The sequence below is a fragment of the Myzus persicae genome, unplaced genomic scaffold (assembly GCF_001856785.1).
Source record: "Myzus persicae strain clone G006 unplaced genomic scaffold, MPER_G0061.0, whole genome shotgun sequence".
Classification (NCBI taxonomy): Eukaryota; Metazoa; Arthropoda; class Insecta; order Hemiptera; family Aphididae; genus Myzus; species Myzus persicae.
Window position 1 is genome coordinate 6,144 of NW_019104320.1, and position 70,274 is coordinate 76,417.

The window sequence follows — 70,274 nt, forward strand, 5'->3', positions numbered from 1 at the left end:
TAACCTCCTTCTCAATGCACTTGACACCCACTATACAGCTAAGTGTCCTTACTGGTATTTGTATGTTAACTGTACAGTGTACAATGTGCACAGTAAATATAAGTTATGATTGTATATAATAAATTATTTTCCAAGTAGTGATTAGCAACACAATACTAAGACCAAGACTACTAAAATTCAGATCTTGGACTATCTAGTTCTTGCAGACTCGATATTGGTCTTGGTTTTGGTTATGTTTCTTAATTTGGGACTCAGTCGTGGTATTTCACAGTCTTGGTTTATTAACAAAATTCATAAAAACAATACTAAATACCTAAAATAAGGTTAGCATTTTGTCAGACTGTTTTATGATCTCTAAAATATTTATATTATAGACCAATATTTCATTATATTTAAAACATATTTATAATTCAAATAAAAAAACGAGTCCAATAATTAAATTCATATTTTGAATTTTTCCCATATTTCATCGCAAATTTTTAAACCAATGTATAATTAGCGTAAAAAAATAATCAATTTATATAATACTATCGGCTATCATATGATTTGCACAACGAATGGTGTTCGATTGAAAAAACATATAATAATTTGCTACTCCTTGCGTAATAGATCACTTAAAATTAATTCAAATTTTAAACTGTTTTTCAGAAATATCCAAAGTCCATATGGTTCATTGTACTCAATGAATTTTGTGAAAGATTTACCTATTACGGATTAAAAAGTGAGTCAACAAAACGACAATTAAAAATATGATGACTTGCTAATATTATAAAATAATATAATAATTTATATCTATGAAAAAATGTTTTGATCTATTTTAGCCGTTTTGATTTTGTACCTGACAACAATATTAAAATTTAATGGCGACAATTCGACAATAATCTATCACAGTTTCGTATTTCTGGCGTACTTCATGCCATTGCCTGGTGCGATTCTGGCAGACTCTTATTGGGGAAAATATAAGTACGTAAAATTTAAATCACCACAAGTATCTTGATTGTTGTCTCTTGATTATTCACAAATTTTTTTTCAGAACGATTTTTTCACTGTCGTTGGTGTACGCGTTGGGAAGTTTAATGCTCACCGGTTCTTCGATGGCAGATTATGTTATGTTCAGTCTCGACGTTCAAAAGTTAATAAACTGTGTTTTTTCAGTAGAGATAATCCCGAAAAGTATACTTTATCTACGTAGAATACGTAGAATACGTAAAATAAAAAAAATACTCCAAAAAACCTTCGATCAATCCCAAGGTTAATCTTTGACCATCGTATATACTTATCTTGCAACTATTGTGCACCTATAACCGCGATGGGACACAATAATAGTTGAGTAAAAGTGCGTCGGCCTGACTTTCGAGTCGATATCGTTAACCACATCGTTTCCAGCTTGGAACACAAACTACGTATATCGTGCAGTGATAATCCGATACATCGTTCCCTCAAAACGTATTCTACGCCAAATAGATAATTCGCCCCCCCCCCCCCCCATTCGTTTCCACAACACGAGAAATACCTTATTGCACAATGTAACAAAAAAATGTTCTGTTTTTCTTTTCGTTAGAATCTTCTCTCTCTTTGGATTATTTTTAATAGCCGTCGGCACGGGTGGCATAAAACCATGCGTTTTCGCGTTCGGCGGCGATCAGTTCCAGCTGCCCCGGCAAGAAAAACAACTACTGCACTACACTACCAAGTTCTCGATGGCCATTGCCGTAGGCTCGTTGATCTCGTCGTTTTTGACACCCGAATTGAGACACAACGTCCATTGTCTCGGCAGAGACACGTGTTTTCCGTTGGCTTTTGGAGTGCCGGCCTTGCTGATGTTTACTGCCATTGGTAATACAGAAGAAGATTCTTTTAAAGTTAAACGATCAATAACTCGAAAGTATACCTATACAGTCGATTTTGGAGATATCTCTTTCACATCCTTTAAAGTCGTTAAAAAACAATGTTTTTTTGGAAAAAGCAATATTTTTACTATTTTCTATCTTCATACATTTTCACGAATTTTCTTTTTTAAATGGTAGCATAACATATTTTTAACTGTATACTATTATGAAGGAGAATTTTTAAATACAAATTACAATTACTTACTATATAGTACCTGCTTATAAGTTATAACTATGAGTATTTAATGTTCATAATTTTAAATACTCATTACTAGATAAAATATCAATTTGTATGTACTAAAATTCTTACAAAAATATTCTGTTTATGAATATGAAATAAAAATATTTAATTCCATTAAAAAATATATTATTGTTTTTAAAATGTTGTTATGAAGACTATGTATAAACTAGATAAAAAAGAATTGTATTTTTCAAGAAAGTAAAAAGAATTAAAGAACCTTTAAAAGAATCACCATGAAGTCATTACCTAGGAATTTCATCACAATTTTTAAAAATGTATAACTTTAACTTGAGCATCTTTTGTTTTACATATATCTCAGCGATATTTGTATCCGGAAGAAGCATGTACGTGAAAAAGAAACCTCAAAAAGACGCCATCCCCAGGACGTTTGGTTGCATTTTCGTAAGTACCTATTGTATATTAAACGTGTTTTGATATTAATCACAACTAACAATTAAAACATTTTGCTCAATTCATGCTTTACGTTTGGTTTTCAAGTACGCATTGCGCACGAAGATGACGTCGTCTGGCCCGTCCAAAGACCACTGGCTGGACAACGCCAAAGGACAGTACACCGAAACCGAGATATCAGACACGAAGTCTGTTCTGAGCGTGATCTGCGTGTTCACGGCGTATCCGGTGTTTTGGTCGCTACTTGAACAGCTGGTATGGTATATGACATATACTGTTATATAAGTTATGGCGGCTTGAACTTTTTTTTCTTCTACTAGGTGACTATTTAAAATAAGTATACCCACCGACCATTTTTCCCCGTATTAACGATAGGAATCGTTAGGATAGGATCGCCTATAAACGACTCCATATCGCTAGATTCTCACCAGGCTCCACCGAAGCGGTAGCTTCCTAAAATAACTATTCACTGCAGTTGTCTATAACCGCGACCGTAGGATCCGCAAACTTTAATCTCGACATGAATCTATATAATGTCGTGCAACCCTCAATTCCGTTCTGCCTCAGGGCTCCAAGTGGACGCTACAAGCCACGCTGATGAATGGCCGAGTGGACTTCTTAGACTGGACCATCAAACCGGATCAGATGCACGCGATAGAGCCGTTTCTCGGACTGTCGTTTCTCGTCCTCTTCGACGTCGTTTTGTATCCGTTTCTGACTAAAGTCGGCCTAAGAAAACCGTTACAAAAGCTCACTTTAAGCGGTATCCTGGCGATCATGGGGTTTGTGTTGACGGCCATACTGCAGCTTAAAATTACTGTAAGACCTTCGTTTTTCCATTTTTTTTTCTTTTACGTTTTCGTTTCACTTTTTTAAAAAGGGAAACACCACTGACATACCGCCAGGACATGGGCACATAAACATTTACAACGGATTCGATTGCAACGTGTCTGTACTATCGGAATCGTTAAACATACACGATCACATTGACCCACTCGAGATGTTCAACGTCAGCCATACAGTCGTGTCTCTGAATAATACAGAAAACGTTGCCGGAATCACATTTGGTTTCGAAGCAGAGTGCAATTTTGTCCCTGAAAACTACAAATTTAAAACCACAGTGACGATAAACGAGGGAGAGGTAAATTTTTCAATTTAACTAATGAAATTACATACTACTCAGTTGAAACTGAATCCCTCATAAACTTCATGAATTTTGATAATCGACAAGCATATATGTAGTACTTATGTACTCTTCAATAGTCAAATACCTACTATTCAAAAATAAAAAAAATTGTACAATGTTTATTCATAACAATTGATTTAACTTTACATTTTTCAAATGATTTTAGGAGATTTCATATAATATATTGGTCCAATTAGATTCGAACACGGTCACATTAAACCGTGTAGGCATTCGTGACAATGTAGTCAAAGAAAAATATGGAAACCCATACTTGAGGTAAGTAGGTATTTCATATCATTAATACACACATTTTACAATATTTAACAAATTAAATTACAAAAATAATTTACTTTAGAATTTTGATTGACAATACATTTGGTTTTGATGACGATATCACTTTAACCAGCGCAGATAAAAACTCATTAACCTCGTACCCTCTCTCTTTGTTTCGAGGGATGAACTTTAATGCGGTTAAAGTAGGGAAGTGAGTACCAAATACATTCACGACATTATAATAACTATTTGTAAGTAACTTGATTTTAACATGAATAATCATATTTAAAATTAATTGATTTTAACGTGAATAATTATAGGTATTTAAAATGAATTGATTCTAACATAAATAAATGCTTTTAAAATAGATATAATATTTACTACAACGGAAATATATTGACCTCGCCAACAATAGACATAATTCCAGCAACGTTTTATACACTGACATTACAACGAAATGGTGATAAAATGGTAAAATAATAGAATACCTGATCTGATAATTGTAATTAATGTCTATTGAACTACAATCGATTGTTATGTAATGATAAATGTATTTAGCATGTACGATTATTTACCAAGGACGAAGGAAACTATTTTCACATCATGTGGCAGCTACCTCAATATATGCTGATGACCATGGCTGAAGTCATATTCACTGTCACAGTTAACAAATTCGAATTTACAGAGGTTTATATTTTTTCATTTAATGATATTATTTATTTTTATGCATTCAATTCACTGTTTAGTTAAAACTACCAAATACTGCTAGTTTAAGAACTGACCCAACTGAACTAAGCACATTTTTTTTTTTCATAGTACCCACTTGCATTTAATATTGTTATTTTATAATATTGTTATTGTTGATACATCCATATAGGCGCCGAAAAACTTGAAGTCGTTCGTATCCGCTATTAGTTTATTGACAATGTCTTTAGGAAATATGTTGGTCGTGATCATATCGACTATATCAATTAAAAATCAAGTATTTATTAATCATTAGTTTTGATGATAAATTGTATGCGCACATAATTTGTCATACATTTTTTTTCTACGTGATTTAGGTACACGAATATATCTTCTATACTGTGGTTTCATGCTTGCCGACACGTTGTTATTAGCTTATTTCAGCGTGGTTTATCGGAGTAAAAATGCGAACACGACTGACGCAACGGCACTTAACTAGAGCAAAGAGGACGACACATAAATGTCCTAGGACGTTGTTTTGTTATTCAATAAAACTGACAACAATAGTTAATACTTAACCTCTTTGTTTTTATAACTCTCTCTTATTAATTATTATTTTCCTTTTATTCCTAAGTATGTTATTTTGTATATCATCGTTTAAAAATGCATGTAATGTGTAAATATATACATATTATATATATATATATATATATATATAATGTACTGTTACGTCCAATGGCCTTTACAGGAGCTGGCACGCCGCGGATAGTTAGTTTAATAAAAAATAATTATTATTATTGTTTTTAACGTTTTTATTATAAACAACGGGAATAATTTTTATTTGTGTGAAGGTTCGTATAAAAAAAAAAGTAAATACGGATGTCACCAATTTAGATTCACTCTCCTACCAGAAATATGCTATTGAAGAACATCGAAACATGTTTACTGTCCCAAAAAGGTGATTATAGACCTACAACAAGACCACACACACGTAATTGTAATATCAATACATGCATCGCTCCGCTCAAAATCATAGATCATAATATTATATCACAAGAAATGAATTGATATAATGCAACTGTGATATGAGTTTAAGACATTTGATGGATATATTTAAGATTTGAGAGTTTTTAATTTAGTTGTATATTATCCATTCAGACACTTTGAGTACATAATATATTAATGTATTATTGTTGCTGTAAGTACTGTACACACAAATAGCTACAAATAAACTTAATAGTTTAATTTGGTAAGACGTTGTACTACAAATACTTAGATTTAATAAGTGCAATAGGTATCTAAAGGTTTTCGATTTATTGCGCTAACAGTGAAACGTTTTCTTTTCAAGAGGCATTTGAAATTCAAAAAAACATTTTTCAAATCTTATCTTAAAAACGAATCACTTTTACATACTCCCTCAAACAAAACGAATTGCCAACTGGGTATTGCTTCACTTATTATAATATATGTGTTGTAAGTGTAACGGTATAACGTTTATGTTGTAAAACGTTTGCTTTATCACGTGTCTAATATAATGTGTACAACAACATTTCAAAATTATCAATGGAGTTCTCGAATTTAGTTTATCAGTCCGCGTCAATTCATTCAGGGATTACGATGTAATATATCATTGTGGTTTTGTAGACGAAATATGGTAAACTATCCTAAAAAATAGCAACAAAACCATATTCATCGCTTCACACTTTTAAACGGCTAAACTATACATAGACATGTGTGTTTGTGGCAATCGAAGTTATCTCGGGAGCTGTGATAAACAACAGAATAATATGCTGAGTTGATGAGTTATGCGGCTATGGAGGAATACCTACTGCAGGATTGTTGGAATGTATTCCTCGTCGAAGTGTTTTATAAATGATTTTATGATAGGTACGTATTGTGTTAGATTGCCTACAACTAATAATAATTTTTTTACGTTAGATACTGCTTCATGCGGAGGTATAAACCGGCTACTAAAAAAAGATTACTTCGAATACCATCCCGTATAATACAGCACAATGTTGAATTCCTTACGATTCCTCATCTAACGTTCAGCATTCATAAATATATTATTAGGTACTACCTACAATCAATTTGAATTACATCATATCTGCTGAATTATTCACGAAAACTAATCTCCTAATAAGCGTTATAGACACCTATCAAATGTAGCCGTATATGTGTTGAACATTGTTGACTTGATAACGCATCGTAAGTCTCATTGACTCGGAAAAAGTGTTGAACTGCAAATGGTTTGATTATGCATACGGCAGAAACATCAGACAGAATAAGTGATTGTTAAAAATGACGAAATATTTTCGTGGTCGGGCAATAGTCGAGTTATTCGCGTTATTCAAATACACGCATTCATTTCTCAAGCGCCTAAACTTTTCACTTTTCAGTTCGGTAGTTGGAATCGATTGATTGAGCTTCAAGATAATAATACAGTGGGACGGGGCATCGTGGATATGATATCCCATCAAAATAAGAAATTTCCGAGTTAAAATTGAATTAATAATCAAGCTATAAACATATCAGTGTTACCCTGAGAACCGCAAACATTTTATCGATATTAAACTGTTTTCGTTACAATAAATGTACCCGCTGTACTTGCGATACATTCGTGTTCGGTTAAACATTTTTACACTGCATATTTCATTATATTTTATAATTATGCAGTTATAATTCAAACATAAATGCAAGTCCAATAGCTTAATTTATATTTTGAATTTTTCCCACGTTTGATCATTCATTTTAAAATGTCATGGTATTTTTTATCGCGGGAATACTGATTTACCATGTACGCGTATGACTGCAGTATGAGGCATAGCCGATAGACGGTAAAATCGTATAATCAAATGAGACTGCCCTCCCTCCCCACATGGTGACTTCCTGTTTTAAGTGCAGTATTTTCAAAATAGAAATTTATTTACGGAAATAAATAATCATATAATTCGATAGTAAAAAGTTGTTTGCAGGCTTTTTAACACCAACAGATTTGAAAACAACAATTCAACATTTTAACATTAATTGTATAGTACAATAAAATGTAAGTAATTTTTTTGAGTTATCATTTGTACCAGCCAAAATTAATAGGACCACAAAATTATTCAGAAATTAATAGACAGCATGACGAAATCTACAAGAAACATTTGCCATAATATTATGTTGGTAGGACTGGTACAAGAATATAATTTATTTTCATTATAACATTATTTTAGTTGCTACTTTGTATTCGCTGATTGTAAACAATGTATTAATGATTTATATCAATTAAATCGTATGTTGTCGAATGTTCACAATCATATAAGTCAAATATATTAATATTTAATATTATATTAACTGTAAAAATATCAAACAATTTTTATAATAACGTGTTAAATTCGTTAGCTATTATTATATTAATACGAGTGTATCTTAGGTATGAATCTCGAGTATAATGTATATTAAATAAAAAATTGTTTCAAGTACCTACCTGCCTAAAAACTATCATTTTACATAACGAAATTATTAAATATTAAAACACGAGTTTCATATTATATTTTAAATATTCATGTACTCGGCTGAAATCATACAGGTAGGTACTTATGAAAACGTATAAAATATAGTAATATATTAATAATTAATATATTAATATAATTTACTCGAAATATTAAGTCAACTATCCAATAAAACGTTGTGTGCCACGGACATTTTTGACTCGATAAAGTTTCTCAAATTTCTCAACTTAAATAATTTTAACTAAATAAGTGGCTGTCTTAAATTACATGCTTTTCTTTAAAAAGACAAGTCCTAGTTTAAACTTAAAATAATTACAAACAAAATTGTGTTTATGTATTTTTAGATTGTTTGAGTTTCAGAATCAACTATACTTACTTGGAACCTTGTTTTAATTTTTCTATCCATTTACATAGGTAATTTTCTTCCTTTTCTACGTAGGTGTATCCTCAACATACCCTATAAAAATACTACCATATTAATAATAATCAGTTAATGCTTAAATTATCCTTTGCGTTGATATAATTTGGTTACTATTCTGTATTGTATTTACTATCGAAGATTCCAACTTATATTATTATTACAAGTACCTATATATGTAAATAAAATCTATGTACATATTTGAATACTTACTTTATATTAATACAAGTTATAATATATAATACTTATAATATTTATAAGTAAAAACAATATTTTGTACATAATAATGATAAGATCGATGTTTGGAGTGATTTCCAAGTGTATTATTTCCCAGAAATGTATTATGTCATGGCTTGGAAACTCTCCCTGCGCCTATATAAATGGTCAATTTACCGAACATAGAAAAAAATGTATAAAATAATTCGAAGAGAAAGAATTTGTTGATCTCCAGCCAATCCAGTAAATGACAAAAATGTTGGTGGTTTGATAATTGCTGGCGAATATTCGGTAACAAACAAGGGTAAAACATGTTTTATTTTACGATAGCAAAATTAAAAAGCGTTTGATATTTGTTCAAGAGATATTTTTACCGGTACTAACTTAACTATAACTAACTTCATGTCGAGAAAAACGTTATTGGATAAGTTCTCATGGGCATGTAATGTTACGATATTTCAGTTGCAATAAATTAAAATAAATACATTGTTACCCACGACCTCGTTTCAGTTTGAATAAAATATGCGACATAAAATTATTTTAACGTCAACACTGTTCTGTGAACAATCCTTAGGTTCTCGGTACAACATATTTTAATTATTAAATTATTTTAACCTTTACTTTTTATTCTTATGAGCTACTACAATGTGCATAGTTAATTTCTATCGTTTAAACTGTTTAAGCTGTTTTATATTTCTATAAGTAAAATATTTTTCCCTATGCTTGCATTGTATTCATAAATCGTAATGTTATTAATTACCCATCATATTATCATATTAATTAAATTAAATATCGTATAACCACTATATGACCATATATCTTGTGGGCACCCAATAGATTATTTTCTTTTTAATGTTTGAATATTTTTTAATCGTTAGATATTATTGTTGCATGTGTATACAAGGTGATAAAGAAAAGATTAACACCGCCGCTTAATTTCTATAATTATATGCATCACAAGTATTGATGTATGCTATACCATAAATAAATAGTAAACATTATAAGCACTCGATTCGAATGATAAAGCTTTCGAAAGCTTATGGTCTACACAATAAATAAACGTACAATTATTTGTGAATGCGATGAATATTTTTGACTTGATGATAATATGTCACAAGATTTCTCCACTCGAAACATTTGTAAAACAACCGGTTTATACACTGAAAATGTGTTGGTAGAACGTGTGATTGTTAAAAATTACATATATTTTTCGAGGTCGAGGCAGAAGTAGGTATTGTTGATTTAACACACTCATTCGGTCTCAGACACCTTAACTTTTCGGTTCAGCGATAATAATTATTTAAAAATATACCTGCCTATATAGCGGGCATCTAAATAATTTATTATTTTTCAGCCCAACATGGATTTGGTGTTTGATCAAAAAGAAAAATTGGTGAGTTGAAATTTAAATTCTCGAATAATATATTAAGTCTAAGAACCGAGATCGTTTTATTTTGCCATTGTTATCAATAGATTCGATGGTAAAAAAAAAAACAGTTTTCGTGCCAATTTTTTACAGCTACCTGTTAATAGTATTCATCATATACAGTAAAACCTCTTCATAACGGAACCTCTATAAGACGGAAATCTCCCAACAGCGGAGAATAAAAACAGTCACGTATACTATTCAGTCTCCTTGTAACGGAAACTATACTTAACAACGACAAAATCAGTTGGTACCGAGCGATTCCGTTATATAGAGGTTTTTCTGCACTGCGATTTTCTGGTTCATTCATTTCCCTAACCATTTACATACCTTTATTTTTCATTTAGTTGTAACCCTTTATTTTGTTGCTAAGCATTATAGTTTATTCGTCGCTGGAATCGTATAAAACATATAAAATATCCTCCGAAAATGTGTGAGCTATATTTTATATTAGGTGTGCGCAGTGTAAAAATATGATAATGTCTGTAGTAGTCGTACTTCCGAAATATTACGTTGTTCGCAGTTTCAACACTTTCAACACAAGACGAATTCATACCTACTCAAACACACGACATTTGAACAAATAAAGGTATACTCGTGCGTAGTATATTGTTACGTACCGCCACACTCCGTCGGTGTAGTAGGTATAATGCTACCTACCGGAAAATTGTTGCCCACCGGAAAACATGACGTTCCCGTCATATTCTCATTAATATTACGTTTTGATTTCATTTTTATTGCTGGAAAGTATCCTGCGCAGACTTACGATGAACAATACGTTAACGGTTAACGGCGGTACAGGTACAATATTTTAATACCCATAGTGATAAACTTACCGAGTAAATGTCCCCAACGACAACTATTATTTTTTCTGCGACGACCGCCTAAAACGACACGACGTGTGCAAATATAGAACGTTTTAAAATGTTTGATAATGAGCAGCAAGAGAGGCACATTAAGCGACTTTCAGTCTAATAAATCGCAATTAATTAGTAGGTACCTACTGTAGAACACTCAGTGTTTTGTGTGTAAACAAATACACGCGTACTGTTTTTTAAAAGGTACCAGGTAGCATGAGTATACTAAGCGAGTACCCAAACCAATTTGAAACTATTTCTATCGCATTAACTTACCAGCGGTTACCGTAATTCCCGTGGGTATAAATCAAAAATATATTGGTAGTGCAAAAATAATAGTATGGATCACTCTGAGTAATGTTTTCGACCATATTATACAGTATGAGCCCAGTGTAGGCCCTTGTGTTGGGCCTGTTTCGATTGGTGTCGGGTTTTCGTACATATTTATTACCTGGAAATTTCAAGCTCATTTTATTATTTCCCATACTATAGTACTTTTGAATTAAATGTATAATGTGCAGTGACTTTTCCCACATTATAATATTCATAATGACGGTGTGCTCAACCGATTTCCGTAAACTGATTAATTATTTGTCTTAACGATAATTCCACTTGTGATCTTCTGAGCTTCTCCTTCTTGCGATACTGTCACGCCATGTCTGCGCACCATAATAATGCATTACATTAATCCCTTACGGTTTTCTCGTAATAGGAATAATTTTGCTTTTCAAACAAGTGATAACGCTGTATTTTACACACTATATTACGAGTATACATTAACAATAATGCTCGTCACATGAAAACCTGGATGTACCAACGTGCACGTGTGTTTATACTAATGTCTTAAATGAGTACAAGAAGAGCCTAATTTAGTGTAACAAGTCGCTAATTAGCTTTGTTATGTAACTGAATATTAAAACATTTTAATTTCATCTCGCGAAGTAAGGTAATGTACATTTCTCGTTAAATTTTGAAATGAGATCACATAGTCTTACAACCTGAACATTTCTTTGCATGCACGAAACAAATTTTTTAATCTAATTAAATTTCCCAAGTAGTTACAGTGTTAATTGTTAACTTGTAACTGAATGAAATGCAGATGGGAGACATGGGGTAACTGAAATCAAACTATTTATTAGTTTACAAAATACAAATTTTGCAAACTACTTATAATATTATAACATTTATAACACACGAAATAATGCCCTTTTTAATAATTTTTTAAGAACACGTATAATACACCTAATCGCCTACCCACCAACGTTTTAACTAATTGAATTAGTTCATTTGTTATGTAATAATTAATTAAAATTATATTATCTATACATCCTTTGGATTATAGTTCTCTGAACAAAAATGCATAAATTGCTTATGTACCTATGTAAATTTCCACAAAATTTAATTTAATTAAAACATTGCGTAAAATTTTAAATATTCAAGTGCTCGGAAAGTTGATTATAGGATTCATACTACGTATTTCATAAGAAAATAACATTACATTTCCAAATAAAGTGAAACATCATGGCCAAGTATAAATAAAATACTAAATAATAGTATGATTCTATACATAATATATGTGTGGTACACTTAGAACTAAAATAAAGAGCGGAGACGTGGCAAAAATGTAATTCCCCACACACACTTGGCTCATTTTATTTATTAATTTTTTTTATAATATTATTTTCTTTTTCAGAAATACCCAAAGTCCATATGGTTTATCGTGCTTAATGAATTATGCGAAAGATTTACCTATTACGGAATGAGAAGTGAGTCGTGCAACTTTAATAGTGGCTTGGTGATGGCTATACTGCGGTCATAATTCGCTATTTTCGGATAATATTCTAATATACAATAACGATGTTTTCACAGCCGTCTTGGTTTTGTACCTGACAACAATATTGAAGTTTGACGGTGACGATTCGACGATAATTTATCACAGTTTCGTATTTCTGGCGTTCTTCATGCCTCTGCTTGGTGCGATCCTTGCTGACTCTTATTGGGGGAAATTCAAGTACGCTTCATACGGCGAATGGTTTTAAATTTAGTCGCCTTAATCACCGATTTGCATTGTTATAACACTGATTTTATTTGACAATTTTTTTTTTGCTTTCAGAACGATTCTGTATTTGTCAGCGGTGTATGGACTGGGTAACATTGTGCTCACCGGGGCTTCGATGGCAAACATGTTTAGCCTAGACGTTCAAAAGTTAGTAAAAAAAATAATTTTATAATGAATTAATATTAATCATCGAGACATATTCTTGTTTTGCGTATAATACGTTCATATGATATAGTATCAATATATTCCAGTAAATTGCAGGATCCCTCGGTAAAAAAAAGAAACAAAATGAACAATAAATGTCCCAAAAAAGGTACACTACCTAACCTAACCTTACCTCACAAAAAAACATAGTACCCGAAACAAAACAAAAAATAGTCTGAAGATTGCGCAGATATTTTTGATCAGCTGACGTACCTACGTAGCACGTCTGCCGTTGTTTATTTGCGATGAAATCAGCATGAATCGAGGCGCCTTTTGGTTCGTATTTAAATTTCGAGTCGATATCGTAAATAACACCGTTTCAGCCTGAAAAATATTTATTTATATTTATTCAAACGGGCTAATGTCCAGTAACAGTTTGAAGTATAAATAAAATAACAAAGTGCACAAAAAGATAATGAATAACAAAATAAAGATAAATGATCATAATCAAAAATGATCCACTCATAAAATCTAATAACATATTTATAAAAAGACTCAGTGAAGTTCAAACTATACATATCAATTTGGGGTCATTATAGCAATAATCTCATAGTTTTATTTACAGGAGAATTCATAGTATAATTACATTTAAATATTTGTATACAAAAAGAAAAAAAGTATTGGTAGACCTAGTTCGACATTGAGGGACGAGAAAATGCGCAAAAGTTTTAGTAATATTCTAAACAGTCTATGACATAATATCTATTGACCAATAATCTATGCAATAATTTTAAATCAGTTATATTTCAACAAATAGCAGGGTTCATATTTAGTGTATGTACATAGCTATTATATTATTATTATTGTTATTATTATTATTATTATTATTATTATTTACAACAGCCATTATGTGTATTATGTGTATAGTGAATTAGTGAATAAGGTTGGCGGTTGGTGTGGAATACCATATTTGTACGATGTACATATAAAGTGAAGGAAACGATTGTGGATTGCTCCGAGATATTGTATATGAAGAGGATGACCCAGACTTTAGATTTATATTCCAGAGTAAAACATACCAGTGGAAAAGTAGAATGTTTTTAAGGTAATGGGATTAATAAATATTTACCGGTCCTATTAATGAATTCTAGAATCGATGGAGATATTTCTGAAATATTTAAATAATATGCCTCTATTGGAAGATAGGATTTTCGACTCCCCGGTGAAACAAAATATTCTACAAACTGATAATCATGGAAAAGTGGAACTCGATACTATCGGAAACGATAATTACTCTGTAGTTACTGCCTGAATGACATTATATCCTTTTCTCAAAACGTATTCTACTCCAAAAAGATTACACAACAACCTTCGTGCGTTTGAGCGAAAAACACATTTTTCTATACTAATTGACTTATTGGGTTCGTTTTTAGAATCATCGCTTTGCTCGGGTTATTTTTAATATCCGTCGGCACGGGGGGCATAAAACCGTGCGTTTTCACGTTCGGTGGCGATCAATTCCGGTTGCCCGAGCAAGAAAAACAGCTGCTACATTACACTACCAAATTCACGTTCGCAATCAACATTGGAGCTTTGTTATCAACGTGTCTGACGCCCGAGTTGAGACAGAGCGTACATTGTCTTGGCAGAGACACGTGTTTTCCGTTGGCTTTCGGTGTGCCAGCAGTGCTCATGTTGACTGCCATAGGTAATTATCATCATTTTATCGTCATATTAATATAACGATGGGGGACAACACTCCGCCCATGCCAAAATGTAAGTATACTTATTCATTTCACCATCTGCTTCAACACGACGGCGTGAGCATTCCAGGAAAATAAAACAACATTTCTCTTTACCGAGTAATCGTTCAACTCCTCCTCGCCCACGATGATTGCCCTCGTCATAAGTCATTCCAACGATTTATGTATCCTCCTGTAACTCTCAAACACGATTAACTGCTGCCGTACTATTGTATTATAATAACATATTCCGCAGTGATATTCGTGTCTGGCAAAAACATGTACGTGAAGAAGAAACCGGAACACAACGTCATCGCCAGGACATTCGGTTGCATTTTCGTAAGTAAAATTTCAAACGTTCTTCAAAAAACGAGTGAAAAACGTTTTCGGAAGAATCGGCTGTCGCTGTGTTCTCGATATTCGCTTAAAATGTTCATGTTTAATATTCAAGTACGCGCTGCGAACGAAGATGACTTCGCGGGTCCCTTGCCAATCGCACTGGCTGGAAAACGCAAAGGGCGTGTACACCGAAACGGAAATATCAGAAACGAGGACAGCCCTGGACGTGATTACCGTGTTCATGGCTTATCCGGTGTTTTGGTCGTTATACGAACAACAGGTATAATATGATAAATGCGTAATCATTTTGTAATAACGTATGCAAATTAATGAACTATAATGGCTCCGTCATAATAATTGTCGAGCTATAATAGTGTAAAAAACTAATGGCTCCGTAATCGGATAGTAGTCGTGAGCTATTGAATCATATTGTGTTATGTGTTAAAGGACAGATCAAGTATTGTATTCGACGCACGTTTAAAATACAAAAAACTTCCTGCTGTCCAGGACATTTTTGATCGAACTATATTCTTCGGTATGATATTGGAATAAATTCAGGACCGTGTGTATATAAGTATAGATGAAATAGGTACACAAGAAATACAGAGTAGAGTGATAAGGCTGAGTTAAAACATCAAATGGGCAGATACGAGGACAATATAATATTACGTGATAATTGTGTTCGAAGCGTTACCGGTGTTTTGGTCTCTGTACGAACACCTGTTACGGTACATATTGTAACGATAGAATCTATAAATTATATGAAATCGATATGAATCTGTATTGTTGTGTGACGTCACTTCCCCTGTGCCGCGCAGGGTTCCCGGTGGACATTACAGGCCATGCTGATGAATGGACGCTTGGACTTCTTAGACTGGACTATCAAACCCGATCAAATGCAGACCTTAGTGCCATTGTTCGGACTGACGTTTCTCGTTCTCTTCGACGTCGCCTTATATCCGTTGCTCGCCAAAGTTGGCGTCCGGAAACCTTTACAAAAGCTCACGTTGAGCGGTGTCTTGGCCGTCACAGCATTTGTCATCGCAGCCTTACTGCAGTTCAAAATTTTTGTAAGACGGGCGTCCGATTATTTTTTCAATTCACATACATCATATATACTGAATTCTTTTTAGGGAGACACCTCTGAGATACCACCTGGACAAGGGCGCCTAAACATTTACAACGGATTCGATTGCAAAGTGTTCGTACGTTCGAGGACGTTACACTTGCAGGGTCGCATCGATTCGCTAGAAATGATCAATCTTACTCATACAGTAGTGTCACGGGATGACGTCTTCGTCACATTAGAATTTGAACCCGAGTGTTCGTTTGTACCAGAAAACTACGAGTTCGACACTACCGTGACGATAATCGAGGGAGAGGTAAATGTTTTGATTTTATATAACATATTATACGTTTTCACCAATGGCACTAAGTACCAAACATAATAATATTAAGTGACAGATAATAAAATAATGAATAGGCTATTCTACCTCATCAGAAGGGTATATTTGATTGATCAATGAGTATTATACTATTAAATATTTTGTGATGTATTTAAATCAATGATATTATTACACACCTAAAATAAAACACGCGAAAGCATAACTGAGAAAATCAGTTTAAACTTTTAAATAATCATGACCAACGATAAGTCTTGTTTACGACGAGAACGTCAAGTTGGAAAAATTTAATTTATAACTATTAATTTCATATTATTATTATGATAATGGGTTTTATCTTTTTCCAATATTTGATCATAATATTTTTTTTTGCTTAATGTTAGGAGAATTCTTATCACCTTGTCAATTTAAATCCAAACACAATCACATTAAACCACGTTGGCGTTAGTGACAGTTTAGTTAAAGACAAATATGGAAACCCTAACTTAAGGTGTGTATTTATAAATATTGTTTTTTTCACTATTATACAATACCATCCAAATTAAAATACGAAAACATATTACTTTAGAATCTTGATCGACTACACATTTGATTTTGACGATAATATTACATTGACTAGTGCAGATCAAAACTCGTTTACCTCGTACCCTCTCTCTCTATTTCGAGGGATGAACTTTAATGCCGTTAAAGTAGGGAAGTAAGTATCCAAGTACATGTTCATACCGCTAAAATTATGAATTAAAAATAATTTGATTTCAACGTGACTTATCCATATTAACAGATATAATTTAGTGTACAACGGAAAACCATTGACCATTCCACCTATGGACATAAAACCTGCCACGTTTTACACGCTCACTTTACAACGAAACGGCAATAAAATGGTAAAAGTTTATATTATGCTCTACCTGAATATTGTAATTAATATCTTGTGAACTACAAGCAAATGTTATGTGAAAAGGCGTTTATATAGGATGCACGGTTATTTTCCGAGAACGAAGGGAACTATATTCACATTCTATGGCAGCTACCACAATATTTGTGTATGATTATAGCAGACGTCATATTCGTGGTCACGACATTAGAATTTTCGTTCATAGAGGTAGGTAAAATGTGTCTTATCTAAATTTGACGTAATAATTTTATGACATTTTCTGTAGTCCATTTGTCTATAGTCGGATCCGATTTTAATTATTATTGTATTATTTTTTAAGCACCTGATTTTAATGGTTTTAAACGTATCGAATTTTATGATTTTCAAATTTATTTGATATAACTCGTCTGTATCGATAGACTGATACTGATTACTGAGAGCCAGTGGCGGCTCGAAGGAAGTAGTTATAATGTATATATTTGAATCACGTGATCTACAACACTATTAATGGGTGGCTGACCCATGGATGAAATTGGTAGTTTGGACGATTTTTAAAAATATTAAATTTTAGTCAATGAAAATAAGTTCTAGCCGTCCACTGCTGAGAGCTACCTCTGAGTCGATTAAATAATATTTGTGACCCATATTGTCTAAAAATACGTAACCGAAAATATGGAGTTTGGTACTTATACTGTATAACACTGTTATTATTTTTATTCGATGCAGGCGCCGGTGAACATTAAGTCGTTCATATCTGCTGTGAGCTTACTGACAACGGCATTGGGAAATTTGTTGGTCGTAATCATATCGGCAATATCGATTAAAAATCAGGTAGGTATCTGCGAATAATTTGTTTCGATTGAATAATGTGCGGTTCATAATATTTATAGTCTATTTTATACATCGTTTATGTTCTAGGCACACGAATATCTCTTCTACTCCGGTCTCATGCTTGCCGACACGTTGTTATTGGCCTATTTCAGTATGGTTTATCGGAGCAAGAATGCCAACGAGACTGACGCAATGTCACATGCCGTAAACAAAAAGGACGAAACTACTGTTTTCAACTGAGCACTGTTATATTCAATTATTTTGACAATAAGCCCGAACTCGAAGAATGGTATTCATTGTAGGACCGCATTGTTTTAAAACCCACCGTTATATTAATTACGGATTTTGAAACCTATTATTGATATATAACATATTATTTTAGAAACAACAAATAAAATTACATATATTATTATGTATGTATGTGGATATGTTACAGTTTCGACAGATATTATGTACAGAAATCCGTCAATACTAGTTTTTACAGCCCCCTTTGGTCACAACTGATTTCAACTAGTTAAAACTAGAATCAACCAGGACCCTCGTCGTTGAAACTAGTTTTAACTAACCTTTTTTGAAGTTAGAACTAGTCGTGTCTAAAATATAATGGTAAAAACTAAAACTAGTCATCTAGTGAAAATAGATTTACAGAATTTTCTCGAAAATTTATTTCATTCATAGTTATAATATTAAAAATATTGTTCGCAGATTATTTGTAGGTATCGCAATCGCCCAGAGTCAAGCACGTTGTAGGTTTTATTTTTAACGTCTACATATTTCAGTAAAAATCAGCCTTTTCCATTTCGACATTTAAACTTGTAGTCAGTTCTAATTTTAACTAGTCATAATCAATTTTGGCGGATTTCGGGTTTTAAATGCAACAATTATATACATAACTTAATATCTTTTTTTAATGTAACTACCTATTTTATGTTTCATTTTTAATTTTTTTTTCTTTGCTAATCTGTTTAAAAATAATAACTATATGGAATTGTATTGTTTAAAAAATAAGCCGTTTTAGTTATAAACAATAGACAAGAGATGGGTTGGATTTGGAACAGAAAAACCTACGAAAGTCTTGATTCATTATATTTGTATAATCGTGAAATAATCGTGAGCTTTTTAAAACTAAAAATATACATTTTTTATTCCATATTAGTAAGTCAACACATTTCTATGGATACTCAATCTAGTCTAGAACCGCTTTTGATCACAGACATATTTTATTACTTTCTAATAATTTATATAAAAAAAAAAAATAATGAACTGAACTGATACGAGTTCCTCACTGTATCGTGTAACAGTCCAATTCAAAACAAGACATTATGAAGTAGGTGTGAAAATCTTATTATTTGGGACTTCAATATTTTTTTCAAAAATTGAACTACTGTAAATAAATTATGATATGACTGGTGACTATATTATTTATAGTTCTCAATTAATTTAAAAAAACTGTGTCGACGTCATTCTACTTTTTACTCACATTGTCACATTAGTACATACTTAATACATTAGTTTAGCATTAATTTTCGAGGACAATAAATTATGTTCTAATAACATAATATTAAATACATAAGTATACTACAATCGACAACTTATTTGTAGTAATATATATGTACAATATATTCATTAAATTATACCTTTATATTCTCTTCTATAATTTTCATCTTGTGGATGATTTTCAATAATAGTATAGGAGTGTTGGAAACAACTGAAAAACAATCAAGTTAGATTTTTTCTTAGCTGTTGTAACGGCGTAACGTATAGGCAGTATTGGCACATTTTCGTACACGCCAGAATTCAGATCACTTTGGAAAAATTTACTGTTATTCAAATCGACATATTCAAATATACAATCAACGCAAAGTGAAAGCATTCGTGCAATTTATATAGCTATATGATATTTTTCATAATATGTTTGGATTAAAATTTTTAATGAATCAAAAATATCACTCATAGTGCCTTATTTTAATAATTGAACACTCGCGGTATTACAGTCGTTCAACCGACGGTGTGACGGTAATATTTTTAGGACAACTTTTTGTCGGTGTATTATAATAATTTATAATACTAGCTGATCCTTCACAATGTTGTGCTCTTAACGAATTCAATTCTCGTGGATTTACCTCTTTTTGAACTTCGTTAAATGTATAAGCATCACGCAGATTTTTAAATCTGTTATTTGGGTGGTTTTGACCAAGTATAAATGTTATGAGTCTAAAATTATGTCAAATCGCATAATAACTATTTTCTTTCTGAATCTATAGACAAACATTTGATGAAAATTGCTTTTAAACCGTGATGAATTTGCATGAGTGTCGTCCGTTTTATGCCTTTTATTTTATAATAGTATATGGTAAATACATTTATTAATTTTAGCGATCCTGCATGGTGTGGCCCTTGAAGAATAATTGATGATACCAATGAATTTATCCCGGCGCGGTGTCTTAAACTCCGTTAAATGTAAACATTACCTTACTCATGTTATTTTTAACATTTTATATTTGTGGGTGGTTTTGACCAAATACAAGATAACAGGCGTATAATAATTATATTCTGCAATAATTAAAGTAACTATTTTATTTTCTGTTACCAATGTAGTGCCCTCTTACATAAAAACAAAAATATATTCGAGAGCCGAACGAAAATCCCTCCTTGAGCTCCTCTTTGAAATGCAAGATTAAAAAAATTGCTTCGGATTGCACATCCTCGGGTGTAAGATTACCTATGTGTGCCAAATTTCAAAACCACGAGTCCGACACATTTGTGTATCGACTGGCTACACACACACACACAAACATATTCACATACACACTACTCATCATTGAATAATTATATTAATGTAGATAATCTAATCATTTGTTGTTTAGCGGTCGCTATATTATATTATTGTATCAAACTTAGATTTAAGTTTGGTGTAACTGTTTAAGGAAACCACTTTCCTCCCACGCGTATATAATATATAGACGTGATCCTTACAGCAGAGCAGTAGATAAACGTATAGGTTGATATTATAGCAATAGCTGTGTTGTGCAGGTACTACTTATCGCGAAACTAAATTTACACATCGCTTGATCGTATCGCTTACGGTTTCAAGGTATAAACCTACGATTTACCCAGGTACCTAGGCAGGTATATAAAGTAAGTTTACCGTCTTCGACCATTATTATTGTAGCACATCGAGTCTAGCGGTCTTTTGGTTTATGGCATTACAGATAATAATCACACACGGCAGCGGTATCGGCGCACAAGAGCAACAGGTGAGAGGGCTTGGCCCGCTCGAGATAAATTTATCTTCGAATGGTATCAATTGTTCAAAATAATAGGTCTTAGCGATGCACATTTCACAGTAAAATAATGCTACACGAAACACCCCACACCCAATGCCAATGAAATCATGGACGTGAGTAACAATGGCTTCAAAATTCGTAAGAAATTTTTGTAATTTTTCTAATGTTCGATGTTCTATTAAGCGTATTTACATTTTGTTGTCAAGTTGTATATTATGCTCGATTTTTTGAATCTCGGATAACTCGAATGCCTCAGACAACAGTTAACCCCATTCAGTCAAAATGAAAAGTAAATTTTGTACCGATCTTTTTTAAAAACTTGATAAAACACAATATATTTGACTTTAAATTTTTTGAGAAAACTTTGAAACTAAATAGTCTTGAACACATTAATTTGTACTGGTAAAATGCGTAAATATGAAACTACAGCGAAAATAACTTTTTTGTTGTTTGTTATTTTTTATCATAGGCATTTATTAGGAAGATGCGGAAAGCAAAGCTCCAGCGCGATTCTGTCTGGCTTCAGCCCTTCCCGCTTAAATTGTTAGACTTGTGTTGCGTCTCCGACCAGTAGAACTCTTATTCTATCGACCGATGAGAAGACGTTTCGATCATTTTTTTTTTTTTGTAAAACTGTAGGTAAAAAAAATTCTATTATAGTTCGGGTTGTCATCGTTGCTTCGTCTACCAATAATATTATACCCTTTTAACACCGTAAGTTTTGAATAGATTTTTTCACAATTTCTATACGACATAGGTGGTCGATTACACTCGATCGTCGCATCGAAAGGTATAAACAATATTCTTCAACAAAAAATCATAAAGCTTTATTATAGTATAGGTGCTATATAAATACACGACTGTTTATTGCACTGCGATATAGAATATATTATGGTTGAATTTAAAATTTATAATAACTTATAATATTATATTTTATCACATGGAGGTACTCGGGGAATGATCGCCGTGGCCTCTTCGTGACGATGGGACTTTAATAGTCCACGACCAGATAATACGTGGATCGATATTATATCAGCTGGTCGAAAGATTAAAATATAATCGACGTCTATAAATAACACTTGTTCTTCTACTCTTATTTTTACCGAACAATTTATAATAAGGCGTAAAAGGTAAATTATACGATAGTGCTGACGCCTTATACAGGGTGCAACAGAAAGGTCTGAAAAAAAAAATGTATAACAGTTAAACATGTTATGACAAAAATTATGAAAATTACATAAATAATTATTAACAGTTTGAAAAACCATTCTTATGTTGGAAAATTTCCAAAAAGAATATTTTGAAAAAAAAATCAAATTAATTTACTCCAAAAAAATATTGATGAATTAAAAAAAAACTGTAAAAAAAATAAACTATTACCTACACTTCAATATACACGAAAATGTATCTAAAAATTAGGTTTGCACATTGGCTATACTTTGAACTTCTCCGAAAATATTAAAAAAAAAAAAAATGCTGAGATATTGATTAGAACAAAATTTGTTTAATTTTTCAGGTTATGTCTGTTACAACCTCTATGTTTATAATCGACAAACTAATAAGTAACCAGATTATCGAAATATCAATAATTATAACTCGAGTAATAAAAACATAGTGTCATCGAAGATTTATTACCATTTACTTTATGCACGTACCTTATTTTATTATAAGTACCATATCAGGTACAAAATAATTTTCATCATCAAGGAAGATTGGGAAATCATAGGTATGTTTTTGGTTATGGTGCAGTGTAATAGATTAATACCACCAAAATGCATTTAAATTTTAAATATATTATTAGTTATAATACCCCCCCCCCCCTAATTGAAAATGTCTGTATGCCACGGTCTATCACCGCACAAAAAAATAATTTAAATTAGAAAGTTTAACTATACCGATGAGTTTAACGTTTAAACTATAAAAAAAAAAAATATTTCAGTTGATTGTGATTTACTCAATTAATAACTACGGTAAAATCAAATAGCCTGTGAAGTTGTGTTCAGTGGAACTTTTTTGATACTGCGTCAAATTTTGATAATTTTGTACTTACGGTGAAAAAAGTTACCTATTCGAACTTACAAAAGGTCCCACGAACGATAACTACAAAGATTACTTGAAAATCTTTTCATTCCCAGGCGGCGATTATTATATAATTTGGATGACTGCAGAATATCGTAATTTTTAGGTAAGTAATTTAAAGTTTAATAATTCCACAGCCCAGTTCGAAACCGATGAGTTTGATTTTTTCCAATGTCATAATGTACCGAGTACATGGTAATTCGACGACACACTGTGTATAATGCAGTAGAATCATATAGTAGAATAATATTATCAAAAACAACAATATTTATAGTTGGTCAATCAGTCTATTTACTTGATAACGATTTATATGCATACCAACCGCTATACTAGTGTTCATTTCAGTTTTATTCGAGATGGTAGATTTTATATTTTTTCAACTGTACGATCAAACTACATAGTACGACAAGCTCATCGAAATATTCAAAATGCGATTCCTGACAGCCGATTTAAAATATTATTAACCGCGTTTTATACATAATAGGTACCTAGTACTAAAAAGTATAATGATCCGTGTGTGTGTCTATTCTTTCCCCTAAATCCTTTTTAATTAGTTAATTTAAATGTCGAATGTTTTATACGCTACTATAATATTATTATACTATACAAACCTTGACAACAATTATTGCGACGAAAATGAAGGTACTCGTAACAAAATAGATTTAATTTATTTTACTACACAAATTAAACTTATCGAAATGTGGATAATGTGTGTCATGTGATCATAGATCATAATGGATTATTTCCTACTTGTATTATACTAACGCACTTAATATGGTTTTAAACCATACGATTTCCATTCACATGGATAGGTTGTATACCTGTGCCTATGAACAATCGTTTGTCTTTAATATTTGTATTTCAATCATAATCTCTGTTTCGTGTATTTTGAAAGCTGCTGTCAATTGTTAAAATAGAATCGACATGTTTCACGTGAGTACAAAACTCAAAAGTTGAAAAAATATTACTTCAATTACAGTGCAATTATTATCAATCAATAATGAATTTATGATCGTACAATTATCAAATGCATTAATAGATAATTACACTGAATTCTTCTGATGAAACAAATCATTTACACATTCTTAATACACACATTTATACATGGTAAAATTCCCAATATGTTATTTATGTATTTATTTATTTTTAATGCTGACTGTAAGTCCAATTCGCAATATGATTGATATAGTACCATGTAGATAGTCACAATTTTAGAGATGACATCTAAATAACTAACACATTTTTCTATACACAAAATGTCAGATAAACAATTAAATCTATAAACAAAACCTATGCATGAATTACATTTAAAACAAATAAAATACATGTTATCCGTATAACATAGTATAGCACGTATTTATTTATTTTGTTATTTATGTACAATATACAGGTATACCGTTTACGACAACAAACACATTTATTGTAACTATATATTTTTAATTTTATAGTTTGACTTTTGTATTGATGTGTGGGTTAAACTACTGTTTATTCTATTTATATTTTATTATTTCAAAACCCCCTCCTATTAATTATCGTAGTGTAGACGATTATTAAAATAAAATAGCTGGAAACGTTGAAAACGAATGTAGTCGAGAAATCACAGCAATATGAAAACGACAGATCCATCCATTATATAATGTAACAAGTTCTGTGCTCAGATCCTCGTCCCAATACTTACAAATAATCTAATAAAATTGAAATAATATTATCTTATTTTATAATACAATCAAGTGCGGCTCCAGTGGGGTCTAGTGATCCGAAGCCCGTAATTCTAAAAAATTGTAAATTGTTTAAATCAAAATTACATTTAAAAAAAAAAAAATATTGTACCATCAAGTTTCCTGAATATCAAGACTCGCCCCCTCCCCCCCCCCCCCCCCCCCCCCCCCACTCCGATCGGGTTTCTGGAGCGGCCCATGTGGCGTGTAAACAATATATTAAATTGACTAAATTAATAATAATATAATACGGGAAAACTAATTACAAGTACTACAATCGTCGAACTTTCTCGATTTAAATTTCAGTTATTAAAGTTGTAATCGTAGAATCGATTTTGGAGTTGAATCTTCGCTGTAACTGTATTCTCGACGGGGTAACGTAACACTTTAAGTTGTAAGCGCGCAGTGAACTTTGAGTGAAAATGTCGGGACGTCCGTACGTCACTGGCTGTTAAAAACTTTTCGAAAACGTGTAACATGAACTACGCAGTACAACGATTATAATATTACCTGCCGATATTAACAAAAAAACACGGTGGAATATCGACGATTTATAATATTATACAGGTTTCGACGACGTTGCAAAAAATATTAGAAAATATTGTGAGTCGAGCACGGACAATGGACATGACTATATATATATGTTAATTTAACTACTCGTTCTGCCAGACGTCGTCGGTGCCAAAAATTTGTTCGAAAACAAACTCGTACCCAATATTTGTACTAATTATATTGCTATAGTGGGTAATGCAATATCACGGCAGCCGTTTAAATTTTAAAAAAACAATATTGTTTTTTTTTTCGTGCACAAATAAGACGTATATTATTGTGACTGTAAGTGATCGTCGTTGTGTTACATTAACAGAGTTTGCAACATAATACATTAAGATTGTGCCTATAGCTACGATAGAATATCGTTTTTTATATTTAATTACCAACCTATTATTGTGTCTACAAGGGAGTTTTAGACTTTTAGCTATATAAGAATATATATTTTATTATATTTATACAATTTAAATGTATAATTTAAACCAAAGTTTATAATGTTACTTTATTATTATAAAATTGAAAATAATAAACAATTAATACTCAGGAATATTTGCACAAAAACAATAAATACAAATTCAAATGTGTATACATATGAATTTTTTTTATTTATTAAAAGTATACATTTTTTTTAAAAATTATATGAACTATTGTGGGAATAAAAATTGCTGGCACACGTTTTATGAGTTATAAGTACGCTAAAACAATTTGTACTGTTACCATTTGAAATACATAAAATAATAATAGTTCTTTGGTCCAATAAGGTGAACAATTTTAGGAACCGATTATTTTTATTTTACCCATATACGAAAACAAGAAACTCATTTTTTTTTAACTAACTTGTCTCGAGTTAGAAAGTTAATATTAAATGTCGGTCAACTGTTGTTGACTCAATTCAATTGATTGACAATTTCGGATTAACTTTTGACTATTAGCTTGATTTGGATTTGAGTTTAACGAATATATGACGATTTAAAAAATATCGTCAACCCGGCCGGCCTTGCAGGATTATATATACCTGTCTACTCTATCGTTTAAAAAAAAAAAAATCAAGATGATCGCACGGGCGGTTTCCGAGTTTAGCCGTTACAAAGAAAGGATTTCACGTTCATAGAGTTGGACGATACTTACCTGTGTCCGTGTATACTTGTTTAGAGCCTATATACAATGATGTGGGATCGGCGCCTACAGCGTTTGTGTATTTGCATGACAATATTATTAATATTATTACTATTATATTATATATATATATATATTATAGGAATGCCGTCGGTCCGGTACGACTGGTGGGGGGGTGTTACTAAAACGCGTTACAACAGTGGAAAGCAGATTTCGTATTTAAGACACACTATTTTGTTATATAACAAAATAAAATATTATATTATATTATCATCATTATCGCGCCGGTTTGATGCTCTGTTGGTCGTTCATTCGGATGGGATTTGACTATATACCAACGATATTATTATTAAGTTCAGTATTCGAGTATTATTCTACCGGTTAACACGTGTGTGTGTGTGTGTGTGTTTAGTGTGTGTGTGTGGGTACAGGTACGTGTGCTATCGGCGCCGGCTAATAATAATAATAGTAATAATAATAATAAAAAATATAGATAGGGAATGCGGTGTACCCATATATATATTATAATACACACTCGATTTCCCTCGAAGATGTGATAAAATACAAATAAAATTTTTTTTTAAACACTCGAATCGGGTCCTCGTGCGGAATAAAACAATTATCACGACTGCTGTCGTATATTAAAACGTTGTATTGTCGCGTCCGATATATACGCTGTTATATAGTCACCCGAGTTGAACGACGCGTCAATTCCGCCGCCGCCGCCGCCGCCGTTTACTATTATAATAATACACACCGTTTCGCAATACAACACGCTTATTATTGTCTCGACTCGCAGGAACCTACCTAATCGTATTTCAACAATAATATTGTAAGTAGTAAACTATTGCCGCAGTGACGGCGTAGGCCGCGACGGGATGGAACCGCCAGCGAAGAAATTGGCAAGTATTGTATACACGTTATTATGATATATTATAATTATAATGTTGACGTGAATTTGTGTTTGTATTTGTATTTTTTTTTTCTTTTTTACCGTTTGTGTAATTATTTTTTAAGCCCGCATGCCGTGTATATTATCGTGCAATAACGCGCGCGAAAGTGTGGGCATAGAGATTATCGGAGGCGTATCAGCTGCGTGCGGTGTGTGCTCAATAACGCTTGTCTTTTAATACGCACCCCCCCCCCCCCCCCCTCACCCCCCCCCGGTGCGAGAGTGCCGCGGCGTCGAGCAGCGCGCGTTTCACGACCGCGCCGATCAAATATTTATGCCGACTTTTAAAAGTCCAAGGGATTTGGAGCCGTTTGGCCGTTCTCGGCGGCGTTCCGACGACGAATGCGCGTGTGCATAATACGCCGGCGGGTGCATACACCTATTGTGCGATATTGCAATTTGCATTTTTCTGTCGCACACGGGCGAGCGACCGTTTTCGATCGCCCGCCGGCCAAGTACAGAATTAATTACTCACAGACTAATTGCGCGCCGCCGCCGTTCGGCGCAATACCAAAAACAACGATCACGCCCGACGCGAAATAAATATTCAAATCGGGTACTCGACATAAATTTAGTCGATCGTGTTCAAAATCGTATCTGTTATTGTTTGAAAAAAAAAAAAAAACGTTGATATCTGCTGGGTCGTATCGCGTCGGCAGTGCGAGCGTCTTCTTCTTCTTCTTTTCTTTTTTTCATTTGAATAATCGCGAAGCACTTCTGACACGAGAGCCCCCCCCCCCCCATGAAAACGGCATAGGTACTATCGGTCGACTTTTCGAACTCTGATAATACCTCGTGGAAACGAGCACGTTGATGTACGACACAAACTTAGTGGCATGCGTTTAGTATGCGACCCGCGGAGAGGAAATCGAGAGTTGAGCGTGTGACCTACGCCAAGACAATATTATCTGTAATTACGTGCAGACAGCGTATCGATCTGACGAACAGGCGTGGATACATTTTTCACATTTTTCCAAGTGATATACAAATAATGGAGTGTGTTGCTATTTGCTAGACTTTCTTTTTTTTTAAATACAATAATTTTATGACATTTTTTTGATAAATTCGACGTGTTGCTGTAACGTGTGCTTACATATTTTGTCAATATTCGTGTATTTTTTTTTTTTTTTAATTTATATTTTGTTTGACATTTTGACATTATTAAATGTAGTCCTGTATTATTTTACACTTCTATTCCTGTAATCAATTAATAACGATAAAATCACATATTTTTTTGATTTTCAATTCGACTAAAAATCCTAGACGAATGCCCGTCACCAATACGATGTAGGTCACGCGGTCTGGTAGGTCTCATACTAAACGAATACCAATTTAGTTGATCGTGTTCAAAATTGGACCTTGTTTAAAATGTTAATATTTTCTAGGGTACCTGTATAATATAAGAATCTTCTTTTTCTTCTTTTTTTTTTTTTTTGAAAAATCACATAATAATTAAAATATAACCCTATGTAAACAGTAATTAACATTTCCAACTTTGATAACAGTATGCAAACACGAGGTTGTTGCTTATGATGTGTGCGCATTAATGGATATTATTCATAAAAATCACCCGAATATGATGGCTATATATATATATATATGCATTAATATTTTTGGGCACACAGTGCTCTGCAGTTAGGTACTGTTTCATTTTTTATTTTTACATAATATTATCGACATGTTTTTGATTGCCTTAACTTAATGTTTTTTTTAATAACTAATATGAGGGCGTGCACCAGTCTCCAATAGCTGATTTAGCTTTGTCGAACAAAATATAAAGAAACACTGACGACTATAATAGACCGATATTGAATATTCCTATTTAATCTTTTACATTACAGTGTTAATACTGGAATCTAAAACTTGATAATAATATGCCCGGTTAAAATTTTAATTTACTACGTAGTATAATATTGAATTGTTCGTTCGATTTCATAAAATTATAATTTAGAATGTTTAGACACTTGATTATTAATATAATATAGAGAACTCGTTGGTCGAGTATTAAACAAAAGTGAAATAACAAACACTACCTATGCATATTATTAGTTTATAAGTAGGTATTAATATCCATGTTTATATATTATAAAACTGTTGAGGGCAATGCGTGTATGGTTTAGTGGTTGTCATCTATAAACTTGAACATTAAAAAATCGATTTTTGTTTTCTGACGAATTGCTACCGATGCATAAACCATAATTACGTTACCATATTATAGCAAGCTCGTCGATTTTTTCGCAATCGTGGCCGAGTAAAAATTGTTGCGACCTACGTCAAGTTTCCGGGGAAACCTCAAACCGTGAATAAAGTGTGCAACAAGATATGATTCCATTATCGTGAAGATTATTGTTTTTCCGCGCAGCGGAGAATATATTAATATCATTTTTTTTTCTACCCTAAGATGAGAAAAAAGAAATACTACCTATTGATTATTGAAAACTACGTATGGGTTCGTAATACTATTGATACAGGCTGCAGGTACTCCGTCATCCTGAAATGTCTGCGGTTTATTTAATTTAATTTTTTTATTATTGATCTCGAATGACCTTGAATATCACTTAATATATTACTGTACTTTTTGTTTCCATTTTTGTTTTTTTTTTTTTGAGATACGCGATTATTATTACCGTTGATACTATTATTTATAATCAATGTTACTACGAATGGATCCCTTCTTGGCAAACATCAACCACACCGCTCGTCACGTTTGATTATTTTCGTATACATCCTGCAATATAGTGGAATCGGGGAAATCGTTTGAAAACTAAAAAAATCCTTTATAACAGAGGATGTCGTGAGAACATCATACAGTGACATCTGAGCAGCAGTATCGAAGAAACAGATGTTCCAGCTTTCTTCGGCGTTGCCTGTATAATTTATTTTTGCAGAGATTACAGATAAATAAAGCTTTCACGACCGTTTTTATATTAATTTCCGTTCGATGAGTTTAGATAAAATTATAATATTTACAACACGTATTATGTGAATTAAATTACATTTTTGTAGAGGCAGGTACTTGCTAAAAATATGTATATCAGGTTTTCCTATACCGGTAAAATTGAAATACCAACATTATTTTACTGATGGAATCCTGTATTTTTTTTTTTCATTATTATTTATTGAAAGGATGGCAATATTTAAATTAAAACAATTTTGCTACGTGTCACAGTGTCAGATATTATGTTATAGGTATATATTATTAGTAAATATGCATGAATTTTATAAAATAGTACCTATATTATGTTTTTATTTTGTTAAATACTTAAATGTGATATTTGAAAATACAATGACTGTGACATATCATTATGTTTGATTAAATTGAATTATTATTTTATTTCATGTTATAGAAATCTCCAAAATCTGTTTGGTTTATCGTATGTGATGAACTGTGCGAACGGTTTAACTACTATGGACTTAGAAGTAAGAAAATGAATTATATACAGTTTGTAAAGTTAAAGACGCAACGTAAATAAAGTGTACCTATATAGACGTGGGAAAGAAAACGAAATAAATATCGCCGGATTTAACCAATTTGCTCTTGTACACTATTTTAAAATTATTTTATCTTAGAAAATATAAGTGGAAATGTCAATAGGTTTCTACGAAATTGCGACGGAATAAACTCAACGCGAAACAATTTCCTTGGGATCGGACGTTATTCATTTTTACATTATTTTATATATTATTTGTACTAGGTATACGCTTAAAAAAGTATATCATAATACACGATTACCAATGTAACCTGTCAAAAGAGCATCTTTCGGTTCGAATCGACTAACACGATATTAATGTAATTTATTTCACTGTTCATACATGATACACATTATATTACTTATCACTGACATATTATCTACATTATTACAGTCGACAAAAACATAAGACATTCTATACATTTTCGTGTTTTTGTTTTCAGCTATCCTGGTGTTGTACCTGACATCGATATTAAATTATACCGACGATGAGTCGATAATGATCTACCATGGTTTTATATTTGTGTCGTATTTCATGCCATTGTTCGGTGCTATATTGGCCGACTCTTACTGGGGAAAATTTAAGTAAGCACGATCAACAGTAATCACATCTATATTAATTCAATATACCTATTCATGTTTGTGTGTCCGTGATTTTAAATTTTTTTTATCGTTTGTGCAGAACCATGATACGACTGTCGATAGTCTATGCTCTGGGAAACGTCATCCTCACTGGAGCTTCGATGGCCAACAATTTCACTCTCGACAGTCAAAGGTAAACATACTTTATAATATTGAACCGCTTTAAATATTCATTAGATCAGTCGAATTTCTTCTACGATTTGAATCTATGATTATGATTCATTTTTAATTATTTTTTGCCAACCTAATTAAATGCGTTACTATTATTTGCATATTGGCTTGACATTAAGTTGATTTATCATCGTACATGCACGGTGGTCAAAGAAACTAAAAATCGACGGAGGAAATATATTATAAACTCGGAAAAAACTGTCGGTGTTTGTTTGTTATCGCACCGCCACTGCACCGTATACAATTTATTACAACACCGCCAGGTGACCCGTACTATGGTGATATTTTTTGTGTACCCAAAACTTTCAAATAAAAGTAAATAAAAATAATAATTTGTTTACAATATTAATAGCTGCATAGCAGTTAACGATTAAATGATTAATATTTCATAAATCATAATAATTATTACACTTAAAAAAATACAACAGTTTTCTAAAGAAACGTCACAAATTTTATTTGTTTTAACATCCATATTGTAAAAATTGAATGACTACAATATTAAATATTACAGAAAAAACTCATTAAATTGTATTTTTAACAATATTTAAAAAAATAAGCAAATAACTTTTGTAAGATTTAAATTACACATACAAAATATTATGGCGACAAGCTTGCCACGTATTACTTAAATATTATGATATAATAAAATACATTTTCAAATATTATAAGAAGTGGTATTTACAGTGCATCTATAAGATACATATCATAATATTATTATGGTAGCCTAATCTAATACACTTAAAATATTATAAATATACAGAGAATTATCGATCATGAATTCATGAATATTCAAATTTTAAATTGAAAACTGCTGGCCGTACGGTGGTGGGGTGATCAATTGTAAACACTTTGGTGGGTGGTAAAAAGGACTAACGAAAAAGAACACTTGAAAAAAGAACTAAAATTTTAAAATTGTAAATAATTAAATTTAATATCATAAAAAAAAATGTATAATATCAAATTATAATTATTAATCACTAACAACACTGGTATGAAACACTAAATTAATGATAGCCTATTGCGTGTGATACGGCAGTTAAAAACATTTTACCGTTTTTGTAATCTTCACACAATGTTTTTAGTCTAATTTAATTTCTAAAAATTAACACCAGGATAAAAAAAATAATTTGTAACTCGTTAGGACATTGATGACTGACAACAGACTGAATGTTGTTCGCTCAAATAGTAACGCATAAAGATAAAAGCACGAACGTATGAAAAAGTCTACGTAGGGAATTTAATTTCCAGTAATAAAAAGTTATTTTACTCTATATTATAATATACCACTAGATAGTTAAATTTATTAATTAATAAAAGCATTACAAACCATATAAAAATTAAAAATTAAAAATTAAAAAAATATTGCATAATATTATACACACAAGCATTTAATATTTTTTTTCATTTTTGTTCTTTATTCTTTGGTGCTTTTTTTCGGCGGAGGCAGAGCGATAACAGACAAATATCAAACCATCCTCAGTCTTACCTCTTGAAAACATAAATGGTGGTTTTAAATATTTTGTAGTGTTTTATATTTTTCTCAAGAAAACTAAGATACAACATAATAAGTATTATAATTTAAAACTGTGGAAAGCATATAAAAATTAAAATTATGTGTAATGAGGGAAAAAATGGAAAATAATGTAGTAGCGAGTGATCTGCTTTGAAACTATACGGTGCACGTAATTATACCTAAAATTATATTTTGTTATTGTACACGTATTCAATTGTGTGTGTGGGTGTGTTGTAAAATAGTATTTTGGATACGATTTTATTAAGTCATCATTAGAGTCGGACTGCGATGGCGATTGACGAGTGAATACACTCAAAGGTTGCCGGCACTAAATTTTCTTTTCGAAAACACATTTAAAATTCAATGCCGATAATGCTGCAGTGACTGATTGATTTATATAATTTAGAGTCATTGCCATCGTCGGTTTAATATGTATTGCGTTGGGAACGGGCGGCATAAAACCGTGCGCTTGCACGTTCGGCGGCGATCAATTCCAATTGCCAGAGCAACAAGATCAACTTTCAACATTTTTCAACAGATTTATAACGGCGATTTACGTTGGATCGTTGATATCGACGTTTTTAGCACCCGAGCTACGGAAAAGCGCACAGTGCTTTGGAAGGGACACGTGCTATCCACTGGCGTTTGGCGTACTGTCACTGCTCATGATAACGGCAGTAGGTAATGATTATTATCGATTGTTAATGTATTTTATGAGATTCCGAGAAAATATTTGAGACTTTCCCGCTGCAGTTCATCCACACTTTCGTATATAGTGTTGGCGTACCGCATTTTTTTAGATATTTCACAATATTTTGAAATATCAATATTATGTACTGGTCGGCAAATATTATTCGTATAATATATAGTTACATAATAAGTAATTAAAAATTTGAATGTTCGTTTTTAAATATCGTTTTGTATTTTGTTTTCACCGTCATCCAATTTCTAAACTTTTCAGTCATTTTTATTCTCGGAAGAAATTTGTAAGTGAAAAAGAAACCGGAGAATCACGTGATCTTCAAGACTTTTGACTGCATTTATGTAAGTTTATATATCTGTGCACTGTATGCACGCCGTTAACATTTAGTGACCCGATATATACGCACACATTGACTCCGTATTTGTTCATGCCATTGCTAATAGTACGGCGTTCGCAAAAGTATCGTTTCGTCGTCTTCCAACGACGACGGTCATTGGCTGGATCTCGCGAGAAACAAGTACTCGAAAACCGAAGTGTCGGACACGAAGGCGGCGCTGGAAGTGCTGTACACGTTCATCGCGTATCCGGTGTTTTGGGCGCTCTACGAACAACAAGTGAGATTCCGGTACACGGATGTGAGGGCGTGCGATATGATACCGTGGTTATGTTTTTGTGGTATTCGACGCGCAGGGTTCGCGGTGGACGTTGCAAGCGACGTTGATGGACGGTAAGTTGGACGGCATCGGTTGGGAGATCAAACCCGACCAGATGCAAACCATTCACCCGCTGTTCGCGCTCCTGTTGACCCTGTCGTTCGACCACGTCCTATACCCGTTCCTGGCCAAGTTCGGCATCCGGCGGCCGCTGCAGAAGCTCATATTCAGCTGTTCCATGGCCGTGCTGGCCTTTCTGTTCGCCGCCATTCTGCAGTACAAACTATTAGTGAGTACCGTTACAATAATGACCTGCACAATAATTGCAATCGCATAATGCAGTTCATGCGCATAACTGTTGCTCCTTCCGAACGAACAACACAATATAATAATATCGCTATAGTACAGTCGAACCTCGATGACTCAAATTTTTTTTTTCTCGCCCCCGTCGAGATTTGAAACCAAACGGTTAGGTAGATACCCCGACAAACAATAATAATAATGTTGTGACTTTACCGATTCTCGTTCAAGGGCAACAGCACTGTGATACCCACTACCGAGGGACAGTTCGTTGTTTATAACGGCTTCGATTGTAACGCTCGCGTGTTGGGTTCGTCGCTGGAGTTGGTGAGCAACAACGATATCGATCCGCTGGGCTCGGCCAAGTTCAGGTACACTCCGAGTTCCGACGATGGCGTCGTAAACATAAGGCTGAAATTGAACGAATCCTGTGATTCGTACGTTAACTACGACAATCTGGACACTAACCTGACCGTATCCAGAGGAGAGGTATGAGAATACAGCATTACAGCATAATATATTGTTGGAATTGTCTATTCGCTTCTATGTTATTTTAAACTATTTAGCAAGTTGTCTGCGTGTAGATAATTTGCTCGGATAAAACTAAAAATATCAAGACTTTTTATGTAACTTTTCTGAACGATCGTCCAAAGTTTTTCGAAATTCCTAATAATTTTACACTCGTTTGATGTTTATATCGGCGAAGAGGACGTGGCACGGGCATGTGTGTCTTACAAACGTACAGCATATCGTATTTTACATTAATCTATTTTACTCTGTTATTTTTAAAATTAGAATGAATTTACTCACCACATAAAATTTAAATATAAGATTATTATCTATGGCACTACGTAAACTTTCATTGATATTATTATTTTCGAGTAAATTATGATCATTTTAAAATGGCCAAAAATTGTAAAAAAGGCCATAAGTTACTTAAAAATAATAAGATGAGCCTACGTTGTACCCTAGATAATATAATCTTCCTAAAAGTTTGACTATACGTTAGTTCACTGTAATATCAAAACTAACAGCACACTCTATTGATACTGGTGAACGAAAATTTGCTACCTATGTCGTACGTGTGTAAAACGGACGCAACCCATACGGATACGAAGTCCTATTAACGGTACATGTGTGCTGCAACTATTTACACTCTTCTACATTAAAATTTGTATGCCTGTCTGATATTTTGGTTTCATTATTGGTACACAGTTCAGACCGAGGAAAGAGTTGTGTACACTTGCAACTAATCAACGTATTTTTTAAACGATTATAAACAAAGTTCGGTTAATTTTTATAGTATATACTATTTATTAAAAACATTTTTTAAACTCGGAGTACGATGAATAATATTTTATTTTAAACGTATTGTATTGTACTGTATTTTTTTTTTTTTTTATATTGTATTTATACGAGTGCTTATGGTTTATTTTTATACAACAATAATAGCATGATAATATTTTATCCAATTTAAGGTCTAGACTGGATTTGATTAAATTTCTTCTCCAAACCCGAAGCTACAAACTTAATTTAAATTAATAAAAACACAGCCAATCGTAAATAAATATACAACATTTTGAATTTTCAAATTGTTTTTTAAAAAAATGTTCTGTCTAGATTTTTGGGATATTTTTTATGCAGATAGAATTTGGTTGGTTAAATTATACGCATTAAATTACTCTTGGAGTCAAAGTTATTTAAGCAACAGCTAAGAATCGAAATTAGTTTTGTAAGTTTTTCAGTACATTAAACAACTAATTCCACAAACCGGGATATTATGTTGTCTGACTTCTACAATTTATTGCTCTAATCAATATTACTATGGTGTATAGTCTTGCACGATGAAAATGTATTTATTTTCGATTTTCTAGTCAATATCGTATTTTTTAACGTCCAGCTCTGTAAATAAAGAAGTACAATTACGACGTATCAATCATTACGACGATTTCATAAAGCCTAAAAATGGCCATCCGAATCTGAGGTGGGTAATATATTCATATTATAACCAGTGATATAGATGTACAGTTTGTCTCTTTGACGACCGATACATTCTATTTTTTTTTTTCAGAATCGTAATCGGCACCGATATCAATAAGGACGAATCTCTTGAGCTCGTGGCCGCCGGGAAAAATCACTTGTCGTACAACATATCTTCGTTTGCAAACGAAAATTTCAAACAGATGCCATTCGGAAGGTAAGTGTCAGCCATTTGTAAAGTACTAGAGTAAAAGTATTCAAATATACTTTTGAATAAGTACGTTTAAATATACTCACTTCCTCAAAATATCTGTATTTAAAATCAAATACTATTTTTCAAATTCTTTAATAATTCTTTTTAGTTTAAATATTTTCTATTTTAATTTTGATCACGTAAAATAAAAATAAAAATTTAGAATGTATAATGTATGATAATAAATGATTTTTACTTTGTTTTTATTATACTCAGCCGAAAATACTTTGTCAAAGAAAATAGTTGTGAATTTTTAAGTCCCACTAAATGATACGGGGTAAAATACTCTATAAAGTTAACATAAAACACGAAAATCGGTTCAGTCGCTATTTTATAAAAGATTTTAAAGTATTTGAAAGTATACTTTTTTTAAATATTCGTATTTGTACTCAAATATCTTTTTTGCTGAGTATGCAAATACCTATTTTATATATACATTTCAAAATCAACGGAGGTATCTGTACATGTACTTGAAAACTTTTTGTATAAGACGCTGGATTTTGAATTTTAGGACGTCTCTATCGTCCTTCAAAACCCTAGTTAATTTTATTTTTATTTTTTAGATATAATTTAGTGAACGCCGGAGGACTGATCTCCTCGGACATAAGTCTCATGCCGGCGACGATATATACACTCGTCGTACGACGGGGCGACGACGACAACCACGGCCCGGTAAAACCATTTGATGATAAATCAAACTACGAAAGACTTAAATTATTTGGGGGCGAATTAATATTGTAATTGTTTCATCACAGTCGAGGCATTTATAGGAATCGAAATTGTACGCTACGGACGAGGGCAACTACTTGCACATTTTATGGCAGACACCCCAATACGTGTGTATGATTGTAGCGGACGTGATTTTTATCGCCACGACGATTCAATTTTCGTTTACCGAAGTAAGTCAACACGCGCACGCAATAATTCCGGCGCCGTCTATCCGTTAATTGGACGGACGCACGTGCAATATCATAATAATATTATATCGTTATAACTATACATTATTATGTCGAAGGCGGCGGCGACGATAATATCCGTAGGAAGACGATCGGTTTTTATGGCGCTAATAATAATAATAATAATAACAACAACAACAATAATGCACGTGCTCGATCTAAAACGCCCGTTAAAACGCTGATACATCGTATCGGTCGGTTTTGCTCGCACGACAAAAATATTATATTGTGCGCGGCGAGGGCGGTCGTAACAGTGGGAGCAGCTATTCCAGCGAGGGCTGCCCAACACTGAAATTGCCTTCCCGTACATGCCATAAATTATTTTTTGGCACGCCTCTGCGTTAGGTCGATCACGGCGAAGGCGTAATGCAGGGATCAATGCAACAACCAGACTAGTCTGCGAAAACAATTTCACTAAAGAAAAATGTTTGTGCAAGGAAGAGGTTATATTAATAATACGGGAGTAAGACGTGGGTAACCGAAAATTCGTGTTTTGCAAGGACCGTGGTATAGATGTCGGCGTCTGGTCGTGCAGGACATATGCCCAGAACTTTTTGGGATTTCCAGCTTACAGCATGGCACTGCAGGGATTCCCGTGGGAAAGTGCACTCTACCGCCCGCCGGACGGAAAGGGGTGGCTTTCCGATAGTTCGACCAGGCTCTGGATACTGCGAAATGATTACAATATTTATCGGCCATTTTTTTGAAGGAAGATAATAATTTTTATGTACACGTATAATGGTTATATACTGATTGCCTCCAAAAAAAAAAAGCGAATTCGTTTATCATGGTTTATCTAGGCTTCTCGTATAATTCCTTATCAGTGTCCATTCTGATTTATTTATTCTGTGCTTCAACCATCATCGAAAACTAAACATTCAGAGCAGACGTGACAAAAATATTATTATATTGTCTGCATCACTAATAAATAATAATAATAATAATAATAATTTATTCCTATTTACGCAGGCGCCGCCCAGAATAAAATCGTTCGTAGCGGCCTGTTACTCGATGACTCAGGCGATCGGAAATCTAGTGGTCGTCTTTGTTTCGGCTCTGTCCTTTCGCAAACAAGTGAGAACATAATATTATTTTATTCGTCCCCGTTGACGGTGATTATTTCTTCGTCTAAAAAAGTTAATGCACTTACTGCGGTTTTCTAATTTATATACCTACTCGAGTAAAAATATTTGAGCAGAAGTATTTAAATGCTTTTAAAAAAAGAACTTACACGGACAAAAAATTTTAAATAATTTTTTTAAATATCTGTATATAAAATCAAATAATCTAATTTGCAAATACTTTTCCCTTTCATGCAGTTTATACGTTTCTTTTTTTAATTTTAACCCGCAAAAAAACTTAAGTGTGTATGATACTATAATAGAATAGTATATTATTTTTGTAATAATACTTTTCAAAATACGCGAATGTGCCTGTACTTGAATACTTTTGAAAAGTATATCTTTTACAAGGCTGACTTACTGTACACAATTATATAATGCATCGTATTTCAGGTACATGAATATCTATTTTTCTCCGGACTTATGCTGGCAGACACTTTGTTATTGGCTTATTTGAGTTATAATTACAAGTACAAAGCTTTCAGACAACGGCTAAACGAAAACAACGACGACGATGACGATAACGTCGAGACAAATCAAAGGGATATTCAACTCGATGGGAAGTGATTATTAAATACTTCCTTTATTAATACATTCTGACGTCTGATTGCATAATATAAGGGTTGATTTAATCTAATTACAAATTGAGCATCGTCGATAACTTTGTACCTATCTATTTATTGTTGTATTCGTCATCTTTTGTAAAGATATTTTTTTATTTTCGATCATAGTTTAATAAAATAATAAATAAGATATTATGCTGTCAGTGTACAAAACATTATCAACACATAAATAATTGGTAAACGTTTTTTTATTGTAATGTGTGATTTATTCATTTAATCGTTAAGTAAATGTTAATCCGATCTCGTCTACTTTATATAATAGTAATATGTTTACTAATTAATACTGGACAATCACAAATTATGAGTAAATAATTATCATTTGTTTAAATTAGAAATTAAATTAAATGCCACTAAGTCTTGAATCTGTTTATAATTGTAACTCGAATAAAGTGACAATCATTGAGATGCAGTCGTCATAATTTTTTCACGATTATCGACTATTATACGTATATTTTTTTTAAGTGACTTCACATTAATTGTATGTGTTGTAACTTTGTGAGCAGAGCCCTACTTAAAGGATGCTAGGGGGCTGTAGCTCCAGCAGGCGCCGTTATAATTAGGAGCCCTCATCATATGCGTTATATTTATATAAATATAAATTTAAATCAATATTAAATAATTACTTTTAGACTTATGGTATAATTTATTTATAATCTTAAACATAAATTTAATATAAAAAACAATAAAGCAAAATCACCTGAATTTATAATTTAGGTTGCGGTAGCTCGCCAAAAAATTAGCCCCAAAATTCATAAGTGGGGCGCTGCTTAAATGTTATGACTCTGAGTTATAAAGTCGTATAGGAATTAGTACATAGATCGATTAACATTCTACTCAAATAGCATTAATACTAATACAAGATGATTTATTAAAAAGAATCCACCCACCTGTTATCATCAGCTAAGTACGCATGTAAAAGAGTTTCGGTGTCACTGACTGCACTTTATCTATAATTGTCTTTTATTGTACTTGGAAAGATTGTTCAATAGAACAATCATGTATTATACTTTTTATTACTTTAGTGTACCTCTTAAAATATCCAATTATGTTTAAAGAATCCATCAATTATATTTTTTTCACTTATAAAATTTGTATATGTAATACAAGCGAAGTATAATTATTTTAATGAGATTTATCACAGTGAGAATAACATAAAATATTAATACACTGGTCGCTGTCACTTTTGACAGCAAACTGATAGTAGGCGGCCGTAAACATAATTATTATTAATAAACTATAGCAAACAACATCTTGATCAAATAAAATCAATACAAAAATATTATTTATTTTGTAATACAATTTTGAACAACATTATGATTGTTTTATTTCAATTTAAAAAATAAATAAATAAATAAAAAAATTGAAAAAAAACTTTGCATTTTTTTCCGATACTTGTCAAATTTCCCAAGTGTTAATTACCTCGCTCCCGTTATCAGTTTTTGTACTTTTTTTTTTTTTGACATCCACCCATCATTAATAAATATGTCATAATATATTTATTAATTGATGTTCATTTAGCTATTCTTTTTACACAAGCTGCGTAGTTACATTAAGTTATACTGATTGTACGGCTGTAACTGAACCCGATGTATAAACAATTCTAAATTCAGTGTCTGTTAAAACAAAACATACTTAATTATACTTATTAAATCAAATTGATAATAGACATTCAAACCTGTATGTTTTCAGTTTCATTTAATACGATACACTGACTTGTTTACGAATTCGGTCGGTAGCCCCGCGGTAGCGTTCGCCGATCGCATAGAAGTTTATACCCATAATATGTATTATTTATGCATATATACATAAATACATGTCGTTTCAAAAAATAAATTCAACAAACTACATAACATTAAGTTTTGTTTATCGTTTTTTTCTTAAGTTTATTATGTATATAACAACATATAATATTTATGAGCGAGGCCGATGATCGAATACCTTTTGGTCAAACTAAACCGGAGGTCTCTCATATCGGTAATTGGAAATTTAATGTAGCACACAATTCGTGTAATCCACAGATATTTTATTATCAAAATTAGACAAGAGAGCCGGACTGACCTGAAAGCGGGACTGAAACATGAGAGCCGAACTGACCTGAAAGTTTAACTGAAAAAAGAGAGCTGGACTGATCTGAGAGCAGGACTGAAACGCGAGAGCTGGACTGACCTGAAAGTGGAACTGAAACATGAGAGCCGGACTGACCTGAAAACGAGACTGAAAGATGAGAGCTGGACTGACCTGAAAGTGGAACTGAAATATGAGAGCTGGGCTGACCTGAAAGCGGGACTGAAACATGAGAGCCGGACTGACCTGAAAGTTGCACTGAAAAAAGAGAGCTGGACTGATCTGAGACAGGGCTGAAACAAGACAGCTGAACTAACCTGAGAGCCGGACTGACCTGAAAGTGGAACTGAAACATGAGAGCCGGATTGACCTGAAAGCGGGACTGAAACATGAGGGCCGGATTGACCTGAAAGCAGGACTGAAACATGAGAGTCGGACAGACCTGAAAGTTAGACTGAAAAAAGATAGCTGGACTGACCTGAAAGTGGGACTGAAACATGAGAGGTTTAATATTGTGGATTGAAGGTTATTTTGAATTTTAATTGTAAGAACCAGTGTAACAGGCGAGTTCGATCAAACCGGGCTAATAATAATAGTAATAAAAAGAAATTTGAAAAAAAAATATATATATAAAAAAGAAATATTTTGAAAAATTTAATTTAATACATTTCAAGGTCACAATTAAAATTCAAAACAACCCTGAATCCACAATGTAAAAAAACCTTGTAGGCTATGTCTTGACTTAAAGATACTTATTAATTGTAATATCACATTTTGTGGTCTTAATTGAATAATTTCAACAGTCAATGTTAACTTTTAATATAATAGTATGTTGATGTTGTATATTAAACACAATAAAAATGTAGTATAATAGTCAATTAGCTCACAAAATTTGAAATCACAATTAATAAGTATCTTAAAGTCGAGACATAGTCTACAAGGTTTTACATTGTGGAATCATTTTTGTTTTGAATTTTAACTGTGACCTTGAAATGTATTAAATAAAAAAAATTTTTTTCAATTTTTTTTTTATACATATAATATTATTTTTCAAAATTAAATATTTATTTTTTTAGTAGCCCAGTTTGTTCAGTTTGACGAGTTTCGCTTGTTGCACTGGTTCTCACAATTAAAATCCAAAATAACCCTGATCCATAATGTAAAACCTCTCATGTTTCAGTCCGGCTCTCAGGTCAGTCCGGCTCTCATGTTTCAGTCTCATTTTCAGGTCAGTCCGGCTCTCATGTTTCAGTTCCACTTTCACGTCAGTCCGACTCTCGGGTTAGTTCAGCTCTCTTGTTTCAGTCCTGCTCTCAGATCAGTCCAGCTCTCTTTTTACAGGAACACTTTCAGGTCAGTCCAGCTCATGTTTTACTTCCGCTTTCAGGTCAGTCCGGCTCTCATGTTTCAGTTCCGCTTTCAGGTCAGTCCAGCTCTCTTTTTTCAGTCAGACTTTCAGGTCAGTCCGGCTCATGTTTTACTTCCGCTTTCAGGTCAGTCCGGCTCTCATGTTTCAGTTCCGCTTTCAGGTCAGTCCAGCTCTCTTTTTTCAGTCAGACTTTCAGGTCAGTCCGGCTCATGTTTTACTTCCGCTTTCAGGTCAGTCCGGCTCTCATGTTTCAGTTCCGCTTTCAGGTCAGTCCAGCTCTCTTTTTTCAGTCAGACTTTCAGGTCAGTCCGGCTCATGTTTTACTTCCGCTTTCAGGTCAGTCCGGCTCTCATGTTTCAGTTCCGCTTTCAGGTCAGTCCAGCTCTCTTTTTTCAGTCAGACTTTCAGGTCAGTCCGGCTCATGTTTTACTTCCGCTTTCAGGTCAGTCCGGCTCTCATGTTTCAGTTCCGCTTTCAGGTCAGTCCAGCTCTCTTTTTTCAGTCAGACTTTCAGGTCAGTCCGGCTCATGTTTTACTTCCGCTTTCAGGTCAGTCCGGCTCTCATGTTTCAGTTCCGCTTTCAGGTCAGTCCAGCTCTCTTTTTTCAGTCAGACTTTCAGGTCAGTCCGGCTCATGTTTTACTTCCGCTTTCAGGTCAGTCCGGCTCTCATGTTTCAGTTCCGCTTTCAGGTCAGTCCAGCTCTCTTTTTTCAGTCAGACTTTCAGGTCAGTCCGGCTCATGTTTTACTTCCGCTTTCAGGTCAGTCCGGCTCTCATGTTTCAGTCCCACTTTCAGGTCAGTCCGGCTCTCTTGTCTAATTTTGATAATATAATATCTATGGATTACACGAATTGTGTGCTACATTAAATTTCCAATTACCGATATGAGAGACCTACCGTGTAGTTTGACCAAAAGGTATTCGATCATCAGCCTCGCTCATAAATATTATTATTATTATTATTATTATTGTTATATACCGTCCAATAAACTTAAGAAAAAACGTTAAATACAACTTAATGTTATGTACTTTGTTGAATTTATTTTTTGAAACAACATGTATATATGCATTTATATATATATATATTAGGTACTAACTTCCATGCGATCTGCGAACGCAACTGCGGGGCTACAGATCGAATTCGTAAACGAACCGAATATCGGCGGCTCTCGATCGAAAAGACGAAACGGATCGAGATAAAACTAAAAGGTCTAGAAATACTCCCGACAGACGACCGTCGGCGGAAATGTTTACAACCGAAGTCTCGGGCCCCACGGTCAGTGAACGAAAGAAAACCCGACTCCAACGACCCCAAGAGGGTATGCGGAACGTTTTAGGAGCGTGAACAGCTCCGAAAAATGGATCGCGAGCGGAAAACGGGTTAAAAGCAAACGTTTTGAAAAGTGAATTGGTTTTCCAATGGTTGTAATAATTTCAAACATATTCATGAAGTTGTTAAAATACACGAAGAATCTTCAACCAACAGAAACTCAGTAGTATCCTGCATTCAATCATCTAATGATAAATCTATTGAATTAGATATCAATAACGAAAAAATCCGTACTAGATAATACCCATGTTATAAATAAGGTTTTTGAAATAGTGAAGTTTCTTGGTCGTCAAAATTAACCATTTAGAAACTCTAAAAGGCTATATAAGTGGAATGATGAAATATATAATTAAAGTGTGTATAAAATATAATCCTATTCATAACGGTACTTAAAAGTTTCTTAAAATTACCCATAAATAATATTTTTAAATTAAAATAACTAAATTGTTATTTTTTGTCTAACTATCTAATTTAATCCAAATTTGAACATTGAATGCTTAAAAAATCTTATGTTTGCAACTTTAATATTTTAAAATAGCTTTAAAAACAATTTACAAGATACAAGGAATTTTGTTTTCAAGCTTTTTGACTAAGTGAACATTTTTGTATTGACATTTATAATCTTTTTATGTTTGTATTATAATTTGATTACATTCTAAAGTATTTTTTTATTTTATATATTTTTTCTTTTTTAAAAATGTGGTTGTATTCATGAAGAAGATTTTTAATTTTCCAACTAATTTGTAATGATAAAGATGTGTTTTAAAATAGCTTAAAATTAGTTTAAATGTATTGAAATTGCCCTTAAGTGTAGGCATTGATAATTTAAGTACCTGTGTAGGTGAAATTATGAGTTCCTACAGTTAATACTTTTTGAACAACAAAACCACTTTTGTTATTTTATGTAAAATAAATACACATTTCATAAGAATTTGAACTTCAAATCATCATAGGTAAATAATTCTTGAGGTTTTTTGTTTTAAATTTTAAATTTTTGTTTCTAATAATTACAAATAATAATCTGTTGACAGTTGTGACGGCGTAATGTATAGACAATGTAGGTACACCACTATGTCGTCAAAGATCAATATATTTTAGAAACGCAATTATTTTAATTATATTTTTATATATTTTTCAAACTAATTGCGTATAATTTTCAGTAGCTCGGACTATTAACGACTGTAGAATGCAATCACCCTACATAATATCACATTGTTTTGTTTATTATAGATTATAATATAACTGATTATGCTATGTTTGCTTATTTTTTCAGAAAAATAAAACTATTAAAATGCGATTATTTTTACAATACAAACTATGTACGGTAGTTAATCGTCGTCGTAACTTGTGAGTTTTCCGATCAAAGTAATGTAAATAACTACTAATGTTTGAATAATATTATAAAGCCAACAAGACTGCACGTTGCTCCGAGATAAGATTTGGGAGAAGCACAAAGTTCATAAACTTTTTAAAATCATTTCGGTTCTTCACTCGATACGTCTTGTAGACATTTTGTTTTTTGTTAAAACGTTATCCTTGTATGCAAAACAAAAAACAGAAACTTTCGATCGACGACAACAAAGTCATATCACTAGGAAAATGAGTAATGACTATACCTATCACTCCAACAAGTTACACCACACCATTACAGTATCTTTCGTGGCTTGCAGATGATACTTGCATCCGACGTACATTGACAAATACTGCAAATTTCTGGATATCCAAAGAATAATTAAATATAATTAGATAATGCAGTTTCTATAATGCAAAGCCACAGTAATTTAATCGTCTACAGTCTCTACACTTGATTTAAAATAATCCTGGTTAAATATGACGTGTAGTCGACGTTTAATAACTATGCGTAAATTGAAGATTCTACGATTTATTTATTTTTCAACTTCAGGCAATTATCTATTTGACAAAAACAAGAAAAAATTAACTTTCTATTTAAAGTTTTCGTAATTTATTACAATATTGTATTATTCACCGCACGAGAAGTAGGTATAATCAATACACAAACATTAATTAATACATTAATCTTATATACGTCGACATTATAATATTCAGTATTATACAATAGTGTATTTAGAACATTGAAAAAATATGTTACATCGTGTATTTTAATTTTTCACAAAAAAAAAAAATTAACAAAATTCAAAACAATCTTAATAAACTCGATGGACCGGAATCATTCAAAATCGATTTTATACGCTCCATTAGATTTTACACCCTTGTAAATCAAATACAGAACCGACCTTCTGTCCCGATTGATGAAACCGTCGATATAAGAATCACTCAACTTGATGGATTTCGGTAAGTATGTTTTCAATATCCTCCGATCTCCTTGGAGACTGACCAATATGCGCAAACCATACGCCGACTGGACTTTGGATAGATCAGTGATTTGATACTTTCGACCCATGTCCAATGTCGATATGCTGACGAAGGCCGTGTCCGAGTTGTATAGCCTCGCCTGGAGTTTCAACGCCTTTTTTAGTTCCTCCATTGCTCTTCGATCTGTCAACAGATCTTTATTCTTAATTGAGAAAATATATAGTTAGGTAGGTGTCCAACAACGAACAACGAATAAACATTATGCACATATCAATGATGGCTACCTATATCAATAACACATTGGTGCCAATAGGCTAATCATTACACATATTATTATTAATCCAACTGTATGGCGGGTGATGTATATTAATTAATTTTACACCGTGAAGACCAATAATGAACACAATATCCACACGGTTTTCTTTAAAAAAAAAACTAAATCTGAAAAATAACGATAATATAATATATTAATATAAATTATTATTATTATTATTATTATAAATCTACAATACGGTTGAATATGGAACCTTGCCCGATCCATGTAAAATCTATTAGGTGCACGTTTTTAATTTTCGTAGCGAACTATTGATATTTTGTAGTGGAGTATACAAGGAGTGTCGAACATTTTTTTCATCAAAGTATCGTTAGTGATTAATTAATAAACAATATTTCCGTCGACTGTTTTATAAAACTGTTTTTATTTTCTGTATATTGTTGAATTGATTTATAAATCGATTTTAAATATTGATAAAAACAGATAAAAATCATCTACAAAATCAAAGTCAAATATTTTTTTTAATGATATCCACAATTTATATTAATATCAAAAAAATGTTCGTTTTATATTTTTCATAATGATCGATCTAAAAATAAAAATAAAATATACATTTCAACATTATTTGATAGGTATATAATGTTGTTCACATGGAGGTAATGATCAATAACTAATGTTTCGTTTGCTTAAGCCTGTTAAACAGTCGCCCAAACGATGACGGGTTTCTATCGTAGTTAGAAAACATATTTAAAATAGTAAAATCCAAAATGTATTAAATAAATCGAAAAAAAAATTGATATGGTGTTTAAAATCTAATCAAAAATCATAACACAACTAAACCGATATTTTGCAACGATATAAAAATCATGAAATTATTATAGCAATATATTATTTTAAATTTAAATCGGAAAAAACAAAATATATCGATATGTTAAATTGCAACTGAAATCAAAAACTTTCATTCCGATTTCAAGCCCCGGACAATGTACCAAAATATTAAAACGCTCGAAACACGATAGTTTTAAACGAATCAGTATTTATAGGCATTGGGTACGGGCGTCGGGCTTCGGCGGTGTTCTCAAAACGCTAAATTGCGTTCTCATAGTTTATGTAATTTATTTTATGGTTAAATATATGACTGAAAAAATAAAATGAGACTTCAGCAGTTTTCCACTGAAATCGCACGCTTGGTGGGTAGCAGATCTGCTGCAGTAAAAAGTTATCTTTTACAATAAACTTTTTGTAAATATTAACTTTTGGAGCACGCAAAAATTTCACCCTGTAATGGATGAAAGTTGGGAGTGGTGTAAATAGAAGCCACGTGCCGTGCAATATGTAGACATATATGTGTGCATATCGGTTGTGCATCATCTGATTATCAGTTATAATACAAATACAAGTCATCGAATTTCCAGGACAAAGCAAAAGTCAAAACAAATTTAATAGTTCAAACTTCAATAATAAAATACAATAGAAAAACATGAGATAAAGTTTATAGGAAAATGCATTTGAACAATATCTTGTAATACATCTTCCTAGTATTTTAGTGTTATATGTGCCTGTATTATACTACTTACCGCGTATACGCATTAAAATTATCTTCAGTTATTGCATAATATTATTATATGTCTTAAACAAAAACAGATCCTGCGCTAGAGAAGAAACGAACTGATTATAATATTATGATGAAACGATAATGATGAAATGAAGTGTTTGCATACGAATTTCGGATAAACGAAAGGTCAAAAAAAAACATATTATAGTTTTCCAAACTATTAAAGCACTACATAGACTCTACAATTATTATTCTAATCGATCTAAAATAATGATTGGCATATACACTAATGTTGTTTATAATTGTTTCAGATTTGAATGCAACAATTCATTATATTATCATCGTTTTTACTATACCTGCAAGCAGTGCGCTAGTCTTACTCAAAAACGTGCGACATATATCGGTTAAATATGGGCAATCCGCGGCAATTGCTTTCATTTATTCGTCTTTTCCCATCAGTTTTGACGATTTATTTTTTTAACCGTACTTAGAAATTCCAGAAACTATAAACACTGCAGCGTGTGTTTTGTTTCCTACGTACCTACGCGTGGTGTTGCATAAAACATTTTGTACCTACCTACTATTTTTACTTCCCCGGAGTGAAATGTTTACAAAAAAAAACAAACGCGAATAATCATTGTAAAAACCGACAGCTCTCTCGATCCGCTAAGAATATAAAATAACATGTCCACCGTGTCCGTGTGCCCATCGTCCTCGCGTCACATGTACCAACAGTTAGGTAGGTACTCAACTCGTCGTTTTCTCAATACTGTACATTACGAGTATTAGAATTATGAGTATGAAATATTTATACTTTAAACGACTTATTTATAACACCCGTCTTGAAATATTGAAAAATACATTTTTAAATTTGTTTCTTATAATTTTACATTTTTCGGTAGTCTCGAAAAATCATCACTATAGATGGTCAGACTGATTCCATACCTGATGAGTGATTATTAATATATAATTCCCGATCACGATCTGGGGAAGATAAAATGTGTAATATAGATAATTATTATGTTATTAACAATTGCATAATGTATAGTGTGAACAATATTTCTTCAACATTTTCCACTTAATATTTAACTAAGTAGAGATGTGTTTACTGTATTTCCTGTAGTTTTAAATTAAATTTTTTTTTTTATTCATTTAAAAATGAGATATTTCATAAGAGTTTCATGAAATATTTCAAAAAATAATAAATTTCATAGTTAGTATTATTATTATTATACATGCAATAATCGTCAATTCGGAGACTTTATTTGGTCTTTTGGCGTAAGAACTAGATTTAATTATTTTAATTTAACTACTAAAAATTCCATAGGTTTATAAATTAGGTACCAACAAGCTTTTCATCCGCCATTTCAATATTTCGACGATCTGAACAAAAACGTATAGAAAGACGAACCCGTAACCTCTATTATAGTATTATCTATGTATTATTAATTATTATAGGTAATAATATTATTATTGTATGTATCTTTGTGTTTATCGAAACCCACACGACTACGACGGTTTATTGATAGAAGTAACAATATTAAGTTATGTATTACAAATTTACATCGTATAATTATTACACATTATTACATTATGGGTCCCTCTGTAACAGTGAAAATTGTCCTTACCACAAATTATTAGCGTTCGTGTAGTTGATTGTTGATGTGTTGTAACCGACCGACTGATGATCACAATATTATATTATTTTAGGCAATGAGAGTTATTGGAAACATCGACGCATCGATAATATTATATTAGTTGGTAGGGTATTACTAACAACAAATAGTAGGCCTTTAGAACTGTGATTTGTGTTTTAAGCAATTATACATTAATTTGATAATGACCGTGTTTGTAATAGTGTTATATATGTATATATATATTTCAATAGTTATTCTCTTTGTGATGTTATATAATTGTTGTTTAAATATTATTCGTTTAGGCGACGAGCGAAATATTTATCAGCTGGTGTAGTGTGCCCACTAGCTTATTCATTTCATCACAAAGTAGAGACCAACTGTCAAGCTTATTTCCTAGTATTCAATATTGTAGGTAAAGTATTTAAAATCAATAAGCAATAAAGTAAAGAATAATTTTTAAATAAAGAATTTGAAATATTGTTGTGTCATGCGTATCTTACCTATAGCTACCTAGCTATAGCCATCATAATGGCCAATTGTATATTTTAAATTCAAATACTTGTATTCAAGTACTTTATCGTCATTGTTTGAACTATCAATTAAATTATTTAATATTTTTTTTTCTACTCAAATATAAAAACATTGACATTGGCCATTTTATATTAATTGATATAGCCTCCTAAAATAAACTCCAAGCGCCATTGTTGATTATATTCATCGAAATAAAGCCTACATAAATAATGTGACGTGAAAAATTAAAACTATGAAGTATTGTTATTGTCGGGTATCGCATACCTTTTGATTTTGTACTTTTTTTTGCGTACGCTTGTGTATACTGTGTTCGGTGTGAAATAAAAATAAAAGTACACTGGCACACGCCACCCCATGAATTAATTTAAGTATAGGTAAATTGAATGATATTTTTCCGAACATTTATACAGTTTGTTATTTGATACCTACCTATCTGGTCATATCTCGTAGGTATATGTGTAGGTATATTAGGTATATATAGTATTATAGTGTACACTGTACAGTTTAAATGGTCAAATTTAAAAAGTCAAAGACAAAATAATGGGTATTGACAATAAAGGGAGAAAGAATATATATATATATTAAAAAGAATAAAATATTTTAAAAGTATTTGTATTTGTTCTTAAACACTTATTGACTTACTGATCAAAATACTCGTTAAATGATTTTCAAGTATATGACGTAGGTATTAGTATATCTGTTTAAATACAAATTAAAAGTATTTTTTTACAAGATTTCTTATGTTCTAGATACTATACGTTCAATAACAACATATGTGAAGTTCCTGTACAAATAATATAAAATAAATAAACGCAATCATATTATAAGTAAATAAAATAAACTAATTGATACCTATGCTATATTAACGTTATAAAGCTGAAGAGTTTGTATGTTTGAATGCTCTAATCTCAGAAACTATACATGACCGATTTCAATTACAGTTACCTACATCAACAGATTCCTTCTGATTTGGAAGATGATTTTAGGTTCTTTTTCAACCCCTATAGGTATTGCAACTATAGGGTGGATCACAGTCTCATGCGTGAATTTAATTTTGGCTGTTGTATATATCAAATAATTTTTGTTTACATGTATATAATAGGGTTGTCATTGGTTACAGAAATTAAATATGAAAAAAAATTGGTAGGTATATAGGTCGTGAACATAATTTATTATTTACTAGTATAGACAATACCATGCGTTGCTATGAAATTTTTTTTTAATAAAATAATATTTATTAATTTGTTATTATCTGTTATCATTCTAAAGTACAATGAAAGGCAATGTTCTTATGTTTGTAGCTTTTAGACTCAAACACTACTCAACTGATTTTGACTAAAGTTTCAGAGATATAGTTATTATTAGAGATACCAGAAAGTCTAGAAAGTAGTTTGAACTACGTTCAAAAATACACTAAGTGCTATATCCAATCCGACACGGACCGATGCCCATCTCGGTCGAATAAGTTAACAAAGCGATGTACACCGATATCTGACAATCTGCCATACACTAAAACAGCTGATGTACGCCGATTCAGCGCCGTATTTTATGTTTATTCATTTTTTCTCCCGGAGGAAGTCGGCTATTAGGTATAATAGCCAGTAAAAATATAAAATTACAAGATAAACACTGTAAATGGTTGGTTACACTCAGACAACTAAGGAAAAATCCAATTAATTGTAGGCAAAAATAAAAAGAGGGGCCAGAATTAACAATTTACGATAGTAGGTATTGAAATGTAATCTATTTCCACTATACGAAATGGACAGAAGTAGGACAACTGTGTAGATGAGCTGAATCAATCGCACAAACTGATACTCCACGTCTTTTTAGAAGCAGCCTTGGAGCCAAAATGTTTAAAAGCATATACAATGACATGATCTCGTACATCAAGGGGCCCCCCAATCATCCCTGCACTTTTTTAATTTAACAATCAGATATGCAAAGCACCAATGCATAATGCAATGTTTAATGCAATTTGTTTTGACGTTTTGACGTGAATTCTGGATCCATATAGCAGGATCCTTGCAGTACCCTGAACCCTCTGATCTAAAAAACCTACTATGGGATATTTCGTATAGATATAGATGATCGGCGCCACTTCTTAGAAGAGCGCAAACAAGTTATGGCCGCCAAACGAACAACAATCATTATTTATTTACGGAATCGAACCTTTATGCAGGCATACATTGATCCTCTAATATCTCAGGACGAATTAGCACGAAATATAACGAAAGGTCGTAAACCTAAAGCTGCTAGACGTTTAGACTGGGGGTCTCGCGAGCTTCACACGTCATCGGACGTTAAGTGTAACGTCCGTTGTAGCATGTATCGGACGTACAGTAAATGCGACGGAGTGACGGACGACGAGTGATATGTGACCGTCGGCAATATTATTATAGCAATCAACAACGGACGTTACGTAACGAGCGTCAATAAAACGCCCGTGTGACCCCAGCCATATTTTTGAAAACGAGAAACAATAGTGAATAGAATTTATGATAACCGTAGCGAAGTGGACCAATCACTATATAACATAAATTGAAAAAAAAAAATCTGTAAGTATCTAAAAAATAATCAATTTAAATGACCAAACAGTTTAAGAAATAGTAAAAAAAACGTCGAGTGTGCAGTGGAGTACGCAGTCAAACACATATTCACCGAATGCCTACGTATATAGAATTGAAAAACTACAGAAATAAACACCACTGCATACTATAGGAGAAGCCTTACAACTAGATCTCCAATTAAATATCAACATCATCGACTTCCTAAAGGAAATAGATTTATACAACTTAATATAGGCACTTGCTATAATGTAAATTAGAACTATTAGCCCATAGTAGTCACTAGCCTATACTATAAATTATGATCAATAAAAAAAAAAACATTGAGTGATAATTTTTAAAAAAAAAACGTAGAAAATATCAAACAAAATATAATTGTCAATCTGTCCCGCTGGCTATGGCTGCAGTATAATCGACTTTTATGCCAAATTAAACATACTGCAATGGACTAATCATTATTATACATTTAGTTATTTATAAATTAAAACTGAAGACCAACCTAAATTACTAATTGGCATTTACTTCTATACGAGGCCTCATGCAATTAACAAGATTACTACAAGGATTTAAAAATAGCACATTGCAGAAAATATCTTAATTATTTTACTAAAAAACAAACCCCTCTAACTAATCTTCTAAAAGATGACTATAACAAACAATGTAATAAGCTAAACATGAACAAACCAATAAAAAAAAAAAACCCCTATAGATAATTTCAAACCCATTAAAAATATACCAATCCATTTTAGTGGTGACAAACAAAGAAGGATACCAATCTCACTACCTGTAGATGGGTCTATTGTAAGTTTAGAGTTTACCTCGAACCACCAAATGACAATAATATTTTACATCCTATATAGCAGAAGAGACCAAACTTTTTTACCGGAACGGAACGAACAGTGTATTGATTTTACAATGATGTGTATATTTTTATTTTTTCATTGTGTCTCAAAACAATTTTATTTAGTAGAAAAAATACTTCGATCACCAAATCGAGGTAGGTTTCTGATACCAAATTGGATCTATTTGGTACTTTTACAGGAGGTCCAAATGGAAAATGAACAGCACTTTTTAAAATGTTCGGGGAAAAAAAATACAATATTTGTTAAGTGTGTTAATTGTTTGGTAACCAATTGATTCACATTTTACTTCATTTTTCGATAACATTAGTGTTGAGTACATATCTATTATGAAAATTAAAATACTGTTAACTTAAATAGCAAGATTAAGTTAAAATAATTATATTATAATTTTAAAATTCTATATAAAAGGGCAAAGATAATCGAATGCAGACGCCTGAAGGAAATGCGTTAAACATAATAAATTAAGAAAATGATGATCTACATTCAAAAACAAAAAATGTTTTGCTGCAACAAATAAAATTAGTTTAACTAATTTAACTCAACTATACTTTTTTGTATAAACATATCTATATAACTCTGATATTGATGATAGCGAAGAGTCAATTAAAATCAACAGAAAATCCAGACAATTCACTGTAATAAATTAAATATTATGTACTAATGTTATAAACATTTCACTGCAATTAAAACACAACCTACACTTACTATAATATTACCAAAATCGTCGATAAATTACATGTTACCTATAACTATACTTAAATCAAGCCACGATAATTGGTACAATTCAGTATATTCACACATAGTATATAGACCTAGGAGGAAGCACGGGTATAGCTCGCACAACCCATAAATTACTAAATAAATAACGAACGTTTCCCCAGCCCCACCCAACTTGAAAAATTGAAAAAATGTTTCATTAATATTTAGTACGGAATTTGTATGAATTTGTACGACAAAAATCAAAATTTGTACGGAATTATTTTCGAAGGAAAAAGCAAAAAAAATTGGGGGGGCTGTAGAAACGTTTCTCCAGCCCTCTCAAATTTAAAAATAAGTTTTTCCAACATTTTCCTTCGCGAATATTTAGTACGGAATTTGTATGCGTTTTTACAACAATTCGCGAATTTTTCGCGAAATCCCTTCCAACCGAAAAACGGGTTTTCCACATCAGTCGTTTCCCCAGCCCTCCCGGAAACTAAAAATAAGTTTTTCCAACATTTTCTTTTGCGAATATTTAGTACGGAATTTGTATGGATTTGTACGACAATAATCAAAATTTGTACGGATTTATTTTCAAAGGAAAAATCAAAAAAATGTGGGGGGCTTTAGAAACGTTGGAGGCCCTCTTAAATTTAAAAACAAGTTTTTCCAACATTTTCTTTCGGGAATATTTAGTACGGTATGGAAGGGCCAAAACGCTGTATTTTAATATTTTGTCAAAATGGCATACAAGTTTCTTCATTAGTTATTTTTTTGGCAATTTAAATATTATATCTTATATAAATAAAAATGAAGACAAAAATGTATAACAATTCATCAATCGAGAACGGCTGGTCCGTTTTGCCTCAAATTTTTTTAAGATGTTCGTAATTGCCAGGAGAAGGTTTGTACGCAAGAAAATTTTTAAAAAGTCAACCGAATAATTAGAAAAGTGCAATATCTATTGTTTGATGATCAGTATAATCTATGGGTTTTAAAGTTATTTTATAATTTTGTGTTCATTATTTTGTTATATGGGTTTGGACATTTGGAATTTGTTGAGTAAGTTTTTTTTTACGAAAAATTAAGAAAGTTTATTATCACGACTTAATTTTCCATTTTCCGTTGTTGGCGTTACCAGAATAACTGCGAGAGTACAGTTTTATGTTGGTAGAACAACTATTTTTCCAGCATGGATCAAATCTGTGGACGGATTTGCCTACTTAAGGTTGCAGAGTTACATTTATAGCTGATCATTGCAGTACCTGCGATCCACCACAGGTGGATTGGCTACCTTATATGATCCAATTACTGTAGCGAGTTACATCCAAAAAGAGTCGATCAATCACAATTTTTACGGGCAACGAAGTGTGCAGGGTCAGCTAGTTTAAAATACATAATATGGGCAATTTTGTTCATTGTCATATTTTTCTGTTCAAAAATTGACGAAGTTGTTAGTAATTTAAATAAAAAAAAAAAATTACCTTTGTTTAGGGATTTTGTTCAAGTGCAAAACCTTATTAATCGGAGACACTTTAAAGATTTCACTACAACTGAAATAGTTAAATTATTATTTTATGTAGGTATGCACAATAAAAAATTAATATGTGAATGTCGATCGATGAAAATCGATTTAATAATGATGTTTTTATTCCTGTCTTACATCCACGTTTGTTCGAAAACATTTTATTCGTTCAATCAAAATCTTAAATATGTAATGAAATAGGTAGTTAAAAAGGTATACAATGTTAAATTTGTATAGCTTTATACTTAGTTCCTAATTTAGGCTGAACAATTGAGATGGTAATTTCCATTGATATTGAATGCTGCTTTTGCCCCTTCTCCCTCCCTATTCCTATAAATTGTTGGGTTCATTTAATTCTCAATAATGATTGTTATAACTTAAAATAATGTTAAAATATAAGGTGCCTATATACTCCGTCCGAAATAAGAACTCACCTCATCATGTAGGCAACAACGACACACAATATTACAATTATAACATTGTCCCAATAATCTATAAAAAACTGGGCATGTTGTATAACTGTATAGAAGTTTTAAAGTTGAATTATTGTTTCTGTTATTTAATATTTACTGTCACAAAAAAAAATCGAATATGGTAGAACCATAACATTATTATTGCTCCTCTTGGAAGAAAGAATTAAAAAATACTTTTATATTATTTACATAAACATATTAAATATTAATAGCCAAGATATTACTATTAGAACTAGTTTTTTCAAAAGTTCATTATTTTTAAATGTTTTTATTGTGCTCAGTGTTATGTTAAATTTTTCTTTGAACAAGTACTTTTTGAGACATAATATTTTTAAATTGGTATTTAATTGAATTAATAATTATTAAAATGAGAGGACGTAAAGCATCTGTTCCTCCTGAAAAGATAGTCCAAACAGTGCTTCGATTCAGAGATAGAGTCATTCAGGAAATGAATGGAGTAAGAAGTAAGTGATTTTTTAAAGTTACCAAATTAATGCCAAAATACTTTTTAACAATTTTTAAATCTAAAAATCTTCATGCATTTTTTTATACCACAACATAATTTTGTTTTTTTTATTAAGATTTATTATTATTGTTTGATTAATAAATATATTCCTACTTCTTTATACCTATTACTTACAACAAACTACATTTTTAACTTACAATGTGAATATCTACATATTTTTATATAATATGCTATTTAAAAAAAAATTAAATCACCCACTTATATTATTACTCTTATAAAACATTAATTTAAATGTATATGTAATATTTATTGTTTTTTTTAAGAAATTTCTGTTGAGACAAATGATGTATGGAGTGACATGAGTAAGTACTTAAATGGGGCAATAAGTAAAGGAGCTTTACATTTGTTTGTCCACAATGGAAGGCATAATATAAAAGAGCTCTTAGGATTTCTTCCAGTTATAGAACAAAACTTAACTTCAGGTTCTGATGCTGTACAAACTACAGATGAATTACTACAGGATGATTCTGGTAAAACTATTTTAACAATATACAAATTTACAATACCTAATACCTATAATATACTTATATTTAATAATTATTTTTAATTAAAAATATTTATTTGTTTTTAATAGAATCAAATAGCAGTGAAGACTTTAACAATCTACCAAAAAAAGAATTTGTAATCACATTTTCATCATCTGAGTGGCAACAAATTCAGCCTGAAGAAGTAGTCTATAAATTGAACGATAAATCCAGGCCTATGAGCAGTTGTCGCTCGTTTTATGTTTTACCAAAAGGCAAATGGAGCCCAATGATTGCAGAACACTTTTGGGAGCACACTCAACTGCCTTGTTGTATCTCTTTTAAGAGATCTACAGTGCATAATGAAGGAGCTGTATATGTCTGTGTCATTGGAAGATGTTCTATATGTGGGTCCAACTTTAAAGGGATTATAAGAGAGAAACCCATTGGCAACTCAAGGTATATTTTAATTTCATTATTATACAGTTAAATTTACATTTGTGCTATATTTAAGACTGTAGTATCATTATTAGGTAGGTACCTAATCATAATTTTGAACTATAAGCAATATATGTATCATATATATTTTAATAAGTCTACTGCGAAAAATATTTAATACTTATATTTTGTAAGTACCTACCTACTTTAGGTATATGGAAAAATGATACTATTTTCATATTATTAATAATGTTGGCTCTAGTTATCAATATCCTTTTTTTAGGAAAAGTAGGGGGCCGAACTCCTAAAACTCCCTGGCTTTGCCACTGATCGCCCCCCCCCCAAAAAAAAAAATAAGCATCCATTTACGTGCCTGGTTATGAATAAGTTTAAATTGTATCAAACATAATTAATAGTCTGTGTTTTGTTTATCATCAGAGTATCAGGCATTAATATTTATTGTTTGTTATTATTTTCAATTTTGATTTAATAATAATTAATGTATTTATTTAGTATAAAATATTTCTATTATAATATAATTATTGTTAAATCTATATTCTATGGTTGTGATAAATTACAATGTTATAAGTTATAAGTTATAAATCAGTATAGGCCGGAATAATTTTCTTTTAAAATAACCAAAACAAGATTCTAATATTTTAAAAAGTTGAAAATATTCTTCCAATATTCTTTGAAAATCATAGTAAAATATGTAAAGATATGATATTATATTAATTTATTCTATTAAATTAAAAATATGCCTTTATATGCAAAAGAATAAATACATAATTGATGAATACACTTATATATATATAATGTAGGTATGTCTTTTCTTGTTCTGATACTGATGGTTAAATATTGAATAAATTATAAAATCAATTTGAATTAAAACACATATTTTATTAGATATCAATTACTTACACTAAACTGCTTTTATTATTAAATTGTATATATTAAATATTCACATATGACTTTAGTGGAGTCTTTTACTGATATAGTTTTTTTCTTTTGATCATCAAATAGTTCCCAACTTCTTTCGCTGCGTTTACAATAAGCAGTATAATGCCCAACTGATGTCCTCAACCTGCTTAATCCACGTATATAATTGACTACACCTCTCAGTTCATATGTTAATTCATTATGTATTAACACAGGGGGTAAATCACACAATTTAGTTTCAACTAAGCGTCCTACTTCTGTGCTGTAAGTGGTTTAATCACCTATACCAACAAACAAGAAAAAAAGATTAAATTCTTTTATTTTTATATATTTTTAGAAAAATAATCAAACCGTTAACTTACTATTCCAATACAAAATTTCTATTATAATATGCATATTTGAAATTATTGGATCTATACTTTTTATTCCAATGCATTCATCATAACCACACACTGAACTTTCTACACATAAACGATTATCTAAGAACTGCTGCAGGTCGTTTATATTCTCATCAGTTGTTTGGTATGTGATATAAGTGATAACTTGACTTAGAGATCTTTTACATTCAGAGTTTGAACATAAATTAATTTCAGTTATAGTAGGGGTTTGTTTCAAAATGGCTTTTAAAACTGATCCTGCTGTTGCATCACAAATAGCAAGAGTTGTATTATACTCTAGTTGTTTTAATTCTGGATTAAGCATATTTACAATAAATTTTGCTCTATCTGAATATGTTGATGCAGTTATACCTTTTGTAACTATGATGGATATAAATTGGAAATATTCATCATTTTCTTTTATAGCATCAATCTGTTTTTGATAATTATCACTGTCACAATATGCTGCCATAAATATTGAAGCTAATGTGTCAAAAGCACATGTGTTACTAAGAATTACTTTTCCAACCTCAGAAATTGAACAACTTTTCAATTCTTCTGCCCGTGAACCATTTTTTAATATAGGTAATAATCTTATAATTCTAGGATTATTTATACCTAAATGGCGTAAGAGTGGATTTGGCGTCAAATATGACTTATTGGTTTGCTTTTTGCTTTTTCTATTCCAATTTTCACAAGCAATGTCTTCTTCACCTAGACAAGTTTTGCTTTGAGTCTGGAAACAATCATTACTAATATATGCTGATACATTATCCACATTTTATGTAATTTGAGGTGAAATGGTGACATTTTCAGCTAAAATTGGTAATATTTCAGTAGTTTGGGTATTAACTGCAGACCGAATAAGTGATGCCCCCTGCAGTGACATAATATGATTTTCTAAGAACTCTTCAATGTCTACTGGTAGAGAAGTATGTTTAAATATAACATGTTTTAACTTTTTAAAACTGGATTCGACAGCAGCTGAACTGGTCGTACTTTCACCATAACCAAAAAAAGGAACCATTAATCCAGACCACAATGGCAAAAGTTTTGTACACTTTAATATAAAAGGAACTAATGCAGGCAAAAACATTGCATTGATACCATTTCCTTCGCGGATAAATGTTTTACTTTTTTCAAATAAACCTTCTGACCATGATTGAAAGGGGTTATCAAGGTTTTCTAGTTCTTCACTCTGGCATTCATACTCATGATCCATGTTTATATTTTGATCATCATCTGTCTCTTCTAATGCGAATATTTCTTCTAAATTTAACTCAGTACTCACAGCTTGAATTAAGATTTTTTTATGCTGTTCACATGGTGTGTCTTCAAATGATATTAAATCATTACCATCTGTTTCATTGGTGATTACTATAAGCAATGACATAATAATTGATTCAATAGAGGCCAGAGATTGGCTTTTTAAAATAATTCCAATGACACGAATAATAATTTCTCTCACTCTTCTTGGTGCTGTTTTCAATGGTGTCCACTTACTGACTAATTTGATAAAATGAGCCACATCTGTTCTCACAAAACAATTTGGCAACCAATGTGAATTAGATGGTAACCTCTTAAACACAATATCAGCACAAACTCTCAAATAATCTTTCAATGAAGAGTATTGTGTAAAACATTGTACAATGGCTGAAAGAAGGGCGAGCGATTGATCGCAGACAGTTTCTTTTGGAGTTGGTATATCACAATTAATCCACTTAGCTAACCAATTAAATATTGATATATTATTATGCCTTTCACTGATCATGTTGGTTACTGTGAAGCTATGTTTTTTAATATTATCATAAACCACACCTTCATATAAAAAAAGAAAACGGGTTTTTTGAAAGCCAAATTTTGAAAAAATTTTTACAACTGATCCGGTTGCATCAATTATTAAGAGTGGGTATTGAACACTTCGACAATAACTTCTATATATATGAATTTGTTCAGAGCAGTGGTAATGAATAAAAAATGGATGACTTCCCATATCCTGCAATATATTTTTGAAGTCTTCCTCAGTTCTCATAATAGCTAGAGCTGTAAGTTTGTCAGTATGCCTTTTGTTTTGTGCCTGTTTACGTGATTTTAATATCCTCAATGCATTTCCTGTGGGGATTATAGCTGGATTTGGGGCGCCTACAAAATAAATATATGATATCATCAGTAGCAGATTTATTATATAGCATAAAGTAAAATTACTAACTTAATACATCAGTTTTAAAAGGAACCACCAATTTAGAATAGGTAGGTACTAAAATAATTAGGTTCCAAATGGGTTTAATATTCTAATACACTGATTTTGTACATAACTGACCTACTAATGTACTAAGTTAACTATATATTAGACACTATAATATACTGATATATTTTTTTCATGTTTCTTATGTCCAAAATGAATTAAATTTAATTGTATTTAATTAAATTGAATTACAAAAATTGTACAAAAATATTTGACAGTAGGTAAGTATATTGCAAGACTTTCAGCCAGACAAAAAGTGTGTAAAAGAAATTTTATGTTTCAGTATTTTGTATTTATAATAAGTAAGCGTAAAGTATAAAATGTATACATTTAAGATTATTAAAAAAATTACTGCCTCTCCCAATATTAGTAATTGTAAATTATAATCTAAAGTAATTTTATGTATATATCCCAAATTAACTTATAAAAATATTAAAAAAGAAATTTGAAAATCTTGTTCTATAAAATATCTAATAACAACAAAAATTACATTTTGTTTGCCTACATACCTACTTCCTTTGAACCACAATAAAATAAGTTATTTAACTTAAATTTCATTTGTAAATGTTCAGCTACCTATCATAGTTATATACTAATAGCTAATAATTAAATAAAAAAGAAACTTAAATTTCAAAAATTATTAAAAATTTATTATAAGAATAATTTAAAATAAATACTTATTAATTGCATATAAAATGCATAATATTAACCCGTTTTTGTTTTACTAGCATATATAATATAACAATATGGAATAATATAAAATTCAAATTATAAATACAATATAACCATATATAAATAACTGTTAAGAAAAATTAGTTTTTTTCTGATACTAATAAGTAATATCATTATTATAGTCAATTTTTAACTAAAAGTATTACTTTATGCATTATAACTATTAAGCTTATGATAATTAATAGTTTATTTCAACTAACCTATTTTCATTAGACGGCAAGCTTCCGTTTCTCTATAACTTTCACATGATATACCATTATGTACTACCGATTCTAATGCTTTATCAATTTCTGATCCAACCATTCGACGTTTCTTAACTTGTCTATGTTCATCGGTGAAATTCCCAATATATGTGCATTGCATAAGAACTCTATAATTAATATTTTAATTAAATTTAATGTAGATTTTGTAGGCAAGATTGATATAGTAAACATTGACTATCAAGATACTAAACTGCGATACTAAGTTTAATTAAATTTAATTATTAATAAAATATGGTTTAAATTTAANTTGTTGTTAATATTTTTTCAAAAACACTATTTCTCTTTGATGATGCACCCATAAATGAATATAAAGTTTGTAGAGTTCCAAATGTATTTCTTACAAATGATGATTGTTTCGAAAGGTCTACAAGACATAAATTTAAAATATGTGCATAACAATGCACATAAATAGCAAATTTATTTTCCGATCGGATTCTAGCTTGGACACCTCTATATGAACCTCGCATAGATGCAGCACCATCGTAACACTGTCCTCTGATGTTCTGAATACTTAAATTATTTGTTTGTAAAAACTGTTTTATAAGATTTACTAACGTTTCACCATCAGTTTTATCGGTGCGATAAAAGCCCAAGAAAACTTCATGGGTAATAAATAGTTTTGAAACATATCGAATACATATGGCAACTTGCTCATGCTTAGCCAAGTCCTGTGTTTCATCAACCATAATACTAAAAAATTTGGAATCCTGGATATCTCTAATTATTGATTGTAAAACATCTTTCCCCATGTACTCTATAAACATATTTAAGTATGAAGGATTTACATATCTAAAACTTTTTTCTTTTTCAATAAAGTATTGTTTAATAATAGTATTATCTTTAGCTCTTAATTCCATAAGTTCCAAGAAATTACCTTTATTTAAAGAGGTATCATCTTCCCGATGACCCCTAACGGCAATACCTTGTCGACAACAGTACAATAAGCTATCTAACAGGCAATTAAAATATAATCTATTATTTTCAACTTCTATGCTATATTGTTTGTTTACTTGGACGGTCACATCACCAACAATTACAGTTGATTTCAGTCCAGCTATTTTTACTGTAGATTCTTTGTGAGGAATACTAGATTGATGTTTATTAAAACTTCTTATAGCTTTAGGCCAGTTTTTAAAGCCAACATTAACAAATGCTGGTTCAGTATGTTGACCCCTACATGCTTTGTTAGTTAGACTTGGAAACGCTCTACATGAATAACAGTAAGCTGCCTGACTAGTAGGACTGTACTCTAACCATGGATATAAATCATACCAAGAGATAAGAAATGATCGGTTTTTGTTCACTTCAAACTTGATATCCTTTGGTTGAAATGGTCCTTTATTTTGTAGTACTTTTTCATAAGCTCCTTTAATGTCTGATGCTGGATCGTCTTCATGTATGACACTACATCCAGAATATGAAGCACATTCTAAAAAAAAATATGTGTTGAAATTAATTATTGTTGAGAATCTAGAACATTTTATCATTTTATTCAATTAGTAAGTTAATAAAGTTAATTTAATTTTAGTTTTGATTAGATATAAACTATAAAATAATGTAAATTTTATAGTTTATATCTAATCAAAACTACAACACAGTTTATATTTTAAAAATAACATCACACAAAAGACAATTTTTATAACTATTTACCTGGATCTGAATCTGGTAGTAGTGATGATTGCGTTAATTCCGATTTAAATCGTGTTCGTGGATTGTATGAACTACCTGTACTTTCAGTGCTGTGATCCCTGTTGGCTTTTGTTTTAGAGCCAGAAAGCCATTTTAATAAGCTCATTTTGACGAAATACTAAGATTTGTCAAGTCAATAAAAATGATAAAAAGTTTGAAGTAAAACCACAGTCCACGCTACAACAGTACTACAAATAATAATAACAAATCAAAATTCAAAATGATAAAACAAATAACAATTTAAAATGTTAACAAGGATAAACCATTTTCTCGATAGTCGTTATTGTAATGTTTTTGAATTATCATAGAATACAGATAATGAGATAACATAAAAATGTTCATGTTATCAATTGTTCTGTGCTACCAGTGCTACCACGACTGTCTGGGTTATATTTTGTAGTTATACAGTTATCACTTATCACTTATCAGTTACTCGGTGACATGAAAATTCACAACTATTTTTTTTTTTCATGATACGCTACGATCTATAAAGCCGCGTACACACTTGTAACATTTTCTGTTACGCCGTAACGCCGTAACACCGTTCCACCAGTTGTCGGTAAATTGAGTCGCATCAAAGGATGTTACGCGCAAATGTTACCTAGTCTTTCCTTATGGCCAATATTAATTTCATTTATTTCGAACACTTCATCCTGATCAGTCCACTCATCCCATTTTGCTATGAAACTTATATAGTGTATATAGTATTGAAGATTACCTTCATCCGTCACTCGTCGTTTTGTGCACTTAGCTTCATAGAGTAATCCGTCATCGTAGGCAAACACTTTGTCACATATTTAAGAATAAAAAATTATAGTTTAGAAATAAAAACTACATTGTATTTATAATTTTAGAAACAATATATTTTATAAAACAAGGCCAAGGACATAGAATTCTACAGAGAGTGTGTTGGAATTGAATCTTTAAAAAATAGTAATGAAACACAAATTTTTACTGATTGTTTCAATAAACTTTTTGATGTACTTAATAGAAAGCACCCTGGAAAAGGAATAAAAAAAAATAGTCTTGATTTTCAGGTACATTTGGCTGTAATTAAAATATATTATTATTTCACTATGATTTATTTGATTTTTTGAACCAGGTGTTAGAAGATAATCTAGTTTGGTTAAACCGTTGGGAAGAACAAGTAGAAACTAAAAAAAATAACAAAAAATGAATACTTGACTCAAAACACTGCTGATGGATTATGTGTTACCATTAAATCAACATTAGAACTGACAAAATATCTTTTAGATAAATGTGGATTCAAATATGTTCTAACCTGCAAAACGAATCAAGATCGTGTAGAGGTAAATATATAATTAAGCTAAGAGGTATCTACTATAGTACTATACATATTACATATAATGTTTATAATGTAGATATTAAATTGTATTTGTTTATAGCAATTTTTCGGTATGACTAGACAGGCTTCTGGACCTAAAGAGCACCCTAGTACACCTACATTTCTCCAAGTGTATAAAATGTTATCTATCTATTCTTTATTAAAACCACCAAAAACTGGAAATTGTAAAGTTTTAGAGCAAAATACACAACAAACAATTACAATTAATGATTTTAAGTCTACTATAAATATTGAGAATGTTTCAGAAAGAATTGAAAAAATTGAAACCTTAAAAAAAAAACTTGACTCCTTAATAATAAATGATGTAGATGTAGATGATATATTTGATGGTAATATGAATAATTATTACAAGGCAAATGTTGAAGACTGTGTGTTATATTATATTTGTGGCTATATCACCAAAAATCTCACCAAGCAAATAAAATGTAAAGACTGCCTTACTGTAATAACTGGTAAGTACTTATACAAAAATACATCTTTCCTATAAACAAATTACAATAAACTAAATTTAAATAGCATTTTGACAATAACAATTTATTTTCAGGTAAAAGAACGTACTCCGATAAACCTGAAGCTACATTTCTCAATTTAAAATCACGGGGAGGTTTGACTTATCCAAATGAATTCATTTTTAGATTGTTGACGGCAGTCGAAAATTCATTTGCAAAACATTGCGAAAATAATAATGTTTTTTTATTAACAATTGATGACTTTTTCAATAATAATAAGTCTATTGATTTTCCTTGTAAAATACACAAGAAAGAAGTCCTGTCACACATAGTTTCAAATTTTATAATTATGAGGATGAGACAGTATTCCCTAATTAGTAATAAAAATAAACTCAAAATGAATGCAAAAAAAAAAAATTTGCTAAATTGGTTAGCACTTAATGTTTATAATATTTAAATGTTGTAATACCTATTAATGGGTAAACAAAAATACTGAAATACACATTCTACAATTTTATTTCTTTTCTATTATTTTAATAAAATAAGCTAAGTTAGGTAATGTTTATCTATAATTTATTATATTGCTAATTTGTTAAATTTAATTTTATTACAATTCGCTAATATTCTTTTTTTTCATAAAATATATACTGTTGGTTTTTTTTATAATTAATATATTTATCTAATATCTATGTAATATGTATATATTTTAAAAATAAAGTTTGTTTTAATAAAGTAATATTTTTGGAAGGTGTTATATCCGGTAATAATACCAATCGATAAAAGTATGGTCTTACAGTATTTAGTCAAGGCAGTAGTTAGATAATAGATATTATTAATTTAAGTCATAAAAAACCTTAAATTTTAAGTACACTGCATTGAATATCACACAAATACCTTATTAATTCTAATAGTTTCATCTCTACCATATGCATATTAATTATTAACATGTCTATGATCTCTACCTACATAAGACCATTTATGTTATGAAATATCAACATTTTTCAAACTTTAAATTGCTTCAGTAATTTGTACTAAGTAGTAAGCATCAAATAAATATACTCTTAGTTATCAAAATAATTTATGTTAATTTTAAAGAAAACATCAAATTTAGTAATTTTGCAAAAAGTTTGCCGGTGTACATTGTACAATGAATATTATGATTAATGTGTAATTTCTAAAATAGATGGCGCTAGGTACTACACTTGTACCTTTGGAAACATTTGGGGATCACTGATAATGTTTTAGTTACCAGTCCTGTACATCTTAGTCCGTGTTCCCGACGTTCCCGTTGTGTGTAGTGTATGCACTGTGCGTCTGCGTCTGTGCGCCACAGCTCTAGTCTAGTAATCTCTATTCTCTGTCGAACGTCGATGCTACTGCCGTGTTCGCTGGAAGTGTAATAATTTTAAACTTAAATAATAATAATAGTTTAGTCGCAGCAGTGGTCCGCGTTCGTCGTTGAGTGTAGACTACAATTCGCGGCACGTCACACTGTTCCATATCGTTAGTCGCACGAGTGATATAAACGTCCCAGTTTTGTCCGTCGGGCGTTGATCGCTACGTCGCCCGTGACCGATTTTGTACCCGCGAGTAAACTTTCGTCCAGCGACACGGGCCCCGTCGCTAGCGTTACCAGACATAGTGATATCCGTCGTGTCTGATTGATACAGCTAGTGGTTTTTTCGTTTTATCGACGCAACTTTTATCGTCTCGTTGCAACATGGACGACAGAAACGGCATTGTAGCCGATTTTCAGGTAATGTATTGCCCGAACGTAGGGAACAAAGACACCCACCGACCTCCTGCTAACGTTGTTGTCTTGTTGTAGTACAGGCCATCACTGGTATCGACAATGCAGCCGAAGCTTTGATGCACTTGTCGAATTTCAATTGGGACTTACTGGTAAGTACTCGAGTTTACCAACTGAACCATGGTATTTGTAATGGCTTTGCCAAATCCACTCTATCTGTTATTTTTTTAGGCCGCTGTCCAGCATGTCACGCCACAACACACTCAACACTTGCCTTCTGAAAGAACCCGTATACGTCCAAGCGTAATGATTGCAGACGATTTCAGCGGTATGACTACGTCAACGTCAAATGAAACTCACCGTTTAATTACCATAGAGATTGAACAAAATGGCCATATTATTGCCACATTAAAAGTCAACGATGCTTCAACAATTGGTAATTACTAATCCTAATTTATTTTCAGTTTTAACTATTTATTAGGGCCAGTTGTACAGTCTGTGATTAAAGTTAATCACAGTTTAACCGGCCGAATATGGCCGGTTAAATATCTGTTATGAGCTGATTAAGCGTAATCGGACTTTAATCACAGACTGTACAACTGGCCCTTAATCTTATAAAATCAATTCATTCATAAATATTTTATTTATATAGATATACTATTTTCATAAACAATAGGTATTCAAAAAAAGTTGTACTTCTACAATTGTTGCTAAAGTTCAAATAATTTATATCTAATTCAAATGTTTTAAATTTAGTGACTTCTATTTATACACACCACATACATAACCCAATTCCCCGATTCTTTGTTAAAGGACATAATTAACGAGACTACTTTCATTTAAAAATTGTAGGTAATCAGTTAACAGTTTTAATACTTTTATTAGTTCCCTTCTATAGAAAAATATAATACCTAATTCCCATGTTTTCTTAATTTTTCTTAGTATTTTTATTAATCAAGCTCTTTAATTTATATAACTTATAATTTGTTAGTGTAATTACCTATGCAATGTCTTAAATATTGTATATTAAACAATTTGATTGCTTACACCTAATTAATATCATATTTTTTTTTTAGATGATTTAAAAGCATTGGTCTACGCTGAAAGTAAGATTCCATGTTGCCTACAAAACTTTAATGGATGGCCAAATAATCAACTCCCTTCCGATGAAGATACACTTTCCAAATTGAACCTTCCAGATAGATTTAAGCTAAATCTTATTAGTGCTGAAGATTTAAAT

General features: G+C 31.6%; 5 protein-coding genes and 1 pseudogene across 8 annotated transcripts; 4 read left to right on the plus strand and 2 right to left on the minus strand.

Moving 5' to 3' along the window:
- LOC111041143 overlaps positions 1 to 5,257 on the plus strand; it is a 7,305-nt pseudogene extending 2,048 nt beyond the window's left edge.
- Positions 5,258 to 10,057: 4,800 nt separating this feature from the next.
- Positions 10,058 to 18,923, plus strand: LOC111041142 (peptide transporter family 1-like). 2 transcript variants are annotated; one of them, XM_022325328.1, is made up of 15 exons: positions 10,058 to 10,208; positions 12,792 to 12,864; positions 12,968 to 13,109; positions 13,212 to 13,304; positions 14,735 to 15,009; positions 15,300 to 15,382; positions 15,495 to 15,662; positions 16,201 to 16,452; positions 16,516 to 16,764; positions 17,169 to 17,275; positions 17,354 to 17,482; positions 17,567 to 17,669; positions 17,759 to 17,887; positions 18,386 to 18,490; positions 18,578 to 18,923. In XM_022325328.1, exons 1-15 carry the CDS (start codon positions 10,176 to 10,178, stop codon positions 18,728 to 18,730), a joined length of 2,094 nt encoding a protein of 697 aa, XP_022181020.1. In that variant the 5' UTR covers positions 10,058 to 10,175; the 3' UTR covers positions 18,731 to 18,923. The 2 variants fall into 2 exon arrangements, with proteins under 2 accessions (XP_022181020.1, XP_022181021.1); XM_022325329.1 differs by lacking the exons at positions 18,386 to 18,490; positions 18,578 to 18,923 and having other exon boundaries at positions 17,747 to 17,868.
- Positions 18,924 to 24,680: 5,757 nt separating this feature from the next.
- Positions 24,681 to 41,564, plus strand: LOC111041141 (peptide transporter family 1-like). The gene is given in 15 exon segments (XM_022325327.1): positions 24,681 to 24,789; positions 31,539 to 31,611; positions 32,105 to 32,246; positions 32,344 to 32,436; positions 34,394 to 34,668; positions 34,949 to 35,031; positions 35,134 to 35,304; positions 35,381 to 35,632; positions 35,875 to 36,132; positions 37,518 to 37,627; positions 37,715 to 37,840; positions 38,440 to 38,548; positions 38,647 to 38,775; positions 39,802 to 39,906; positions 40,347 to 41,564. Coding segments are annotated over 15 exon segments (2,109 nt in total). The 5' UTR covers positions 24,681 to 24,780; the 3' UTR covers positions 40,521 to 41,564.
- A 5,697-nt stretch (positions 41,565 to 47,261) lies between these two features.
- Positions 47,262 to 51,275, minus strand: LOC111041144. Of its 3 annotated transcripts, none has more exons than XM_022325332.1 (3): positions 51,130 to 51,275; positions 47,957 to 48,113; positions 47,262 to 47,874 (listed from the first exon to the last, which is right to left on the minus strand). In XM_022325332.1, exon 3 carries the CDS (start codon positions 47,842 to 47,844, stop codon positions 47,527 to 47,529), a length of 318 nt encoding a protein of 105 aa, XP_022181024.1. In that variant the 5' UTR covers positions 47,845 to 47,874; positions 47,957 to 48,113; positions 51,130 to 51,275; the 3' UTR covers positions 47,262 to 47,526. The 3 variants fall into 3 exon arrangements, with proteins under 3 accessions (XP_022181024.1, XP_022181025.1, XP_022181023.1); XM_022325333.1 differs by lacking the exon at positions 51,130 to 51,275 and adding an exon at positions 49,524 to 50,594; XM_022325331.1 differs by lacking the exon at positions 47,957 to 48,113 and having other exon boundaries at positions 47,264 to 47,855; positions 51,130 to 51,270.
- A 6,739-nt stretch (positions 51,276 to 58,014) lies between these two features.
- Positions 58,015 to 59,293, plus strand: LOC111041138. The gene is given in 4 exon segments (XM_022325325.1): positions 58,015 to 58,260; positions 58,586 to 58,792; positions 58,897 to 59,048; positions 59,050 to 59,293. Coding segments are annotated over 4 exon segments (627 nt in total). The 5' UTR covers positions 58,015 to 58,163; the 3' UTR covers positions 59,221 to 59,293.
- A 4,729-nt stretch (positions 59,294 to 64,022) lies between these two features.
- On the minus strand, positions 64,023 to 64,529 carry LOC111041140 (zinc finger MYM-type protein 1-like). The gene has a single exon (XM_022325326.1). It carries the CDS (start codon positions 64,527 to 64,529, stop codon positions 64,023 to 64,025), a length of 507 nt encoding a protein of 168 aa, XP_022181018.1.
- Positions 64,530 to 70,274: the final 5,745 nt, after the last annotated feature.

Bases quoted from the DNA above. Each gene is read 5' to 3' on its own strand.
- LOC111041142 (XM_022325328.1), top strand. From the start codon at position 10,176: ATGGATTTGGTGTTTGATCAAAAAGAAAAATTG. The intron at 10,209-12,791 runs GTGAGTTGAAAT...TTTCTTTTTCAG, and splicing joins TTGATCAAAAAGAAAAATTG to AAATACCCAAAGTCCATATG. The intron at 15,663-16,200 runs GTATAATATGAT...TGTGCCGCGCAG, and splicing joins GGTCGTTATACGAACAACAG to GGTTCCCGGTGGACATTACA.
- LOC111041144 (XM_022325332.1), bottom strand. From the start codon at position 47,844: ATGGAGGAACTAAAAAAGGCGTTGAAACTCCAGGCGAGGCTATACAAC.